The 60,948-nt window shown below is 36.8% G+C and overlaps 1 protein-coding gene across 1 annotated transcript; it reads left to right on the plus strand.

The window, feature by feature from the left end:
* Window positions 1-2,181: 2,181 nt before the first annotated feature.
* On the plus strand, window positions 2,182-60,736 carry MICU3 (mitochondrial calcium uptake family member 3). Its single transcript, XM_050896453.1, is given in 15 exon segments — window positions 2,182-2,326; window positions 2,329-2,462; window positions 15,368-15,521; window positions 19,512-19,543; window positions 20,979-21,057; window positions 25,146-25,193; window positions 27,203-27,285; window positions 30,975-31,046; window positions 32,415-32,453; window positions 35,733-35,828; window positions 40,890-40,990; window positions 43,354-43,525; window positions 48,104-48,212; window positions 49,191-49,348; window positions 58,304-60,736. Coding segments are annotated over 15 exon segments (1,533 nt in total). The 3' UTR covers window positions 58,415-60,736.
* The last annotated feature ends 212 nt before the right edge of the window (window positions 60,737-60,948 follow it).

Here is a 60,948-nt window from a genome sequence, read left to right on the forward strand (position 1 = left end):
ACAAAAAAAATGTTAGTTTTTAACAGATGGGAATAATGAAGTCAAGGGAATTACTTGAGGGATGAATTGGCTTATGGTATTCTAAAATATTGAAAGAAATGCAGTAACTCTATCATTCACCCCAGATACCTGCCATTCCAGACAGCTCTGAAGTAATTCAACCTTGGCCATGCTTACAGCTGTATGATCTGTCAGATTGTCAGTTGACAAACACGGCCACAGTTCTCCCTTGACACAGTATCATAACCACTGAAATGTTTCTTAGAAACTGAAAATGCATGAGTGTCTTAAACCTATTAAAATTAGTTATAGTTTGTGTATTTTCTGAAATCTTGTTCATAATAATATACAAAGACATCAAAGATTTAGGGGAAAAAAAGTAAAACTGGCTGAAACTTGGGAAGAACATATTTATATAAAGAACAAAAAGACTGAGGCTGCACCTGACCATTGCAAAAAATGCCACAAGGTGTGCTGTGACTTGAAATGTTTGTGTGCAGTTCATGAAGTTTCAAGGTAACGTAGGTGGCAACACAGGTTGTACCGTGGAGAGTGCCCTAACATGAAATGCCTGACAAGGCCTATCGCCCATCAGCACCAGGTAGGAACAAAAGAACATGCTCATCTTTAACAACTGGTCTTTAACTAGTGCTTGGTTATGCTAAGGAGGCTGCCTGCAGCCAAGAATATTTATCAGAGGAGAGGCTGCTGACATGGCAAGTGTCTATGGTTTCCTGATTAGAAGGCCTCATAACACCAGAGTATAAAAGGGTAGGAGATACTGTAGTCTGGGGTCACTTTGAAATGAACAGCAAATACGTTTGAAATAGGGGCCAGGAGAATCTCTCTTTTCTGAGAACCTGAGATGCAGAAAGCGGTGTTGGAGGGAGAGGTCAGATGGACCTGGGGAAGGCAGGAGTTTCCAGCCTACTGGTATTTAGGGAATTAAGTATTTAAATTGGGTCCCAATGCAACAATGCAGTAAGCAACCAAACCGAAGGAACGTTATCTAGATCAGTCTAAGAATGGTGAAGGACAGCATTACTCTCTGTTGGTAACTTGTTTAGCTCCCTGTTTCACATTTCATTTCTAAAAACTGTTCCTCGTGGGACTAAGTGCTACCTATGGACACTTTACAACATGGTTCAAAAAATTACAGAATAGTCTGCCAGACTATTTGTCAGCTTTCAATAAACTTAAAAATCAAAGATTTAATACGCCAAATGCTAGTATCACAGGCAATGCTGTTTCATTTCAGTTTATCTGAAACAATCCTTATGCTTTTAGTTTCAGCTGTATATCGGGTATGCACTAAGTTTTCAAGGCTTTGGAAACAGGTTGGGACATTACTACGTTTTACAGGACTGATGGAGTCGCAGCAATCTTCATTCTAATAAGGATAACTAGGATCACTGGATGCTTTTAATAAAGCCTTGGCAGTAAAACAGTGAACAACCTGATCCTGCAGCCACCTCCAGCCTTCAGGGTTACGAGGCAAACGAGGTACGGTTCGAAGCTCTTCCGAAGCTGGAGCTTCCAGGTTTCTGCAAAGATCTATTGCTGGGTAGTGCGAGCACACTCCCTTGGGAGGCAGGCCACGAAAACACAGGGTTAGGCTCTGGAGCACGTTACTGAGCACAGATGGCACACGGTCTGCGTGCCAAACTGCAGCGAGGCCCACGCACGAGCTGCGTCCCCAGTCACGGCAGTTTCCACGCATCGCCCTTCCCAGGCACTTCGGCTTAAACTGCCCGGATTCAGCGCCGTGCCTGTTCTCCGTATTTGGTCAAACCACCTCGTATCTCCCCTACCTTGGCTGCAGCCCGCCGCAGGCAGAAGCCGTCCTGCTGCCTGCTGCTGCCTGTCCCGAGCCGCGCGCGCCCCACGGCCGCCCCTCGGGCACCCCGGCGGGGGCGCCGCCTGCCGCAACCACGGCGGGAGCCGGTGCCTCCAGCCTCGCCGGTGGGCTGCGAGGGGAGGCGGGGGGGGGGGTGTGCCGCCAGCCAGGGTGCAGAGCCGTGGCGGCGGGCCGGCCGGCGGTAGCGGCGCGGCGGGGCAGGTGGCGCGGGGCGGGGACTGGAGGGGGCCTCTCGCTTCCCCACCCCTTCCCCGCTTCTCGCGAGGCTTCTGCCGGCACCCCCGGGGGCTCCGTCCGCCGGTCGCTAGGGCGGAGCGGCGGCCATGGCCGCCCTGCGCACCCTCCTGCGGTGGCGCCGCCGCTTGGGCCCCGCGCCCGGCGCGCAGCCGGCGCGGCGGCTGTGGGCCGGCGGCGGGGCCGGGGCGGCGGGGCTGAGGCGGTGGCGGCGGGAGCTGGGCTGGGCGGCGGGGGGGCTCTCGCCGGGTACGTGGGGTACCGGCTGTCCGAGCGGCGGCGGGAGCCCTCCCGGGAGCCGGCAGCCGCCGAGCCGGGCGGGGCCCGGGCGCTGCTCCCCATCCCCGTGGCGGCCGCTGCCAAGGAGACGGTAGGTGTGTGCGCGCCGCCCCCCTCCCGCCTAACGGCCCGGCGGCCTCTCGCCTTCTCACCGCGGCCCTCGCTCGGTGCCGTGCTCGGCGGGGCGGCTCGGCGTGCCGGGGGCCCCGCCGGGCGCTGTCAGCTGCCTGGGGAACCGGCCGGAGCCGGCGGGGATGGAGGAACGTCGCTCCCCGCCCTTTCGCTGTGGAAACGTCTCTGCGAGGCGGCGGCCGGCGGCGGCGGAGCCGGTCCCCGGGCTGTCGCGCAGAGGTGACCCTGCGTGGAGCTGGCCCCTGGGCTGGGAGGCGAGGCCGCCTGCGCGGGCAGGTCCCCCGGGAGGCGAGGGCAGAGGCAGGAGCTTGTCACCCGTCCTCCATCGGGAGAGAAGAGCTGTCACTGAAGCGTCGTGGTAGGCAGCGGGCGTTGGCACGCCTTCGCTGCGCCCCAAAATGTGAACCCTGTGCGTCGTACTCTGCTTTTCATCTCTGGAGCTGTCCTAATCAAACCTTTCTTTTTCTTTAGTAGAAAATATTATTTTGCAAATGGAACCGCTACTGATAGTGCAATACCTGTGTTCGTCTTCTTTATATTTAGGACAATTATCTTTTTAATATAAAATTTTCTGTAAAGTGAAAGATTTATGCAGAGCTTCATAAGAAGTGGTAGCGTAGCACTTGGTGCAAACAAGTAACGCTTCGGTTGGACTAATTCAGTGGAAACATTGTTTGACTAACCACGGATAACAAAAAACAGTTGACATGAACCTGGAAAATGAAGGTTCCTGTGATAGGGAGAAACTCCTGCACCGTGGCGTACATAACATATGGTAATGATAGGGTTTTTTTCATTAAAAAATTAGGTATTTTTTAAAATGTCAAGAGCCGTGATTAGGCAGTTTGTCAGTATGGTATCTGCTAAAACTGGAAATTAGTGGTGCAAACGGCCTGCTTTCTGTAGATCAAGTTTATCTTATAATATGTTTGGGAAGAGGATCTGCATTTTTGTAACGGAGACCTTGGACTTAAGTATGAATGTTGTTAGCCCTTTTGCCCTGAGTTGTTAGCCGAAAGGCAGATTCTGTTGGCAGCATCCTTTATGAAGGGAAGTTGAGCCAGGTATTTTTGATTATTCATGTACTTGTTGTCTTGAGTGTGTTACTATGGCACAGAGGACCAAAGACAAACTCTTTCAGCCTTTCATACTGTTTTGATTTGACAGAACTTTACATTTTTCTACTTCGCCGGTCTTAATTCTCAGTCTTCTTTCAAGGGAAATATGGCTGCTGCATCCTTGAAAAGTCAATATATTTAGTGTGATGTGTAATTATGAATTTTCACACACATCACTATAAAAGCATTGAGGTTGCAAAGTCAGAATTAAGGTTATATTTGAATCAATGTAAAATAAAAAAAGTATAAAATGTGTCTTCTGTGTATACATAGACTATTTTTCAAAGACAAACACCATGCTCCTGTGTGGAAAAGGGCTCTAATTAATTCGGTTTTCCATTTGCATAGCAGAAAATTTGAAAGATTAACTTGAAATATGTCCACTTGGTTTGTGTGACCAGACTAAATGCACAGACTGACATTTCAGAATACTAGCTTTATGTTGCAATTTTTTATTTTTGAACAAATGGTCTCATTGATTTCAAATTGCAGATCTGAGCGCTCAGTATTCCTGAAAAAGTATCCTTTCAATTGAAGCCCCCCCAAAAATGAGGATCAAATAGCTGTGGAATTTTTGATCTGAGGTAGTGGGTTCCTGTGCTTTTTTTATTATTGTCTGTCGTGCTGCAGAAGGGCTTGTATGGCAATGGAGAAAGACCATAGTTTGATACCAGATCTAGCTGGTGAACTACCAAGAGTAGTTTGACCATGAGCTCCATCTGCGATCTGTACTCCATTTATGATTGCCCTCTAGACCTGTGATGAGCACCAACTCCTTCATTACAGGTTTCTAAAACACCTCCAGAGGTGTCTTCGAGGGGGAAGAAGGGTGCAAATACTGTGTTCAAACTGCATTGAATGGTATTCATGGTATTCTGCAGTGGTATTGTATTGTAACGTCCTTTATTTGAAGGCTGAATTAATGTTGCCCGAGTGACAATAACTTTTTTAATTCCTAATTTTAAGTGCTGAGCTTACAACCTTAATAGTGGTTAACAGTTTAAAAAACATAATAACGTTTGAAGTAGAAAATTCTGTCATGAAAAGTCATGTAAGTGTCAGTGTTATTAGGATCAAGGTTGGAGCTTTTGGATCTACTGCAAAGTGTGCTTAGAGTAATGGCTGGAGAACGATAACCTGCAGTTTCTGTATAGATGAGTTTAATGGAAATGTGATGCACGTTTTGCTAGGAGGTTTTTGAGATTCTGTCATGTACTGACCAACAAAGAATGATGAGGCTCAAGTATCTTGGGATCCTCTCCAGCTGCTTTTGGAAGCTCAAGGAGGAGTCAAAGACGTTTCTCCTTTATTCCTGATGCACAAAGTGACACCATTTTCTGGGGCTTTCTAGGTTTGTCCTTCCCCCACTTTCCTGTTCCCCTAGCTCCCCATTTCATTTCCAGTCTCAGCCTGCTTTTCATTCCACAAGGCAAATCATCCAACATTTTTTTTTTTTTCTCCTTCCATCCAATCCAAACTTTTCTACTTGATCTTAATATTTCTGTTTGCATGCTTCTTCCTTAATCTTCCCTCCAGCAGGATGCTTTTCCCAGATGCTATTTACTTGGATCATTGGAAGCAAGAAGCAGGTGGTGTCTCTGCTCTCAATGTCTTGCTATAGAGATCTACAGCAGCTGGTAGAAGCAGTTACAGTGAATGTTTCTTGCGTCACCCCTGGGACTCTGACCTGGAATGACCATGTAGCAGGTTGAAATTTTGGGGGACTTCACTAACAAAATGAGTATTTTTGGCTGAGGGTTTGCAGAGGCTCATAACTTATTTACTTCTTAACAGAACAACCACTAAAAAACCCCAGTCCTGACACTAAAGTGACCAGCCCTTGCAAAACCTGAAATCCTTTCCTTTAAAACGTGGAATTGCTGGAGATTCTTAAAAAAAATTAAAAATGTTCTAACGTGGGCAAAACAAAATCTATCTCCTCCCATAGTTTTTGGTTCCATTCAAAATAAATCCATTCTGAAACATAAATTGACAATGGATGTCATTTTTAATGGTTAGCGCGTAGTAAGTTTATAACTGAAAACAGTATCACAATGTAAAGTATTCAGGTATTCAGAGTGTTCAAGAGTATTCAAGATAGCTATGGCTGTCTCATCCATATTGTTGGGGTTTAACCCTGGCCAGCAGCCACCACGCAGCCCCACATAGCCACTCACCCCCCCACAGTGGGACTGGGGAGAGAATTGAAAGGCTGAAAGCGAGTAAACTCATGGGTTGAGATAAAGACAGTTTAACAGGTAAAGCAAAAGCCGTGTGAGCAAGCAAAGCAAAAGAAGGAGTTCATTCACCACTTCCCATCGGCAGGCAGGTGTTCAGCCATCTCCAGGAAAGCAGAGCTCCCTCACGCGTAATGGTGACTTTGGAAGACAAACACCTTAACTCTGAATGTCCCTCCCCTTCCTCCTTTTTCCCCAAAGCCTTTATTGCTGAGCACGATATCATATGTTATGGGATATCCCGTTGGTCAGCTGGAGTCAGCTGTCCCAGCTGTGTCCTCTCCCAACTTCTTGTACACCCCCAGCCTACTTGCTGGTGGGACAACGTGAGAAGTGGAACAAGTCTTGACACTGTGCAAGCACTGCTCAGCAATAGCTGAAACATCCCTGCGTTATCAACACTGTTGTGGTCACAAATCCAAAACATAGCATCACACCAGCTACTGTGAAGAAAGTTAACTATCCCAGCCAAAACCAGTACATGTACCTAGTCTTGAATTGCCACATGTCTTTCTTATTTCTTGAGATGAATTTTTGTAAAAGCGTAATAAGTGGAATGGCCTTCTTGTTTCATCTAGGCAGCTCCAGCAGACAGCAGAATAGGTTTCTGATCCCCCTAAATACTAAAAAAGGGGGGTTAACCTAGTTTATGTCTTGACTTTTGAAGAACAACTTTCTTCTTGCAGGTCACCTGCTTCCAGATAATGTTCATGTGGCCTGTGAAAGTATCTTGAGAGTTGTGCTGGGCCCAGAAAAGTATCCCTACAGGTTACTTTTCTTCAGATTCTATCACTGACTCCAAGTAATGCTTGGCAGTAGTGATGGAATATTTAAGAATATAAGGTTATCATATATACCTTGATAATTAGTTGCTTTGTCCTACTGCTGTCATCTAGTATCTACTGATGCTCTAGTTTTTATGGAACCAATATGTTTTAAAAGGGCTTTTAGATTCCAGGACTAACACTGATGATTGCACAGATGTTGACGGGACACTTTCCCATTCTTGGCCAGTTCAGAAATGAGGTACACCATTTGAGGGTAACTGAAAAAAACTATGTTTGAGTCTCCTAGAGAAACAGAGTGTCAGAATGGTCTGCAGATCTTTCTATCCTGTTCTGTGAAACTCTTACTGCATGAAACCTGATGAGCAACAGATCTGTGAATTTATGTACAGGTGAGTAAGAAGATGCTGTTTGCTAGAAGTCAAGTAAGCTATGATGTGTGTCACCAACATGGAATCAGTGGTGTGGCAAACTTTTTGAACAGACAAATCTCATGTGGTCAGTACAAAAAAATACTTGCTTGACCAAGCATATCATTGGAGGTGTTCTGGTAGAGAGTAAGATTTGTTAACAGAAGCAGCATGAAGCTAAGCTCCCTACAGGATTCCCTTTTCCCAGATGCTTTCTAAGAATAATTCTAGTCCTGAGGACCAGGGCTTTATGTGTGATTACCTGGAGCAAAATCTTGGACACAGTGTTAATTCCAGGGTTGTTGCCACATACCATTTCCGAACCAAAGTAAAATTGTGCATTCAGAGCTGCTGGTTTTGTGTCTGAAGGTTTTGGGGAAGATTGGGAGAGCTCTACTAACAGACAGCTCCTTTAAAGTCTAGGAGATGCTTATGCAGAGCAGGAGACTCTTTGAAAGAACAGTTATTTTGATACAGGTTCTCTGTACTGGCAACTGAGAACAGTACTGACCCAAGAAGAGCCCTGATCCAACATACTGCTCATGAAGTATTTATCTTGTCAGAACAGCTGTGTATCATGTTTTTTCAGAGAAACATAACAATTTTAGAAAAACATAGTCCAGTCTCAGAATTCCTCAAAGGAATTAATATTTGTCTTCTAGTTCCTTGCTTCCACGTTCCTTACTTCCAAAATTCCAGTGTCATTTGTAAAGCTTATTAAAATGGTCTTGGAAATACCAGTGATGCCTCTTTGCACTCCAAAGAGATCTTTTCTGTAATCATGTTGTCATTGTGTAAAGGTAGTGAACTCCAGGTCTCTCTTATTTTCACAAAATATTCTCTGAGAATCACTTCCTTCAGAGGTGATTTAGGAATTAAAAGGGAGGCAGGGAGAGAGAGACACAGAATATGTACTTTATCACATTTCTTGAAGGCACATTCATTTCCAGGAGAAGGAAGCTGCATACTTCGGATGTTTCCAGAGGTTTTTTCCTAGTACCTCAGCAGTACTGTCAAACTCTCTCTTTGTGAAAATACTCAAAAGGTCAAGTTTATTTGTAGCAGCGCATTTCTAAGTGGATTACATCGTGTATTTCCATCTCTGTGAAATGAAGAACAAGACTTTAACTCCAAAAAGTAAGGCAAACTCCCCTAGGGAGGAGACTGTCCTGCGTGCTCAAAGAGGATGCTGTTCCAAGGGGTGCGTAAAGCATTGTTTTTACAAGAACCACTTGTAGCTAACCTTTTTTCATAAGCATTGTGCATTTCATGTCATAGGTCAATTGCCAAATGTAGGAAGATGGTTTGCTCTTTGGCTGATGACATCTGAAGCTCCTCGTTGTCATCATCCTGAGAAGGATACTGCTTGCCAGCCAGCTGTAGTGAGAGCCATGCTGAAGGAAAAGGAAGGTTTACCTCTCAGCATTAATTCTGTGTTCCTCAAGATGTTAAAAAAGGATGATGACATGTTTGGGACACAGATCCAGCTACTAGTATGTTTTAGTCTTGCAGGCAGTGAAGCATATGGACGTGTATAGCAGGCTATACACACTGACTAAATCTTCCTGAAGAACTGCTAGAAGTTAAGTAACTTCCATGTGAAACTAATGTCAGAAGGACTGTTGGAGAATATTGTAGCATGATACTTACTTTGGAGGATTTCTGGAATAGCTGTGCTTACAGATAAACATTGTTACCCCAAGGATTTCCTGTAACAGAATTGTATTTGAACAGGGCCCTTTTTACAGCATTTTAAACACATTCCAGCTTCCTATGCTTGTAAATATTTTAATATAATAATGTCCTTATCTCAGTGAAGCGGGATCAACTAACAGAATTGTTGGCTGTACTACATCTAAGTAGTCTGCTAGAAATATAACTTCAGTAAGCATCAAAACAATTTTGTCTGCTTTGGGATTTTCCCACACTGGGAACTTGACGTTTAACCTTTTGGCCACCCAGCATGAAAACAAAATTGTGCTACTTTTATCTACATGGGAGCATATTAAATAAGCCTGAAGTAAAATATAAACGAAGGAAGTAAGGAACAGCATTGCTTTGAAAACCTTTTTATTTTAATAATTTGCACAGATTCTCATTGATGGAAGACAGATTACTTTGCAAGCAAAAATTCAAAGAAACTCACTCACTTGAAATAAATTAGTTAAAGATTAAACTACTGTAACAGAACATATTTTTGACTGCAAGCAAAAGGTGCTTTTAGTAGTAAATGTTGGCTTCTTCAGCTAAAATAGTCACACCTTTATCTCAGTTGGAAAAAGCAAGAGAACACTGATTTGACTTGGAACACAGCAAAGTTGTGGGTTTTTTATGTGATACTGTTGGAGCTTTTTGCCTCATATGCATGCACGTGCAGGATGTATATTTTTACCTATTTGTTTTGTAAAATATTGTGCATTATTTGCAGATAGTCTCAGAATCTGGGAGTTGCAGTATTGTTCTGGATTTTGATAGTGGATTCTTGCAGATTACTTTTGCAGAGCTTTATGAGCTTGTAGGCATCAGTTTTTCTAATTTTCAAGTGAGAAATTCTGTATCTGGCATTTAAGCTTGTCTCTATGGGAAAACTAGATCTTTTGCCACAGAATAAAACTTCTGAATTACTGACAATGTATACGAGACTAACACTTGGCAAAGAACATTTCCTCTGCGTTTTTTTAATAGAAAGGGTAACGGTGTCATGTTTTATCTTCTGCATTTTACTTCCGCTGAACCTGAGCCATATCGTTACCATTTATTGATATTTTCAGATAGTTTGGGGTCATAACTACTGCAAAACTTTAGTTATTTTAATGTCACACTGTGAGCTCGTGTCCTGTGTTAGGCCATCTTATGGCAATGTAGAGTTATTGCATGGATTTCACTGGAAGGCCATACAGGTTAATTCATGTTATACCTTATTCAGACAGACCATATCTCTGAGGTAAGAGAGCCAGTAAGACAAACATGGGACCAGAAATGGAGATTAGCCCATGCTTCAAGGAAGTTCAAGTAATACGTGGAAACCTTTGGTGAGAGCACCAGACTTTCAGGGCATTTTGACTTGTCTCCATCAATAGACACGGTACCTGAAAGATGAACCCAAAATGGGAATGGGTTTTGGACGCTAATTTTGCTTGATAGAAAGCCTAGATTTTCTTCACTCAAGTTTTTGTTGTGAATAGAAGGAGAAAATACAGAGGGGTATCACTCTAAAAGAGGTTCTGCAAGGAATGCTTTCAAAGTTGATTGACTGAAAAATGTTGAGTGTCCGTAACAAAGACCTTCATCTAAAGGACTACTATTCTGTGAGACACGTGGTGGTGGTATTGTAGCTTTAGATGGCCCTCTCTAAATACAGTACTTCTAGAAAATAGGTTTTAGGAATTATATTGTCCTTGAAATATGTTAGTGAGAGAGCATTATCATCACATTTTCATTTGCATAATAGATTTGAAACTTTTGAGGCTGTTTCCAGATATTGTAGGCTGTTTGTAATACCTTTGTAGCATAGATTTACAATGGAAGCACACATAATTGAAAAGTGATACTCTCCATTCAGAGAAGTAGCCTGCCAAATTACTATTTGGTCTTCAATTTAATTTTTACTTACCTTGTTTTGATAAGCTGATGCTAAAATGGACTTTATGGGAAATGTTTCCCTCCGTTTCTTTGCCTGGTGGTAGTTTGCATATAAGTGCTGAATCCATTTAATCCATTTTAGAAAGTGCTTTGAAGTGTCTCCTCTGTGTGAGAATGAGGTATGCGTATATACATTTCTGTGTTAGGGAACAGCAAGATAATAGGCCAAGATCATTTTTTCTCTTCAGCTGATTTAAACTGAGCTTAGAAGAGCCACACAGTCTCTGTTCTTGGTTTTGCAGAAGGCAGATGGAAGCCAAGACCATGCATAGCAGCACCCCAAAAAGGTGCTGTGTTCCCTCTGCAATCGTTCTGCAAGGGTATGGCACAGGAGGACACAGGAGTGGGAGGTGAAATACGGACCAGCAAGGTACCAGAGTTTGCAGGAGGAAGGGCAGAAGGATGATAACCATGAGCTGTTTGATTACAACTATTAACGCTTAGATTTTTTGAGAATAGGGAAAAGATAATATATTGCTCGTGAGTGCTGAAGAGCTTCAGTCTTGCCTCTTTTTATTTACTTCATGAGTTGTGAAGTTGGAAGGGTGGAAATTCTGGCTACCAGCTAGATTCTTGGTTTCAGCTGTGGCGCTTTTTTTTCCTCTAAGAGTTCTAATAACAAAGTAGGTCAGTGTACATATGCAGGTAAACCAGAGGTAACCTGCTACGCTGAAAATTAAGATAATACTGCTATTGGGAGATTCGTGACATTCTGCTTGAAGGAAATGGCTGTGTCCAGTTTTTAAAAGGCAGAGAACCATAACATGATACAAGATCATAGTAATTAGTAGGCAGGATTGCCAAGAGGATTAGTAAACAGAAGCATAAAAAAATCTCCCCTCTTTTGTTTGTCAAAGAGATGTACTTTCATGAAAGTTTTTGAAGATTGTTGATAATTACAGAGAGATTTAGTCTGGATAAGCTCTTGAAACTTCAAATAGAAATTGGAATCTTATTGAATCCTGTTCACTCCTTCACCAACAGTACCTTCCCTAAGGTATTCAACATCTACTTTCTGTATCTTGTACATGTGTCCATTGGATTTGATACTAATGCTGCTACAGTAAGATTGCCTAACCTGGGCATAAATATGAAATAAATCAATTGAGAGCAATTGGTGTCACTGAGATTCTCATACTTGCCTCACTGGATTATGATCTGATAATGTTGGGGAAAACAGGAGACATTTCATCATTATGTGTTGAGACAAATTTCTTAAATGAATGCCTGAAGAGGTGTGAATTGAGGTCATACTTTAGAATGGCTTGGCTTTTGATTAGCGTATTGATTAGTTCCTAATAATTACAGCTTTTATGCAAGACACTTAAAGCTGCTGTATGTTACATAAATTGATAAGCAGTAATAGAAGAAGGAAAGCTATGAACAAGAAATTTGGACAAAGAATAGTATTATTCCCAAAGATGTTTATATTTGTCAGTTTGCTGAGGTGTGTGCCTGGAGTCTTCTGTAGCCAAACCTTGCTTTTATTTGGACATTTAGTGTATGGACCAGTGATCTAATACGTGTTAAGCCCTGGGTACATTTGTTTGAATTCATGTTGGATCAATAGCAGAAACAACTTGTTTTGATTCTTTCGGATAAAACCACAAAGTTCAAAATAAAGTGGTATTTTTATTCCTTGGAATAAAATTATGCTTAAGCTTGCAGTTTTCCCCTCATTTTAACTTGAAATAGGTGGAGCTTGCTGCTGGAACAGGTGATATTTTCTTTTCCATAAGCTGCAAGTTCCTGTGCCCTAGGTTTTGAAACAAATCACTGTTCTTGTGGGGTAGATCCAGGCATTTATCTGGCTAAAAAGTACCACCACCAAAACAGAAGTTCTCATTCAGACCAGTTCACTTACCCAGTTTGACGCTTGGAAAAATGAACATAAAGTGCCAGAGCAAGGGCACGCAGGGTATTGAGCCTTTAGGGAGGTACTGCTCTTTTTGGTGGCAGGTTGTATTCATATCAGGTTACAATGACTTTGAGCCAGAGCGCGAAATATTGGCATTGCTATATAGCCAGAGGGAAACTGTAGATTTGCTAAAATGAGGCAGAAATTAACGTTTAGCAGACCTGAGTACTGACATGAGTTAAGTTAAGCGTGTCTTGAAAATTCCATGTTTGTAGTATGTTATAGTAGCATAGAGTACTTAAGATAATGTTGAAATATGTCTGAGAATTTAGCAAATGCTTTTCTAAGTGTCTCAAGCGAAATATTAAGCAGCAGTACCTGAGATAGATAGTGTGAATTTCTTGAGAGCAAAGAATCTCAACATGCTCTCCAAATACTAACAGTGAGCAAAACTAAGATGATATTTCTTGAGTGATACATATCTACAGATTCTCCTGATTATGTATGATTGATTATGACTGATTACAATCGATTATACATACTGCATGTGTAATATGGCCTTGAAGCAGTTTCTTTTCTGAAAATTGACTTTGCAGAAATATTGCTTTATTACTCATGCTTACAACCTGCATGTATTCAAAAGCATGTTTGCAATAGTGATAAAATAACATATGTATCAAAAATATGATAGATTATTAAACTTCAAATACAGGGATAATCAATTATGTCACTACAAGCTCTACCAAAACAATTGAGTCGTGTAAATCCCACATGAGGGCATAGCTTGAATGCCACTGGACTGCTGAAGGATCAGTAAGACCATAACATTCAAACAGTGAGATAGGATAGAAATATTTTGGCTTGCGTGTGAGTATGTCAGAAGAGAATTCAGCTTTTTTCTGTCATTCTAAGGTGAGTTTGTAGGTCTGGCTGTTAGATTTTATTTTTTTCCTCCCCATATTTAATTTGGTAATCATTTGAAAATGATAAACACAAAGACCAGATTTAAAGCTACTTCTCAGGCAGAAGTGCAGAATATTTGTATGTAAAGCAGTCTACTGAAAATTAAAAGATTGTGTAAGCATTTCTGTTATTCTTACTTTCGGTGACAGTTTTTTCCATTGAAACGAAACACTTTCACACCCAATCAAAGCAATAATTTCAAAAAGACTAGAGACAGTCCAGAAAGAGAACTGCACGGTCAATAGCCTTTTTTTCCTTCTAGAAGGCTGGTTAAAATGTCCTAGATAAAGTATTGAAGTACTAAGACTCCCATATATAAAATCAAGAAATTGCAAGTCTTCTGTTACATTGTGTTTATACATGTGATTTTCTGTTTGGTTTTTTTTTCCCAGATAGAAAGTGTTTGACCTCTTCTAGACACATTCATTTTTGATGTGTCTATTTTACAAACATAATTTAATCTCCTAGTTACAACTGAGGCCATAAAATTTTGTTTCACTGCAGTAGTCTTACTAATATTTTATTTTTTAAGGATGTTGTTTGGAAAGCAGAAGGAAGGTGAGCCCAGGTTTTTGACTGCCTGATATAAATGTGCCTTTGCTTCTAATTGCTGAAATTTGAAACCTATTCTTAGAAAGGTTTTGGAAAACCCATTTCCATTTGTAGTTGAGGACTGTTATCTCTTAGCGGGCGGCAACTGCAAACATCTCCCAACTTCTCTTTGTGTTTAGATGCTTCTCTGAAAAACAAAATGTATTTGGCTGTTTTCTTAGTTGTTAAAAGAAAACCTAAACATTAGTAAAACCACGTGCTACTTGTTGCCTTTCCTTAGTTTGACAGCTGGAGAATTTTAGGGATACTGTATGAAATGACAAGAATAGTGAGGACAATGGCAGCTTGGGATATGTCATTGATAAGATGCTGCATTCCTATTTTAACATACTGGGAGAAGTTAGCTATATCATTGCTCTTCCTTTTATGAAACAGTTTGGGCTTGGTTTTTTCGTCTCTGAAAAAATGTTAGATACTCACATTTTCTTCAGGATACTGATTCCACAGAGGAGCTTGCCTCATTATGGGCTAAAAAAAGTCTTCAGATAGCTGTAGCATATTTTCTGTTAAAAGGTTTGACAGTGTAACACAGAGATGTAATAATTTAGAACGCTTACAATTTTGTACCACTAAGTTGACATGTAAATCAGCTGGATGGTAAATATACCAGAAACTCCTGACATCTATAAACTCTCATGAGGTGTGAACTTAATGCCATATAGTACTTCCATAACTCTGGAGGAATAATTATGCTCTTCTCTTCTTCTGTTCCCCCAAGTATGGTAGCTTTAATTGCATTGTATACTTGAAATAGCAGTATCCGAAGAAGATTTACACTGGAGTATATTATGGAGCTACACTCTACACTAAGAAGCAATATAAAAAAAGTATTCTTCTATTCTTTTCTGGAAATGTCAGACAACTGAAATAATTTTAGCAGAATTTAAAGTCTGACTGCTGAAGTTATACGGACTTCCTTGAGTTAAAGTTGCCCCTTTTTCTGATTCAAGAGCCTGAGTTCTCTTTTTTTTTTCTTTTTTTTTTTTTTATTCTGAGCTTGGATTGTGTCAATGATTTCAATGCATAAAGATTTATTGCTAAAATTGTGGAAGACTGAAAATGATAGCAGTGAAATCCTGATTGTAGTTTCAGCTCTTACCATACAAAAATATTTGGATGCATTTGACTTTATGAATTATCACGAATTATCATTGACAGTTTCTTTATGGTGAATGGCAGTGGCAATTGTAAACCAAAACTTTTTTCATACATTAAAATTGTTTCCTTCTGTCTTTGAAGGTTACAGATAACAGATCAGACCTTGAAGATTTACACCTTTATGCAACTCCTCGGGAGCAACGATTTCGTAGGTTTGCCAGTTTAGAATTTGAAGGACAGCTATATATGACTCCATATGACTTCATTCAGGCTGTCACAAATGATGAACCCAAACGTAAGCAGGAGTTTTATATTGATAAAATTGCTAGGGAAAATGCCAGTGGTGTATGTTATTTTTCCATTTGCTTTTGATTACTACTTCTGTTTCTGATTGTGGTAAAAAGGTACTGCATCTTCCAGAATTTTATTTTTAACAGTATCCAAGTGCATACAGTCAGTATCCTGATTGTTATTAGATTGTAAACATCTGTATACTAGTCATTAGTTAAACGTTCTTGTCTTAGAGGTCACAGACAGCTCAACAGCCATGAAGGACAAGAAGTTCATTTGTACCATTTGCATTGACACAGTTACAGTTATGGTTTCTTTCTGAGCAGGCCAGTATTGCTGTAAAACTCGTGCTTCCTCCTCTGTATAGTTTCTGTGTAAATAGACAGGCAAGATATGAGTTCTCTAAATAATTTAGGATAACATTGTTTCGCAGTTTTTGCCATCTTAAATTGTCATCTGCTATCATGTTGGGTTTTTTTTGCCCTACAGAGATTTTATAACCATATCATGGCTTTCTGAATAACATGCTTTGAGTAAGAGTTTCAGTCCCCCAGGGGATCCACTTTCTACACTTAAAAGTTGCCAGAGTTAGCACTATGTGTTAATTAAATTAATGAAAAATAAACTATCAACTTTAGTTCACTTATTGTAAAATTTTTGCTTTAAGTATCAAAGAGTGACTAAATAGTAAGGTGATCCATTTCTGATCTAGTTTGATTTCCTGGCCCTCAGGCTTGCAGTGCATTGGTAGCAGCACACTTCTGGGGAAAGTGAATATCTTTGCTCAGGTGTGACATGTATAATAACTCACCTTAGGTCTTTCTTCCTAAAGTCTACACCACAAAGCTAGTATAGAGAACAGTCAAAAGCAGCTAAAACAGTCAGAGGAGAGCTTAAAGCTCTGTGCAGATGTTAGATTTTTCCCCTTTGTTCTCTTAACAGTAATGAAACAAGAGGAAAGAGTTCAGCCATGGCACATCAGTGATCAAAACTTCTATAACTTTTGAATAAAGATATAATCTCATTGTAACAATGAAGACAGAAGATAGAGCTTACATGATGAAAACTTGCAAAACTTTGAAACTCTTACCAGAAAGCAAATTTTCATTCTCTGTTTTTGCTCTGCAGTTAAAAGAGAGGAAGCAGATTCATTATCACAGAAGTTAATACAAATACACATCAGCACTTTATGTCTACTTCCTCGTCCCAGATCTCCAAGTCTTCCTTTTTTTGTTACTGTGGAATTGGGTTTCACCATGTATTGTCATGAAGGATTTATGCCACATACTGGACATCAGTTAAACATTTTGTTTTAACTCCATTTTATGACAGTTTGACTCGTTTGACCACACTGTATGTATGGTTTGCTATTAAGATTTTTCCATGCTAATGAAATTTGTGCTTCCTACACAGCAAGTATTCAGATTTTAAAAACCAAACCAAACCAAAAAGCGTTAAGCTCACAAGGACATTCTGTTCATCTCACGCCAAAGGGGAAGAGATCTGGAGTTGAATAGTGAGGCACCCTTCTGAGTTCAGTGTAGCAAACCTTGTTTGTATCAAAATCCTTCCTGTGCATCCAGTTCATCTCTGAGACTGAAAGCAAAACTAACTTGGATGTCCTTTAGTTTTACAGACTAGTGTCAGAGATTACATGACTGAGATAATTATTTTAAGGGATAGTGTAAGAGGCTGTAACTACGTAGAAGTGGATGACTTCATTATAGTGGAAGTCATATTGTCTGGGACATTTGGACAGAAGGCTGGCAAGTAGGAAGTTACAGATGAAGTAGATGACCTGCAGATTACCACTTCCAGCTTCTGATCTCTGACTATGTTAATTTTAACCTTTGTACTGCAGCTTTGTCAAAGTACCACTTTGTCTGTTTGGGCAAGTCTTAATTTTCTGTCTTGCTCTATTGAAGGTAGTAATTTTTAGGAAGGTATTTTTCTGAATAAAATAATACATTCTAAACATCTTATTTTGTATTTTTTGATCATTTTGTAAATAAGTTGCAAGTTGTAAATAATTGGGTCCATTCAGGCTGACACACTAGAACATCTATATTTTGCAGGAAAAAAAAGAACATACACCTGGGTGTTTTTATGGATGAAGACTAGAAAGGTCTTGAGTTTTGTCAAAAAGCAAAAATGCCCTTTGAAGAGTAATAATAGTAGCTCTTTATGTCTGCTTTATAGAAAAGCTAATAATACTAGACCTGAATGAGATTTGTGATGGAGTGAATGCGTCTATTGTGATTGATTTACTCTGGAAATCTTGTAAACCCTACAAAAGTCAAGAGGGTGTTCACTTCCTTTTTTGATTAAACACTAACTAATATGGTAAGAGTGTATTTTCTTTTATAAAATGTAACTTTTGACTCCAGGCAGTTATTATAAAAAATATAAAATACATGCTATAATTAACTTGTTGCTGCTGCCTTTATGGTATAGACTTTCATTTGGGAAAAAATAATATTTTTAACAGTGATGCTTGATACATTTTTATCATCTGAATATATGTTTAGAAAGCCAATTAAGAGAAGAAGAAATATATTTTGTTCCCTTTAGCTCTTACTATAGTTAATTTTAGCCCAATACTGAGCTGTAAGAAAGAAGTATGTATATACACGTAAATCTTCACTTGCTTATCTAGAAAGAAAATCTATGTATAATGTAGGAGACTTAAATTATTGGATTGGAAAGTTAGATATATTTATTCCCCAAGTTTGTTATGGTAGGCATAAACTTGTATCGATTTGTATGGCAAATGAGGTTGGTTTTGGGGGTTTTATTTAGTATTTTGAGACAAGACTTTAATTGACATTAAAAAATTAAACTGAAAAGTATATGAAAATCTGTTAGCTCATGTTATGATGTTGTTTGATATAACTCCACCATAGTTAGAGTGGGATTTGCGGACAGTCTTGGTGCTAACCTTTACCAAGATGTAAAACTAAAATTGCAGTGAGTTTCTAACCATGAACTAATGAAAGACCATAGTGACTAGCTTCTGTATCATGATAATTATTTAATGGAGCATGGAGTTCACCATGAGGAAGGGATTTCTAATACCACAGAATGTTCTGCTCTATAAAAATGAGGCTTTATCAACCAAAAAGTTATGGATTTGACCACATACTATGATACTTTTTGTACCTTTGTGAATTCTGATATTCACAGTGCTTTATCTTAATATCGAATATGTGCAAATGTTTGTCTTGAGAGGGTGGTGATGAACCTCAAGTTTTGAATTCTTGGATGGTTGTGGACGACCGTTGTCGAATGCGAGTATCTTTCTCTGCTCCTGGAGCCTGTCATGTAAGGTGTTAGGAAGAAAGCATCTGCTCAGTCTTACTCATCAGTTTTCAGTGTTAACGAGCAGTTCCAGTTCTGAACTGGAGGCCCTCTTCAGCTCCTCTGTTAAAACTACTTAGAAAAAATTGAGCCTGACAGAGGCTGTAAAAGGAAGCATGAATCTGAGTTATTAGGACTGGCTGAAGGGAGTCTTAGCACCTGGTGTAATTTCAAGGATTTTTTTCTGTATTTGCTTTAAAAGGTATGAGTAGTCCCTGAAGCAAGGGCCAGAATCCAGGTCTCCCTACAATCTGCATTGTAATACTACTGCTACTAAATAATCATTTCAGAATATTGATACCACAGGTTAACATGAATGCCCTCTATTTCCTGTTTAGTGTTTTAATGGTGTATTTTGGAGGTAGAAAGTCTTTTCTCTCACTGAAGCAGAGCTGGATCAAAAGCTATACATCTGAATTGGTTCTTTAAAGTTAGGAGTTTAGGTATGTATTAAGCTAATTATTTTTTTAATAACATAAAGAGAATGTTTTGGAACCAGGTTGAAGATTATCCTCATGAAGTAGGGAAAATACCTCTTCTTTGGGTAGAAAACACAGTATAGATGCAGTCTGATTTTTATGACACCACATTGGCATAACTAAATTCTGTGCATTCATAACTTTGTCTTTTGTTGCAGGTGCTAAAAAGTGGCGATCCCTTTCAAAGCAGGTGGGCAATAATTCCTGTGCTGTGCTGTCTTATAGCCATAGATTTTGATACAGTTACGTTCTTTCATGATGTAACCTTAGAGTCACAGGAGAAATAAGGGAGTTTTTTAATCTTTATTTTTAAAAAAAAAAAAGACTAATTTCTTCGGTTTTGTCACTTCAGACTCGGCTGAATCCAGAATCTCAAAGATACTTGAGCAGCTGTGTCTGTTAGTTGGATTTACTGACTTTCTCAAGCCTCTGTCAGTTCCTTCCTCAGCACGTATCTGACTTTCTTTAGTGTCTAAGTGTAACAGGTGTATCCAAAACTGCCTGAAATACTTATGCCACTCTTTACCTTTTGTGATGTTTAAGTGCCCCTTTTTTTTTTTTTTAACATTTGTACAACTGCAAAAAGACTCTGTCCTTATCCCTGTATTTTAAGTAAAGTACATTCATATTCATGGGTATCGTGGTTTAACCCCAGCCAGCAACTAAGCACCACACAGCTGCTTGCTCACCACCCCCCCAGCAGGATGGGGGACAGAAACAGGAAAAAAAAAAAGTAAAACTCATAGGTTGAGATAAAGACAGTTTGATAGGCAAAGCAAAAGCCACGCAAGCAAAGCAAAAGAAGGAATTCATTCACTACTTCCCATCGGCAGGCAGGTGTTCAGCCATCTCCAGGGAAGCAGGGCTCCATCACATGTAACTGTTACTTGGCAAGACAAATGCCATCATTCTGAACGTTCCCCCCTTCCTTCTTCTTCCCCCAGCTTTATATGCTGAGCATGACATCATATGGTATGGAATATCCCTTTGGTCAGTTGGGGTCAGCTGTCCCGGCTGTGTCCCCTCCCAGCTTCTTGTGCACCCCCAGCCTCCTCGCTGGTGGGGTGGGGTGAGAGGCAGCAAAGGCCTTGACTCTGTGTAAGCACTGCTCAGCAATAACAAAAACATCCCTGCGTTATCAACACTGTTTCATCACAAATCCAAAACGTAGGCCCATACAAGCTACTATGAAGAAAATTAACTCTGCCCCAGCCAAAACCAGCACAATGGGTGAAGTTTGCTGTAGTTCAGGTTTTAAAAGAACAGTTGCTTGGCGCTTGTATGCAAACCTTACTGAAATCCAGGGGAACTTATTCTTGGCTTCAGTGAATATGAGCAGTGGTGAGTCATTTCAGCAACAAATATGTTACATGTCTCTCTCCAACTCTGCAAACACTTAGTAACCATGCAGATGAGCAATTCTTGGAATAATCGTGTGCAAAATTTATATATGTGCTTGAGTACTTCCAAAGTCATTGTGGTACACTGAAGTTACATTAACTGGTCGATTTGCATGCAGTTCCTTGTCTTTTATATTGATTTCTTAGCATTTACTCCTAATCTGTTAACTACTTCATTCAATATTTAAATATATACTTTCATCTTTTTTAAATCTTATTTTTTAGGAACTGAACCAGATCCTTATGGAGACACCACCAGTTTGGAAAGGATCATCCAAACTTTTCCGCAATCTTAATGAGAAAGGTGAGGGATAAGAATTTGTTTTGCTGAACCAAATTATCGCTTGTTGTAATTTATTGTGGCTAAAGTGATGTTGTACTTCAATCTGAGTCACATATTCAGAAAAATAAAAAGTATTTGTTGCTTTCTACATTTTACATCATTGAAGAGTTCCCTTTAGTCTCTACAGTGTTTTAATCATGCCATCTTACAGCTAGCCTCTTTAAGTGAATTGATATCTTAGAGTTTGTTAAACTGATGTTGAATGTTTCAAGTTCAGTTTGTTGTAATGAAGAATGATCTATAGACCATAGATAGAATATTCTAATGAAGACACAGTATCTCTCTACTTTTTTAATAGATTCAGTGATGTGATTATTTTTAAAGACAGTAATGGTATCTTCTATCACTGAATAACCATTTTCTTCACAACACAAAGAGACAGTGGCAGAAATGCTATATATCCCTTTAAATTCTGCAGATGAGGGCTTTGATAGCTTTTAAAACTCACACTATTGGTAAAGGAAGAGCCAAGAGCCACTCCTGGTCTCCTCTTTTTTTTTTTTTTTTTTCTTAATAAGCTCTATCACTTCAGAAACAAAAAACACAGGAAAAAAAAAAACTATGATGGCTTGTATACAGACATTTAAAAGCTATTTATGATAAATAATCCACATATTCCTTTGCTTGTATTCAGAATGGCAAAAGTCTGGTGAAGCGTTCTAAATATTTTTAAAAGCAGCCACAAGTACTTGCTATAAAATAAAGACATTTTGTGAAAGTTTAAAATAAGCATGCCAGCAACAAAATTCCGATCAAATGTGTGCATGTAATTGATGCATCTAATTCAAATGCAGCTCAAATTTATTAAAGGAGTAAGTATGCACCTACTCTCAGAGGAGGGTCCTGGGCTTAAACCTCTAGTGCGTGGAGGCACTCACTTTTTATCCTGAGTCTGCAGCCAGAATTCCAGAGAGGCAGAAAATGGCACATCTTTGCACTGTGTTTCCTTGTGTTTCCTTGCTCTAGCCTGCTCTCTATATAGTCAGAACAGCTGACTTTTGACATACTAATTACATAAAAATTCAGCTTCAGAATCTGTTAAATCAATACATTATCGGTTTAAAAAAAAATATCTGGATGTTGCTTATTAAGTCTGTAATAAAATGTCTGCAACGTGCAGTCTTGATTCAACAATATCTTACTCCAGTAATATTTTCTGCCAGTGAAATTCTACAGAAGTTGATGGAAGTAAGAGGTCTCAAAACTGGTGTAATAAGCTGGTAAAATTAGTAATAAACTTTAGCACTTACATAGCTTTTCAGCATGCTTTATGAAAAAGTGAGTTCCATTATCCCATTTTATAGATAATAGAAGAAAAGATGATGGGTCTTATGACTGATAAGGTCATTCAGTAAGCCAGTGAAAGGAATGGGAATAGAATTCAGATCTCCTTAATTCTAATTTAGTGGGGGGGGTTATTTATTAATTTACTCATTTTCTTTAAAACATGCACATTTTAATATGAAGCAAGTAGCAAAAGCCTACGTTCATTTATTTTGCCATGGGTTCATTTAAATCAGGTGATCCACATAGATTTATGCCAGTTGCCCTTAAGTTTTATTTTTATGTTTACCCTTGAGTGACCTCCCTCTCTTCTTTCTGATGTTAGTGTAAGCTTTTTTTTCTGTTCAGTCGTCATTTCAGAGCCTCTCTCCCATAACACTCTGAGCAATCAACCAGAACTGTCTGTCTACAGCTAAAATATACCAGTACAAACAAAAGGAGAGAACACTTTCAAGGCCTTTTATATTGCTCTCTTCATACCTGTGATGGACTAGTTGACAATTGCACTTTCTTCCTCTGTTTTACAACAAAGAAGATGTCATCAAACAAACAAAAATACATATTTACATTTATTGACTGGCTATTAAAGAACGTTTTACATCACTGAATGAGAACCTTTGAGGTATCTGATTTCTTGATAGCTGCTTGTCCAAACAGATTCAAGCAGGCCTTTGAAAACTAATTTCTGCAAGCTGCTGTATAAAATCAAGAAGATAAAGCATAGAGCATGCGTTACTTAAATGCCTGCATTTAATCTTTGCTAATCTTCAGTGTGGAGCTATGTGTAAATTGAGGAAAAGAGCAGGTGGTATTAAAAATACTTAGTAGCCTTCTGAACTAGATCTACTAGCAGTAGTAAAATCTTGGTTCTGAAGGCCTAAATTTGCTCTTGGATCAAAAAGTGGGAAAATATCTTTTTTTTCCATGAATGGAAGTCGGGAGGGCAACGTTTCAGCTGGTAAAGGTTGAGGGGTTTAGTGATTCTTTCTAGTATGTGATTTGGTTCCAAAGACAGTTTAGTTAACGGCCTTTCTTTTGTATGGCCTTTATACTCCAATCTCTGTGATATCTGTGGAGATCTCTGTTGTTGGTTATTTTTTCTTTTATGTTTGAGGATAGGAGACCTGATTCTCTTGAAGGTGCTCCTCTTTCAGGACAATTGGTTTTTAGGGATGAATGTTGTATGATTGAAGGTTTGGGGAGGCATTTGGACATTTGGACACATCCAAGAGAAATATAGCTGAGATTTTCATATCTCAGCTATACAAGAGGACAGAAAGTCACTCCAGAGTATTATTTCAGGACAGAATTAATTTAGAACTTTTTGTGCTGTAAATATTAGTAGAAAATGCCAAAGTTTCTTACTTTGGCAGTGTTGGAAGTGCCGATGTTAAATGTGTTCAATAATTGTAAAATCCACATGAATGATACAATGTTTTGAGCTTTAATGGTACAGGTTTTTCAGTGAAAAAAATTCAGATGACTATTTACATAGTTTGTCACATATTCAGTTAAGTCAGATTTTAAAAGATATTTAAACATCCAAAGATGTGTCTGTTTTTCTAAAAACTTTTGCACCTGACTTGGACTGAAATCAAGGAGACAGCCAGCAACTTTTGAAAATCCCAGCTGATAGACATCTTTACTCTCAGGCATCTAAATACTTTTTTTTTTACTCTTTTGAAATAGTCTAATATTGTGGACTGACTTAACACTTTTGGTTTTGGAGGACAGACAAAATCAATCGGTTAGAAATCAGGAACCAGTTTTGCTAGTTCAGCCTTGAAGATCATTAGAGCTAAGGGCTGTTGGGAGAGCTGCAAGTCATTGTTTTCAGTTCTTACTGAACTGTAAGATGCTTCTCTTCATTGGTACTATGGGCATTCTGCAAGGTTATCTCTTTACCCCAGAGCTAGAAAAGCAGAAGTACAGCTTATGGTACCAGACGTACTATTTGGATATTGACTTCAGCTCTAATTTAAATTTTGCCTTAATCAGTTCTGAAGAGACAAGGAAGTGCCATTCCACACTGTGATTGTCTTTTGACATCTACGAAAGACAAAAAGCTTAGAATGTATTCCTTACAGATCTTCTGAATGTAGAAGAAGAGATAGTACAAATGTCACTAACAGGCTTTAAAAATATTTAACAAAGTTTACACATTCATTTAGTAAGAGTTTTAATATAAATTTCAGGTGATGATTATGAAAATGTGCATGTAAAGACAAAAGCCCAAATCTATGCTTTTATAAGTAACATGAGGCCAAGTTTTCAATTAATATAGGACATGTACTTACAAAGCATATATTAAAGTCAAGAACTGTATTCAAACGGTACGTATCAGGAGGGAGCACTATTAATGTTCTCAGAGTAAATGTTCTCATACTGTTAGAGAGTGTTGTCATGAATTACTTGTGGAGTTTTCAGAAAGAAAATCAAATAAATCATTTATATTAGCCTCTAAGAATCTAGCCAGCTTCTGTTTAATGAGCCATTCTCCACTGACTGTAGTTGCTTATTTGCCATATTTAATGTATTCCTCCCCTAAAATACTCAAAAACGAACCCAAACAAAAAAACCCACCCCATAGATCAATATTTTAGACAAATAACTCATTGACCAGGTTGAATAGAGTCACATGCACATGAATATGAATATGCATATGCACAAAAATTCTCCTTCTTATACAGGCATTTAATATTTTCAATTTTAGGATGTGAAAACAAGGTGAAACTAATATGGCATAACTTTTTTTTTGTCTCCAGGTGTGATATCTTACACAGAATATTTATTCCTCTTATGTATTTTAACAAGTAAGTATTTTTGGAGAAAAAAACCCAAAAACTTCCTTACAAATTTCTAAGCTCTGAATCTATTGCTGTATGTTACAAAACTCTTCCCCCCCAGCTGTCCTGGTTTCAGCTGGGATAGAGTTAATTTTCTTCTTAGTAGCTGGTGCAGTGCTGTGTTTTGGATTTAGTGTGAGAATAATGTTGATAACATGCTGATGTTTTAGTTGTTGCTAAGTAGCGCTTATCTTAAGCCAAGGACTTTTCAGTTTCCCATGCTCTGCCAGCAAGCAGGTGTGCAAGAAGCTGGGAGGGAGCATAGCCGGGGCAGCTGACCTGAACTAGCCAAAGGGATATTCCATACCATGGAACATCATGCCCAGTATATAAACAGGGGGAGTTGGCTGGGAGGGGTGGATCACTGCTGAGCCGTCGGTCAGTGGGTGGTGAGCAATTGCATTGTGCATCACTTGTCTTTTCTTGGGTTTTATTTCTCTTTTTTTTGTTATATTCCTTTTCATTACAATTATTATTATTATATTACTATTATTCTTAGATAGTATTATATTTTATTTTACTTTAGTTATTAAAGTGTTCTGATCTCAACCCACAAGTTTTACTTTTTTTTTTCCCGATCCTCCTCCCCATCCCACTGGGAAGGAGGAGGGGTGAGGGGCTGCATGGTGCTTAGTTGCTGGCTGGGGTTAAACCATGACACCTGCATATCCCAATATGGAAAAAAATGTATCATGCACCTCTGTGTTTATTTGAACCTCTCCTGTCCTACTGGAATCTTGTGTTTTTATTTAAGTGCTTTATTATCTAGAACACCTTTTACTGGCTGTTGAGAAAGTTGAGCCATACACTTCAGCTAAACCCCAGTTAAGAGTTTAAATTTTTCTTCTTTGAAATTCCTACAAAATTTCTAGCTGAATTTACTGAAGTTCAGAAAGGATGCTGAATAGAGGGAGAAGAGAAAGATATACATTATTACTGGTTTGTTTCACCTATTAGTGCATAATGGGTGACATCAATGAGACAAGGATAAAATATAAAATCTGTCAAACTAAAGTAAATGTTTATTTATGTTAGAAAACACTAACAAAATTGAATACTTATTCTTCTACCACCCATAAAACCAAAGTAGAATAACTTAGAGTAAACTATGCCTGATACAGGCTTTGTTTTGATATTTTAAGAGGTGGTTTTTGGGAAGGAGCAAAGTGTTTTACTTGCCTTTCATTTGTATGTAGTTAAAACATTTCTATTGGATTCATGAGGGTTTTTTTCAGATATGATCTGGATTCTTACTATGAATCAGAGCAGGAACTTGACCCTGAACCCTTACAATCCCTAACTGCTGGATCGATGGATATTCTTACATCATTTTTTTGTTACCTGGACCAACTTTTGGCGATAATTCATCCATATTGCAAATCATTGAGTATCACCAAAATGTTGCCTAAAGGCTACACTTTCAGTTACCTTCAAAGTCTCCATGTTTCGGAAATAATTTAAAATTCTAACCTGATTTCAAATTTCAATGACTCTAAGCATGTAAACAAGAAAATTCTGGGTCCCTTTCAACACATCATTTGTTTTGACCAGAAGTTGCATCCTGTACCTTCTTTGCAAAACTTTTTAAAGTGTCTTTTAGAACACTGTGTTTTCATAGAAAATTTATTTTCTACCGATTTGTGTTTTGTAACATAAAATGGACTCTAGTTATGAACTAACACTCTTAACTACCCAGCCAGCCATTACTGTGAGATATTTTTCTTGGATATTTCATGTTCTATTTCTACTGTCTATTTCCCCTAATCTATGAATTTGTGAGCATGCCTTCTATTTTCATAATATGGATAATATTGTTTTACAGATGTTATGATTTGCATTTACTATGTACACAAATGTACTAATTTATATTAGTTGAGGATATGGCTTTTATAAACAGACACCAAATAATTTCTTAGAGTTTTATATTTGCTTTATTTCCAAGCAAATAAATAATTGAATGGGTTTTTTTTTGGCAGAGCCACATGCAGGTTTTAGAATCGCTTTCAACATGTTTGATACTGATGGCAATGAGATGGTGGACAAAAAGGAATTCTTAGTGGTATGTGTATTTTCAGTCTTTGAATATTTTTTGTAATCTTGAAATTCATTTTTTTTATCTGGATTGAGACTCATGATGATGTCAATAATCATGAGAACATGAGCTATTCTTCACTGAATGTAGTTGTTTATTTGCCTTATTTAATGTAAATAGTAAATGTAATGTAAATTGTAAATAGTAGCTCCTTATTACAGTGCACAGTGCATTGTATATAATGATTTTTGAAGCTTAATTCCAGTTTTTATTCTGGATCTTTTTAATTCCTACTACATTCACAGATAATTAGGCTATTAAAGTAATATTGCTGTATCAGTGGTAAGCAGAATTATTTAATTGCCGTAATGATGGAGGGACTTGTGAAAGATTCTTTTCCTGGGGGACCTCTTCACTTTGTCCTAAAGAAAACGGAAATGTGAAAGAAACTGTCCTCAACACACTGAACTTCCCTCAATTCTCCTTTTCAAGGAAGTGAGACCTGAGATCTGGGGGGCTTGTTTTCTGGTGGCATAGCTTAAGCAGAACTGGTCTCATTTATTTTGGAAGCTGTCACCACTTGCAAATTGTGGCATGCTGATCATTTCTTTGTATTCTAATATTAAATGTACACATCCTTATATTTGCTAATTCCTAATAACCGTCTCCTCCAGTCGGGGGAAAAAGCCAGCAAACATTGGATTAATTGGCCAAAGGAAAAATAGACGAAGAACAACAACAAAAAAAAAGGTCTTTCATGATTCAATAAAACAGAATGTGGTGGAATAGACTGACAACTTTTTAAAAAAAAAAAAAAAAGGCTTGCATTACAACAGCTAAGTGGGAGGAAATTGAAGCAGGAGGCTTTGTCTTTCAGAAACTGATGCTGAAAATGAAATCAAATAAGTATATAAGGCGGGGAGCAAGGACAACATTTAATTATGGATATTGCATCTTTCTTTCTAACTGTGCTTTTATAGTCCTCTTCACACACTGCTTTTTATTTGTTCTCTGTCATGGTCCCTGATAAAAATTTCTCCTTCTTCTTCTTTTTCTGTTACCAGACTTGGTGGACAGAAGAAAGAAAGGAGAATTTTCAAACATTAGATATACTGTTTTCCACCTGTTATTGTATTTAACAGATTTGTATAGATTAAACCTGACCCTAACTCTGCTTGATTACCGTGTCAGTGACCCTTCAAAAATTAGATCAAAACTCATAAGTCAGAATGTTAGATCTGAAGTGAGAAAGACTAAGATAGGTAGGTAGGTAGATAGATAATATCTGTGTAAAAAAAAGTAAATATGAAAATAAAAGTTGATTCAGTGATGCTGCAGCTGTGATAGACCTGGCCCCAGAACATACATTTGGCATCTGTACTCACCTTGCTTGGGTATGCATCATCTCCTGTGTGCCTGGAAGCAGGAGACTGTGTTGCCAGATGAACTATATCCAGCATTTGCAAAATACTTCCCCATTGATTACAGCCAACTATCATAAAATTGGAAGTATAGTTCAGTTTTGCATATAAAGAGACTTTGAAGAGATTGGTGTAGGGATCACGTTACGTGATTCTTGAAGAGAAAGGTACTTGTAGTGAAGAGTTGAAAAATACTTAATTTTTCTGATAACAGCTTTAGTGTTTTTGTAAACTAATTCCATGGTGTTTGTGCTTTCCTCTTTGCTTATGTCTTAGGGGTGAGGTCAGGCAACAGAAGGATTGTGTTGCCTTGTTACAGGAGATCTTGTTTTTGCTGCTTTCAGCAGTCAATCTCATTATCCTGTTTCAAACAATGTTCCTATGAAAGTACTCCTAGATCCTTTTTTGCATTTGCTTTTCTACTCACTGGTATCCTATAGCACTCCTTCTGAACAAAAGATCCATTTCCAGCAGTTTAGCAAGTGCTTTAATGATGAATGCAATAGAATCCTACTCCCTTTGCCTGTGTGGCAGGGGAGATACATCCAAGGATGCATTGCTTTTTACCAGTCTTTTTTGGTTTTTCAATTACTGCCACTTTTCTCTCCTATGTGATAGCTTGTCACTTCACTTTTCACAAGGTATTTTCTTTCTACTTCTCTCTCTTCATTTACCTTTCTTCTTTCCACAGTTTTGGGTTGCAAACTGTGTAATATTCTAGGCCATCCAGCTAAATGTCCTATCATGTCTTTCCTTGTCAGCATAGGTTACAGTAATTTGTGTCTGTAGGTTTGCAAAAAATTAGAAAAAACATACCAAGGTCTGTAAATTGATCCCATACTCAAAAATAGTTACAGTGACACACACAATATTCTGGTCTGTGTTTGCCTTATAGGCAATTCCAGAACACAGTAGTCAATTTTGGAAATTCATAAAACGTTATTTATAAATGCGTTTGCTATTTAATCGCTAAACACTGTATTAATTTATTTCAGTGTTGTCATACCCCTGCAGTAGAGCTTGCTGATCCTTTTGTCTTAGTCATTTGCCTTCTCTGAAGTATGGTGTTCTGAAATTAAATTTGGAAAATTTGCTTGCAGAATGTATCGCACACACTTTATCTTTCACATTCTGATCCCTGGGGAGCTCTGTGTGTGTGTCATTACAGTATCAGGTTTTTAACAGACTTCTGGTAGGTAAAATCGGGTCTTTGAAACGACTGCCACAATTGTGTCTGTATGCCATGATGTTTGATTCTGAAAATACCATATTCTAGATAGGACAAATTTGTCAGCCACAGCGTTTATTCTTTTCCCAGCTCACTTTGAGATTAGCAAATGCTACAAGTGGCAGTACAATATTTTCACATGCAATTTTTGAAAAGCTGAAGTTCACTGGTAGAGATATAGATGGCATCATAGTTAATACTGCTCTTTCTTGCTGTGAAGAGTAAACACTGTGACACTTTTTTCTAATGGTTTGGGAATATTAATAAGTATTACTATAAATAAAAATATCTAAATAAAACAGGTACTTACAAAGAAAGATAAGTACAGACCAGTTCTTACTCTAAAGACTTCATAATTTCAAAAAATAAATATGCTTAAGAATCTGTATGTTTTAAATCTTGTATTTGAGGTTTTCTCAGAAGTCACGTTTAAAGCTCTTAATGTAGAGAAAGTTGTGAAAGGGGTATTTTACAAGACCTGAAGGTATTCTTTGAACAGACTTGAAAAAAAAGGGTACTTGATAAATTACTCTGGAGTAGTAGTTTGTTGCTGCTGAAGGGGAATGTTTCACCCCCACCAGGTGTTTCCACCCCTCCCTTGTGCCAGCAGGAATAAGAACTGATCTGGTTGGAAACTAGCAATAAGATTGTTAGTTTAAAAAAAAGATTGATCCAGCTGACTACATAGCCACACAGATACTAATTAGTACCCAACAAGAAAGGATGTGCCTAGAGGTGATGAAAAAGGCTAGAACTCCCCCTTTTTGTATAGGCTGGATTGGCTAAAATGTAAAGCGAAACAGGATGTTCTTAGTATTGTGCTCCCAAATAGAATTACTAGCCTTACTTTGTGGAAAAAATATTTCCTTTGTCCTTTCTGTGTGATGGTTGAGGTCACAGAATGAACATGAAGGCATGAATATGAGCAATAAAGCATCATTGAAATACTGATATTTTAGTAAAGAACTACATTTTAATACTGTTTGCAGCATTCCTCATGATGAATGATTGTTATGCATGTGAAATAGCCTGAAAACTAAGTAAGAACAAAATGGTTTGGTTTTTAGCTACAAGAGATTTTCAGGAAAAAAAATGAGAAGAGAGAAAGAAAAGGAGATGAAGAAAAACGTGCAATGCTGGTAAGTAAAATTAGAACAGTTGCAGCTGTTAGTGGGTTTTTCTTCTTCGATGTAGGACAAATTGTGTGTTTATATATTTCACTAATCACTTTCAATTTTTTTTTAAACAATAAATTCATATCATTAAAAGAATATGCATAACTTTATATATAGAAAAAAACAATATTTAGCCTAAACTGCAGTTATTGAAAAAAAATATTTAAGTGGTCTATAGAAAGGTAAAATTAATATTTAAATACTGTATTACGTATTATGACAGTAGCATTTGTTCCATTTGGAGTCCATAAATCTAGGAAAAAAAGAATAGTAATGACCTAGTGTTATTGTCTGTAAGAGTGAGAGATCTCAGTGGCAAGACCAAACTATACTTCTGCTTTCATAACTAACTGAAGCCATTCATGTATACATACTGATCCTGATGCTTGTTATTAACATAGTAGTTTTAAAATAGCTGATGAAATGTTACAAGTGAACTTAGATTTTATATTCAAATTTAATTTTTTTCTTAAATACTGCTTACGACCAATGCAAAATGTTTTTAGTTGTTTATATTATCTGAATAGATTTTTGTGGAGTATTGAATATTCATTCTTATATAATGTCAAATTTGCATTTCTTATGTGCATAAGAAAGGTAAGTCAGAAATAGGCAAGTCTGTGGTGGTTCGTCTGGAGGATGGCAGCAGTAGCAGGAACTTATTTTACTGTTGGACAAGTAAAAATCAGGGACAAGTCTCTGTCAAGCCCACAGCAGAAGAAACATGTTAATTTGCAATTTGGATATTTATGGCAAAAAGTCCTTATTATAAGAAACATTTTGACATATATGCAAAGCTTCTCATAGTGCCCATTATCCTTTTGGGACCATAGATGCTTGATCTCAGCAGATCTTTGTCCCTGAAACCATAGGAAGTTTGAATTTCAAGAATTAATACTTTTTAAACCTTCCCTGAGCATAAAAAGGGGCCTTTTCTTCCCACCCAGAGAGACCTATCCTTCTCAACTTTTCAAAACTGTAGGTCAATTGTTGAATCTCTTACACACTGTTTATTCTGAACAAAGGAAACTTACACCCAAAGGAAGAGCTTTTGGAAAAAGTAAAGATTGCAAAATGGAACATTTCTCCTGAGAGTAATCTCTGCAACTCTGTACTTCTCTTTTGAAAATTTGAAGAATGAGATTGAAGATAAGCCATTTTTTCTTCACTGTCATTTTAAAAACAATCAAAAAAATCTAATAATATGTAAAGTAAAGATTTGCTTGTCTTAACCTATTCTGTTGTCTTTTTTTTTTTTTTTCCCCCCCTCCCTTCTTTTGGCTTCATTCTGACATGTGATACTTGGCTTGGCCCGTTTTTGCTGTATGTCAGCGTCTTCAACTTTATGGATATCATACTTCTACTAACAGTGTATGTACTCTAATTATTTTCAATTTATGCAGTCTTCACCAGTGAGGTGAAATAATATGCTATAAGAAAATTTACTACATTTATCTTTTTCATCAAGTAAATTACTTCTGCTAATCAGTAAAAATGTGATGGATCTTTACTTGCATAAAAGATTGTGCATGCTTGTTGCACGCATTCTGAAACAGGCAAGCCTACCAGGAGGAAAGGTTGCTCTCTCTATTTATATGAAATGAAAGAAACAATATTTTTAAGGGAAAGGACAAAATATATCTTAAGAAAGTATAGACTTGGTTTTAATTAGTATGTGTAAATTAAGTCATCCTGCGTGAGTCATTTGATCCAGGTCTGTCTTGTCTCCTTGTGTATAATGTGAAGTAATAATTAGTCAAATGAGTCCTTCACCTCTTTGTTTTCCCCTCCCCCCAAAGAAACGAGAAGAGAGCTTTTATATTTTTGTGCTTCACTTACAGAACAAATAAATAAGAACTTTCAGTGCTGAACTAGAATAGGATTTTACAGAAAATAGTCCCTGTATTATGTAGGTGACAGTAAACTTATTTTCAGTCATTTCTGAGGAGTGGGAGAGAGAATCAGCAAGAGAGATCTTCTGGGTTTTTTAATGTCTTCATCATAACCTGATTAATTTTTGGATCACAGCAGAAGTAAAACTGTTGTAAAAAAAGATTGATTTGATGTTAAAATAGAAGAATTAAACTTGTTTTGGTATGATTATTGTGATATTCAAAGTGAGGGAGCCTACAAGAATTAGATGACTAGTGAAATTCCAGTTTTAAAGTCTGTTTCTTTATATAATCATTCACAGGAATGCACAGATTTATTTCCTGTGAAGTTAGCACATAAAATTTGGGCAATATGCAGGAAGGAAGTCTCTTGAATGAAAAGGTGCAGTGACATGATGTAGATGCTGCAATGTTGTGAGAACAATGTAGTAGGAGATGTGAGGCCTTATGATTCAATGGATTTTAGATCAGACTTTACTGCAGTGAAAGATGCTGTACAGTGGTTGCCATATTCCTGTGCTGCCTCCTATTTTAAACTGAAACCAAACTAGTTAGGCTTTCCTACTCATATAATAATTTTCAGCTTTAGTAAAAAAATCTCCTTCTAGACTCCAGCCACATCCAAACTCTTTTATCAAGATGATGCCCAGGTGTGCACCATCCTTTTCTGCCCTTCTACTACCTGAATGGAGATTTCCATGCAAAGGAGACTCAGATGTATAGGAATTCACAGTATACAACAAATCCCCCACCCCAGAAAACTGTTATTTTGGGTTTCTGTTTCTCCTACTGAAACAAGAAGTGTAGCAGCCTTTTCAGTTTCCCTTGATGTCCTGGGGAGTTGAAGATACTCAAGACCAAGGAGATGCAGCCCTAACATGTCTGGAATAGTCCAAAGTGCTGTGTTGGGCCCTTCTCCTCACTTCATCCATCAAAACAGTTCTAATTTTTTGAGAAGTGTCAAGGTCTATAAGCCATAGAGTGCATACAGTGATGTTTTAAATGGGTTAAATATTTTTGTATTTTCATTTGCATAGGTTAATTCTTTCAAGTCCTGTTCTGGTACATACTGCAGTTGTGTGTTAAGGCTACTTCAGCATGTGTTGCATGAGTGCTTTCACTAGCCAAATGCCAACCGGAACATGATAATTATGATGAGATGCATGTAAGGAAAATAAAATGTGCACGCCCAGAAGTACTAATTCCATTGGCATCCAAGTACATCTCCAGTAAGAGAACAAATTCAGTGAATACTTAAAATAGATAATTACAGAATTGTATGCATAAAAGAATGAGGTGGTGTTCATTCACGTGACCCAGTAAACATCAAAGGGATAAATAAGTGTAAGAGAGAAACTGCTAAGGACCTAATCCTGTACGCACTGAAGTAAACACATTTATTTCAGTTTAACAATTTAGGACTGAATGGAGTTATATATGAGAATACTGTGGCCACGACATAGGAACTGTTACTCCATAATAAGAGAAAGATAAAACCAGAATTTTTCGAAAAGGAAACAAAAGTATAATATACATTAAGCATGGGTATAATTCCTGGTAGTTTGTCATGTTTCTTTGATGACAATTTACAGAAAGGGCTGAGTTGAATTGGTTAGTGGAGGAAGTACGTAATAGAACTTGTAGAAGCAGTACATATAATGTGTTGACATCATGTAGAATACATAGAGACAATAAACCTTCAACTCTGTACAGTATTCTTTATGATAACAATGTGGTTTTACACATTGCACAGCAGCGTAAATCTTCTAAGAGAACAGTATGTGCTGAGTCAAAAAAAAATGGTTTTCATTTGTAGTTAGAAGATTAAACTCATTCTGTCTTTGTCTTGCCTGCCCAGATGGACGTGAGCGGGGAGCCGTGAAAGTAGGAGACCTAGTTTATATTAACTTATGGAGAGAAAGGGGAAAATTCATTCAGTTGCAATAACCCCAACCAAGTTCAAATAGCATTCTGCTGTTTTTAGGACCTCCCCTAGATTCTTGGGGGGGTGGGGGAAGAAATGTATTGCATAGATCTTCCAAGACTAATTGCAAGATAAAGGAAGGCCTGTTTTAATAAGGGAGGATTTGTCAGGCTTCCAAAAATAAAACATTTCAGAGCAAAAAGGTAAGCATATTTTCCTTGGAGAGATTAAGCACTTATTTTCTGTTTAAATAAGGTAAGTTTGATCATCAGATGTGCATAGTGTTTTCTTGATAAGTATGTTACAGTTGAAGTTGGACTTGTTAGGCTTTTTTTTTGCATTTCTTTATTGGTGCAAGGATGTCATCCTGATTATTGGATTAAATTAATTTTATATAACTAGTTGTATGGTGATATTTATATTTTGACCAATGAGAAAACAAATTTCATAACTACAAAAATTAATATTTTTTTGGCAAAACAGAGTTGTTAGAAAAAACAACAGCAAAATATTGAGGTTAGATGGACGTTTTCACATGTGCTTTTAATAAATATTTTCACTTTACGCTTTCTCTAATTTATTTTGTTTGGGAAAGTCAAGTCTGGTGATACTTTTGGCACAGCCAAGTTATGAGTAATAAGCAAATAGCTGTAATAGACCGGTGTTCCTTTCATTTACAAAGTGTCCTGTGACTGGGTAGAAATTTCTCTGTGTAGAAGCAGAAGAATCAAGCCATGCTTTTGAAAATCAGTTGGAAAAGATTTTGAAGTGTGTAAGCGGTTGTTTTATTGTTCTTTGGTTTTCAAACAATTGTGCTTCTTGAAACTTCTGCAGGTTCTTAAAACAGAAGGAGAGGACCTTGTCCCCAGAAGCTACTGGGATACTTTGAGACGTAGCACAAGCCAAGCACTCTTTTCGGACCTTGCGGAGGTATAGGACAACCTCTGTCTCTGGTCCATAAACAGACTGCTATTTTATTTATTTCTGTTCTGATTATTATCCTATTTTATGCACTTTGTTTCTTCTCTTCCTTTTAATTACCTTTTGTTTTAAAACTTGAAAGTTCTCAGATGAAGTGGATTTGGTTCCGTGCAGTGCAATGATTGAAAGTTGTCATTTCCAAGTGAAAGCGAAGTTACCTTTTGAAAGAGTTGGAAGATCTAGTCCTCTTCAGTCCTTACTATAAGAAGCATTTTCCAACACTAATAGTGACAATATTTCGGTTAGAGAAGTAATTCAGGAAACCGTTGTCATTTAGGCTTGGTCCAGTGATACAACAACTTTAATGAGAGTTGCAGCTCTTTAAGCTTTTAATCTTTGTGTCCTTAATGTGCTTTTTATGTATGTTATCAGAGCTTATCTTCAAAAAAACGGTATCATGCAAAGATTGTTTTAATTGTTGGATCAAACCAGTAATGTTTTAAGGTAACCAAAACATTAATCAATCTTTTTTAATGTTGCACAATCATTATGGAGGACTAGCAATATCACTGAGCTGTCAAATTAATTTCCATAGTGCTTTAAATTCTAATAAGATTCTTGTTTCATGATCTGCTTTCAGATAATTAAGACATTTATTTGTATTGATCATTTAACAGGGTCAGGAAACTAGATCATTTAGGCTTTTCTGTGCCCCATACAGTGAGGGTGATTGCTCTGGTGGTTGTGGCATTAAAGGACATACAGCAACTCCCCACTGACTCTGGTCTCAAGTCCCATGCTTCATAAGCAGGATCATAATGAGAAAAGAACAAGGAACTGAAACGGACCTCCAGGGTAAAACAATCTTTTTCGTTGCTTCATAAGCAATGTGTGCGCCATATTAAAAGTAATTAGTGTTTTGTCCCTGCTGTTCCTCTGCAGAAGCTATTGAATAACCTGAGGACTTGGATGGACTTTCTCTAATTTCCAGGCTAAATTTACTCATAGTCCCTTTATACCAGTCTGTTGTCCCTTAATTTTCATAGGGCTTTTTCTTCTTTAGTGTTAATCTTCTTACTCATGGTTGTGTTTATAAATGCAGTCATAGCCCTCAGTTTTAATTATCGTAGGCTAAACACCACAAGGTCTTTGATTTTTCTCTTAAGGTAGAACCTACATTTCCCAAGTATCAAATAGGCCACCTCTGTACCTCTCTCATCTTGAGTTCATTTGCCTTTGAACAAAACAAAATGTAGTGTTACAGAATTGAATTTTATACCAATATTTATAGCAATAGTCATAGTAATAAAACATTCATAATAATCTTGCAATAAAGCAGTATACCCAGCCTTTCTTTCCTTGCTTTTAAATTGATGAGCTCCTGAACTATTAGTCCGGTTATTAGTCCTTATTTATTCCACCAAAAGAATATCAGTGTTCTTGTCTAGTCAGCTGAGGGAGACATGAAGGGGAGAAAGGGATGCTCTTTTCATTGACTATTTAAGGAGCTTGGGGCACTGAGTTTTCTGAATTGTCTGTCTTCTTAATCTACAGTTAGCTGGAAGGAATTCAGTCCCAAGTATAGATGGACTTAAGTTTGGTAATCTCCACACACCTTTGAAGAGAGAGAGGTTTTTTTACATCTGGTGCCTCCAGACTAATATCTGTAACTACAATGTAATTGAAGCTTAACAGCAGCTATACTAAACATTGATTTAAATTGTCTGTAAAATGTATAAAAAGTCTCTCTGCTCATTTGTAAATCATATTATGAAGAAAAATCATGTCCTGCATTTGCTCCACTGACAATTTCCCACTTCTCACCATAATCATCTTTATCTTGCCTGCGTTAAGTTTGAGCTGGCTGGCTTTCATCCATATTCTTCTCTCTCCCAGGTACTCTCACATCTGCATAATATTATAGCCGTCTGTACTAAGAAAGTGGCATAAAGCTAGGTGACACTGGGGTCTGTGTTGTTTCATAGCCTTTTGAGAAGTCCTTGTGTAAGTTGAAAAGGAGAGTAAATAAGGTTCGTTGTTGTGGGAGTCAACTTGCAACGTCTCTTTGGAGGGAAGAGAACTTATTCATCACATCCAGTTTCTTTCTAGGACAGTTTACAGTATTGTTAATTTAGCAACTACACCATCCTGTTGGAATGTGTTATCACTGAATTCAGTTTGTGGGTTTATTCTTAAATTACTAAATGAAACTGGAAATCAGTAGATTCATTATCACTATTGAAAAATCAAGGACTTGCAATAAGAAAGCTCTTATTAATTTAAAGCACAATATGCATAGTTCATTCTCAGAATATGTTGCTACAAGTGGACCATCGCTCGTGAGTGTAACTTACTTTTAGTCAACCCTCTTCCATCAAAAGCTTGAAATTGATTTTGCAGAATATTAAAAAAAAATAATTTACTGCTCTTCAGGTTAGGAGATTGAAAAGAAAAGATGTTGCCATTATGCAGCAAGCCAATAAGGTGACTGAAACACTTGTCTCTCCTGTTTGCCTCTTTACCTGTATTTGTGTTACAGTTAGTGTAAAGGTAAAGAGAAACGAGGCAGGGTTTTATTCTCATTTAAATGAGTGCAGAATGTATTAGATCAAAATAGAGGCTTATACTTGTATATATGGAAACAGGTGTGGTCATTTCATTTTCACTGATCTAAAATACAAAATTCATTTGATTGTGAACAATAAATAATAGTTTTAAATGATTATGGCTTTTGTTTTTATCCTTACCCCTTAAGAGAGAGAATTTATTTAATGCTATCAATGCAGAAGGAGCACAGGAATAGTTTTCAGTTGCCTGCAATTCTGCAGAGAAGCATACTGGGTTGAGTTTCTGGGGTGAGGTTTTTGTTTGGGGTTTTTTCATTTAGTGAGGCTGACCAAATGGGAATTGTGAAAAGACTTACAGATTGTATTTTTTTTAAATGGTTCTTTAGATATGGGTGAATGCAACCTAAGTCTAAGGTTTTGAAATGTTTTTGCAAGATGAAAGGCTGTAATTTAACATTTGATATCTTTTCAGTGTACTTGAGGGAAATTGTTTGAATGTGCTTAGGGATTTAATTGCTTAAAAGACATAAGAAATCAGGGTATCCGCATTTCAGTATATTGTGTCCTGTAGTGGAGGATAACAATATTAAAAGACAAATAGTGATTACTTTTCTGAATTAGTTTGCTCACTTGAAGAGCAGAGCTGTCTTAATTGAGGGACGTGAAATATCTCTCTACCTATATATACACTATGTCATCTTATTTCTCCCTGGAGAAGAATATGAGAATAAAGAGGAAGCTAGAGTACATGAAATACGATCTTGAGAATCCTAAACTGATTATACTAAAGTACAGAAGTGTCTCTCTCATTTCTTTAGTTCTTGAATGTTGAAAGGAAAGGGTTTGTGTTGTTACTGCCTCATGTTTTTCCTTGTTGTTGATACATAAATACTCTTAATAGATATTGCATTTTACATTTTTTACAAATCAGTATGTAAATTTGAAATTAATATAGTATATTTCAGAGAATGCAGATATGACATGGTTTTTCATGGTACATGATGTTCAACTACTGCATACTGTTCAAAATTTCTTCCTAGTTTCCTCATTTAGAGTTTCTCTGTGTTATAAATCTATAGCCTCTTCAGTTATGAAATAAAGTCAGACTTAAAGGACTCTGAGTGCAGCTTGCAGGTTTGTATATGCAGATCTTTATAGATCTGTATAAACAGTTTTCTATACTTATAGTAAATCCCATAGGTTTATAATCTATCATTATGGTCATAAATTAGTACTGTTACATCTCCCAAATACTTACTAGGTTTCTGTACTGTGTATTCAGTTTTGTACTTTAACAGTAGAGTCAGCAGGCACACTTCCACAAAAATATGGTGTTGCTGATGGGTGGTAGCTTGCCTAGGAAGAGCAGAGACTACTGGCTCCCACTTTTTGCTTTTCATAAGATCTTGTCTTTATAAGAAAAATGAGAGCTCAGACAGAAGGTTCTCCCTAGGCAGGTACAGCAAGGAGGCTAAATACATTAGTTTTTGAATTTCAGATGTTGGCAGATGCACGTTAATGCCAGAAGGACATTGCCATGATGTAATACTATGGCTTATTTAAAAGTCTTATATTACTGAATTATTTTTCTAACTCTTCAGTATATCAAGAGTTTCTTTGTACAAGAGATAAAATCAACACACGTACACAACAGTTAAGGGTAATGAATATGTAGCAAAAAAGTGGAATGTTGCACAGTCACTATACACAGATGATAGTTACTTCTGTTTATATGTATGTCTTCCTATTTACAACTCTTGCTATTACAAATGGTCAAAATTAGTTGGTTTTACTGTTCTAATTCTGTGCCTTCAAAGTTGATAGTTATTTATTAAGGAAAAAGTATTAGTACATGTTCAAAGATTCCTGTCTGATGCAGGGACCACATACTCAGTAGATGAGGAACATTCTTAAGAGAATGAGTCAAATTTCAAAATTTCTTAGAATTCTGTTGTTTTAAATGTATTTGGGCAATAAAATTTAAACTGTAGTCATCTGCTACGAAAAGAATCATATGAAGTACACCTGACTAATGTGAGTGGTTTTGGAATACAATCACGTGCTTAATAATTTTGAAATATAAGAGTATATGAAGTAATGTCCTTTAATTTCTTTGTAGTTGCATAGTAGAAGGGAAAGGAGATTGTGTACAAAGGGAGTTACTTTTATGGTTTACCTCAACTGACTAGAACATTTTTTTTCCTCAAGAGTTTCTGGTTTTATTTTTCATGCTTTTTCCCCCTTCATTGCAGCTTCCATTATATTATATTGTTGTTTTAAGTGTTTTCTACTAAATGCAATTAACAGCCTAATGCTATTTTGTGTGAAAATTGCATGACTAAATTAATTTAATGTATTTTAACACTAAAGTCTTTTTTAAGACTGTGAACGTAAAACACAAACTCTTTTAATAGAAGGTCTGTTATGATAACAGGCATTCTCAGATTATACTTCTGTAACTGATCCAATCATGGCTTTTTTTTTTTTTATTCTAATATTTAAGCGTGCTGATGATATTTCAAGTTCACTGTCAGATACTACACTGCTTGTACACTTTTTTGGCAAGAAAGGAAAAGCTGAACTGAACTTTGAAGACTTTTATAGGTGAGTCTCAACTTTATTAATTCATTGTGGAAAAACCACTTGCATGCTTGTTCTAATTAATGTTTATTATATTACTATACACATAGTTTGTGCAGACATGTATATAAAGTTTATGTTCCCTTTGTGTGTGTTATATATACAAAGAGCAAAATAAAACAAGTGGACCAACAATAAAAAGTCCTGTACTAATGCTGCCGCATTTGCAAATTTTGTTAGCACTTCTGTGCGTAGTTGGTTTGAGGTGGAGAGGTTGTACCCCAACCCTGTCCTTATTGGTATGTAGGAACTTTTTTCTTGGTTTTGAATTATTTTTATTTTTCTCCTCTGTTTGTCAGTGCTTTAAAAAAAACTTTGTGTGCATCTCTGCTCTTAGGGACATATTTAAATGTAAAGATTTTTCTGAAGATACTGTGTAGGCACCTTAGAACAAGCTTCTTCGGGAAAAAGTGAAAACACAGTTGAAGCTATTGGCTCAATTTATTACACCAATTAAAATAGAATTTAAAAATATAGGGAGAGTGCCATAAAAACAGAGCCATAAAACTGTATGTTTCTGTGTGATTGAGAGAGATACAGTGTTTGGTTATTGTTTCCTCAGTAAATACTCCCAATACCTATTGTCTTTATACTTATCACTTAACTGTGCGTTCTAATCAATCAGATGTTTGCAAAATATTTTGCCTTAAAATTATGTATGCCATAAATTATTCAGTATTTCACATAATATAAAAGCTGTGTCATCAAGTGAAGTCATGATGTGAGTTCAAAATAAGAACCAGAAGGTACTTTTTCAAAAGGCATCTAGTTAAAACATCCATCTATTGCTGTAAGATGTTGTGAATTCTAAAGAGGTCAAAACCTAGTAGACATATTCATGAAAGAGGGATCCATCAAGTTTTATTCAACACTACTTTACCAGCTCAAAAAATCATTAAACTATGGACTGATGAGGGAAATACTATTGTATGTTTACCTTGCACTTATACTTTTGCCTAGACATCCTTTTGATTTGAGCTCCTCACAGTTCTTAGAAGTCAAGTTATATATTAGGAAGCAGTGTTGCAGACAATGTCTACAGGATGGGAACTCTTGGGAACCTGTAACAGGGAAGTGTTACAGGTCGTGGTTGATAATCAGATGAACATGAGCTCCCAGTGCAGTACTGTGACCAGAGAGCTGATTTCATCCTTGGTTGTATAACTAGGACATCAAGCAGAATCAGGGAACTTGTATTTCCTTTTTATGTGTAGCTGGTTTTATACTTTATCCAGTTTTGGTGTTGTCCTGGTTTCGGCTGGGACAGAGTTAACTCTCTTCCTAGTAGCTGGTACAGTGCTGTGTTTTGGATTTAGTGTGAGAATAATGTTGATAACACTCTGATGTTTTAGTTGTTGCTAAGTAGCGCTTATCTTAAGCCAAGGATTTTTTAGTTTCCCATGCTCTGCCAGCAAGCAGGTGTGCAAGAAGCTGGGAGGGAGCAGAGCCGGGGCAGCTGACCTGAACTAGCCAAAGGGGTATTCCATAAACAGGGGGGAGTTGGCCGGGAGGCGCGGCTCTGGCATCAGTCAGTGGGTGGTGAGCAATTGCATTGTGCATCACTTGTCTTTTCTTGGGTGTTATTTCTTCTTTTTGTTGTATTCTTTTTCATTACAATTATTATTATTAGTTAGTAGTGTATTTTTATTTTTACTTTAGTTATTAAATTGTTCTTATCTCAACCCACAAGTTTTACTTTTTTCCTTTCCTCCTCCCCATCCCACTGGGAGAGGGAAGGGGGAAGTGGCTGCGTGGTGCTTAGTTGCTGGCTAGGGTTAAACCATGACAGGTTTCCAGAATATACTAAATATATTGTTAAGTTGGGAAGAGTTTATAAAAATATCATAATAGTGAAGTATTAAAAAAAAAAAAGTTTAGATTGAAAGGCTGCAAGAGTTCATCATACTTACCTTGTTAAAGAGAGAAAGGTAAGGTTTAATCGCAATCTGTAAGTAACTATATGGGGAATAAATTTTGGGACTTCATTTAGTACCATGATGGAATTTTCAGTCTAGCATCTAAAAATAAAGATCAGTGACCCACTGAAGAAGAAAATTAAGCAACACAAACTAGAAGTAAATTAGAAATGTAAGTATTAAGTCATTTTAATCCTTACTGAAACACTTCATCTTTGAATTAAGATTGTTGTATTGATTAGAAAATATGTCAACATAGATAAGGGATTTACCAAATTTATCACCAGTGCTACGAAAAGGGAACTAATTTGTATAATGCTATTTGGCTTTATATTCTACGAGTCTTTTAAGGACATGAATAGTAGAAATATAAAGTATTACTGTTTCTTCATGTTTATGTTTGTGCTTTAGATTTATGGATAACCTACAAACTGAGGTTCTAGAGATAGAATTCCTTTCCTACTCTAACGGGATGAACACCATCAGCGAGGAAGACTTTGCCCATATTCTTTTGAGGTATACAAATGTGGAAAATACATCAAGTTACCTGGAAAACATGCGCTGCAGGATTCCTGAAGAAAAGGTAATTCTTTAGCTAGGACAGCAGTGGGCCACAGCATCCAGTCCCAGTGTCATCAAGATGAAAACAGCCTTGTTGGACTGAATGAGATTCTGTCACTGAATAAATTAGCACTAGGATTTTATTCTGATCATAAGCTATGTGTCTCATGTTTACTTGATTCAGCAGATTACTTGCTGAATTAAAAGTAGAAGAGTAAATAGCATAGAATTATGTTCCATGGGATTTAGCTAGTAATACTTTTGAAGTTTAGATAACAAAGCTTTATATTACATGAAAATTCAGTTTAAACAGCAAAATTCGTAAGACTTGAACAATTTTCTAGCAATGAGGCATTAAAAAAACTTTTTTTTCCTTCTCTTTTGCACTGCCACTAGAATATCACCTCTTCAGAAGTAACATTGACACCCTTTATCTAGTTGTTTTATAGTCTTAATAATGGATCACTTGTATATAATTATTGATGGGTATGTGGTTCTTACTAATGGCTGAAGAGATAGAAAAGATAATAAAAACAGTAAAGGTCATGAGGTAGATAGTCCTTCATTTCTTTAACAACAAATGTGTTGTCAGAAGCATATGTGAGAGAAATGTAGTGGCAACTATGCATCAAGGGTCATCGATAGGACAACGTTAAAAGTAGCCCTTCAAATAAGGGATGTTTCAGATGTGCTCCTTCTGTTTGTGTTTACAGAAGGAGATCAGATTAATCTATCCTAGAAATCTAACTCTTTCAATAGCTATATATTTTAATAGTATTGACAGCAGAGCTTGTGAAGAAAAGTAATAAATCAGTTTGGACAGTTTTGCTGTTTTTCTTTATTTGAGAAATTACATTGTAATTACATTGTACTCAGTCTACAGAGTAAGATCAATCAGCTGACTGATAGAAACACACTCCAAAAATCAACAGTTTTCTGTTCAAATATCTGGATTATCTGATTCTTCCTGTGGTTGTACAGCAGTTAGGTCCACTGAGAGATAAATATAGCTGGGGAGTGGAAAGGGAAAGCAGGGCTGTCTGTTTTGCACCAGATTAGGTGTAAGATGAAGCGGTAAGATTGGGATCAGAGTTCGTGCTCACCGACCCTTTCTGAGTTCCTGGTCTAGCCGCTGAGGCGCTCAGTTCTAACTGCTTTAAAAGGTCTGTGCAGCTTTCAATATTCCAAGCCAAGACAGTGCAACAGAAATGGTATAAAGCTCTTTTTGCTTGGTTCCTGGATGTTTGGGTTTTTTTAGGGTGAAATCAAGATTTCCATAGGTATGGAAATCTGAAAGAAAAAAATCACTTTGGGGCTTGTATAATAACAATGATATAAGTATCACTTGGGTAACTGAAAAATAATGACAGTCGTAGGTATAGAGAAATACCTCTTTGAATGGCAAAGGTGAAGTTGATTAAGTAAATACAAATACAGCCACTTTCTTTTAAACACAAGGAAGTATTCTTTGGCGTTCATCTCTAAGTCTTCCAATGCCACTGTTCTGATAGGAAGTCTTCCACAGTAGTTTCCTCTTCTTGATCTCTGGTGGGACCATCAGCTAAGGAAAACTTCCACATAGAAAGCTGTGTCACTCAGCTACAGGTTTGCTTATGCTGCGTTCTGGGAGTATCCTGACACTTGACCAGTGCCATATATCTGTATGTCATATGCTATACCTCTATTAAGTAAGACAAGACATTGCCATTTTCCATAGCTCCGTATCACTGGCTTGGTAAATGTGCTGTCAGTACAGCAGAAAAAGTAAATCCCTGTGACATCTCTTGTGCTGGCCACAGGCTTTTGAGAATGGGACTTTGCCTCTTACTGCCATGGAGGCGTTGTTCATATTTTTGCACTTTTTTTCACTTGTAATAACATTATAATTCAAAAATTATAAAATGTACTCTATTTTATTACAGTGATACGCTGCAATACTAATACAAACCAGAGGATTCCATTTAGAAGAAAAATTAGTCTAGCCTGTAAAGTAATAGGCAGCTACTCTCACAGTTGGCAATGTTAATCTTTCATGGCGCTGTATGTAGAAGCCTCTAAAGCAACATGATGATCATTTGTAGTCACGTTAAAATGTTCAGCTGGCATGCTGCCTGCTCACAGGATGTTTTCCTCCGTTTACTAACTAGATGCCAAGCAGTGATTCATTTAAGCTGGCATCTTGAATTACTACAAATACCAGCTCCTAAAGAAAGTCTGTGCATTTTTAACAGCATTGGTGCATTAATATAACAGTTTTCTTTGCTGTAGTAAAATATAATCTGTCCAAATAAATAAAAAAGTTAGCTTCCTTTTACATAGAAAATAAATAGTTTCCAGTAGGAAAATTCTGGGATATCTACACGTAGAGAGCTTCCTATGTCAAAATGCAAAACGTGGCAAATATGAAATGTTATTACAGTTACTAGTTGAACAAAATATGGTCCTAGGAAAGGAGAGAGATAGTCGAATGCTGTATGCCCAACTCTCTTTGAGTGTCATTTTGCATGCCCTTCTGCCTCTTTTGTGCCCTTTGCTGTTTTTCCTTGAGAGGAAATAAACATGTATGATTGCAGATGATTTCAGCAGAAATTATAGAACTCTTAAATGAAGCTAGGTATTTTTCTCATTGCTAAAATGTTGTGGAGTATGTACAGTTTAGCCATGGACTGCAGGTGTGGCTCCTTTATCTCCCTGCTTCATCTCCAGTGTCAACTCATGGCAGCAGTTTTCATCACTACTGGAAACACAGAAGCTGCAAAAAGGCTTGTTCGTAGACCAGTGGCTTTCAGCCTTTCCTACACAAGGGCTGCTTTCCATCTAGACTCATCACCTCCTGTCTAGTTACATGGAACGAGCCAAGATTTTTGTAGTAGCCTGACCTCTTACAGTATGTCCCACATTCAGAATCTTTCCAGACAAATTGGTGCAAATTAAGGATTTTTAAAAATCATTGTGAACCTAAAAATGTCAGCTCAACACTTTGATGGCTATTTTCTATTATTGCTATTTTGCCATAGTACCTGAGGGTCCTAGTTGGGGACTCAAGTTTCACCAATCTAGGTATTTCACAAATATGTGACAAAATTAGTCCAGTCCCAGAGAGTTTTCAGTCTAAACAGAGTGCAAGAAACAGAACTTGGACATAAACTATTAGATGTCAAATGCAATGAAACAAGAAGACAGTATTGGTTAGTATTAGTAAATTAAGCTTTTAAGATAAAAATTTAAAGGAGAGGAAGGAAGTGGTTCTGCTTGTGTCTATGAGAATTTCCTCCCAATTGCAAAGGATGAAACAGAGAACAAATGTGCTTGTTGAGACAGGCAATTCATGATGGAGATGGGTCAAGCTGTCCAATCAAACAGTTTATAAATCTTAGCTAGAGCTTAGGTAGGATCACTTAAGCAGTGTTTTACATCTCAAGTGGGTGGAGGCCTATTGAAGTCTTTTATTTTAACAATATTATGTTGCTCTCCACATTTACCACAGTACTTGCTGTTTCTCATGGGTTTACGCCCAACCTCTTTCATTTTCTCCTCTGCCACAAACCTACTTCAGTATGTTTTCTGTGTTCCACCATACCATAATGACTATGTATATCTTTGAGGAGAGACATAGGTCAAGATTTTAGTTTGAACAGAAAGGTTCACAGGTCTTTCTATTGTCTTCAGGTTTATTTTCAGAGAGAAGTAGTTAAACAGGATAAAAGGATAAAAGCAGACAGAAGAATAGCGAGCAATGATAGTTAAAGGAGGCCGGGGAGATCAAGGTTTGACAAAGAATGCCATCCCATGTTCAGAATGGCTGACAGACCATGAAGAATGAGATACAGGCAATGGTCCTGGCTTAATTCAAAGTCTCTGCTTAAGGTCTCTTTCAGAGTTGATGTAGAGATAGTTTACCAGGTCTTTGGATTTGTAGCTAAGATGAGAGAGAAGCAGAACAAATATCATAAGGAAAGAAGAAAAAATAAGCTCTTTTAACAACAGCACTTTCAGAGAAACTTTCACAAACGATATTCAGAAGTCTGGTCAAAATGCAAAAGATTTCTTAAAAAGCTGGACAAGCCCTGCAATACTTGATGCTTGGAGTATCAGCTGAAGAGACTTAGGTGTCTAAATCTGGATATGTAAAAACTTCACCTTGAAGTACAGAGCTTAAGTTAGATCATAACGTGTATTTATGAATTCATTCAATGTATTTATGTGAGCACACACACATATATATAATAGTGGTTTGCAGGTTTTCAGTAGTAAACTTATTCCAATATTCATACAAACCTAGGCTCTTATTCTCTATTAACTGTCGTATCATAATAATCCTGGAATTCTTAAAGATTGCCTTAAACAGTGGAACAATATTTTTGACTGCTTTTTGGGTGAGAATTGCTGTCCGTTGCAGTGGCAAAGAGGAAAGACATCTTGCATTCCTCAGGAGACTCCAATTCTTTACTTCATTGACTTTCAGTACAAATCTATTTTTTTCAATGGGTATAGTATCTATTCTTAAATGAAGTAGACATATGTAACTGCAAGGTTTATTTATTTGGTTGTCATCACTACTGGTAATTCTTATGGTGCATATTGTTCTTCTGTTTTTTAGGGTATCACATTTGATGAGTTTAGATCATTTTTCCAATTCTTGAACAACCTAGAAGACTTTACAATTGCAATGCAAATGTATAATTTTGCAAGTCGTTCCATAGGTCAAGGTAGGTATTTGTATTTTTATAAAAATCTATTGATAAAGATACAGAACTGTTGACAAAAATACAAAAATGTTTTGTAATCCCTAGTTTGTGGTTTTAATGTCTCAGGTAAAAGGCTAAAAAGGCTGGGACTCCAGCTTTGAGAGGAGAAGACGCTGTCATATCATAAGAGATATGATAAAGCTTTACAAAGTCATATAAGTGGTGGATAAGCTGAATGCAGAATAGTTGGTCACTAAATCCTACAACAGAAGAGTTAAGAGGCACTTGATGACACCAATAAGAGATCAGTTTAAAGCAAATGGAAGCATTTCTTTACACAGTGGGCATCTGGAATCTGGCCTTCTATGAAGGCTGTAGAAGGAAACAGTGTCAGAAGGTCTGAAGAAGGATTAGACAGATTTTTGAACAAATCAGTAAGTGGGTGCTAAAAGAACTAGGCAGGTATGTACTGACTAAGATCCTTAATACAGCAGTTGAGATGCTTGGGGAGTGCAAGGTGAACAATATGTGAAGTGGTCAGACTTGTGTGCTTTCCTCAAGTAGCATCTTCATGGGTTTGACACAGTAACACCAGCATAGTCCTACCTCATGTGGCTTTACCAAGGGAATATACTGTTTTCTCTGTGCTCTATTTCTTAGGTTCTGTTATGTGTCAATTAAGTAGATGCCATCAGTATATATGTAACATAGGTTTAATTATAATATGATTTTCTAATTTTGTTATTACACGTAGTATAGTATATGGACTGTTATCTTTTGTGTAAAATAATTGATACCAATTAAGCAGTATCACTTTATATCAGTTGAGAACTACTTGGTTTAAACTGTAAAATTCAATCCTAATTTTCACATTTTCTTAATTTTTGAGTGCTTAAATGTGAAAACTCAAGTTAAAAGTTTACTTGTATTTCATAGTATGTTATCCATAAAGTAGGCTTAATGTATTTTATTTTTTCTTCTGATGTTCTCTTTATGCAGATGAATTCAAACGTGCTGTTTATGTAGCCACAGGTGTGAAGCTTTCACCACATTTGGTGAACACAGTGTTCAAGATTTTTGATGTCGACAGAGATGACCAGTTGAGTTATAAAGAATTTATCGGCATTATGAAAGACAGACTCAATCGAGGGTTTAGGGTAAGGATTCTAATTTTTATAGTTATCTTAGTTGACTTTACTACTTACCACTACTTAATTTAGCACCTGTAGCACCAGTAGGTTGCAAACCAACAGTGCACATGTGTGAAGACATATGTTTTATAGAAATCCTGAAGCAGTCTGTAAGATAAATTCTTAAATTCTTGATTTTTTTATTAGAAAGCAATACATAGAGGACATAATGTACCTTTATAGTACACAAACCAAACTGGAGATGAGAAATCCCCTGCATACTGTCATTTCTTCTGTATTGTGTGATTGATAGATTGGCATTAAGAATTTTAACAAGTGTAGCAATTATGTCTGAGTTGTTTGCAGGGAAAAGAGAGTTTGTCTCTCTCAAACTCGGGCAGTTTAGTTAAAGGTCAACCATTGGCTCTTCTAAAACATTATTTAAAATACCAAGTGTTGATAATGACTGTTGGAAAGAGTTGCAGCAGAAGATAGTTTTAATTTTCAAATAAAGAATTAGTGAAGTGGTGCTGAACAATGCTATATTCTAGTTCAAAGTTGCTTTTGATAATTTAACTGTATCTAATATATTAAATTACAGGAAGCTAGAGGGCAGGAAATTACCTGTAGAAAATTTTCATAGGGAACAAGCTTGTAAATCATGCTTTGCCTTTTAGGTGAATGTATAGGCCTTGCTGCCCTCTTCAGGTTCTGTGTAGTACAGGGGAATTCTACAGTAGCAGAAAAATTTTTATTTAGAGTATGATCAATAAAAGTCACATTTTTTTCTTCATATGACAGGTGTTAACATTTTTAACTAAATGTAAAATGGTGTTCTTACTGAAAACCTAATCCCTTAGACATAAATCTTAAACTGTATTATGGTTCCTAAATTCACATTTCAGTATGTTATTTCTGTAATATAATTTTAGTCAATTTTAGTTAGCTTCCTAAATGTAATTTTAGAACTTTCTGTGAAGTGGTGTTGAGTCTAATAGTTTACTTGTTATTTTTGTAACATTATGATGGAATGTAAAATGTGGATAACAACCACTGCATTTGTAACAAACTTACTTCCTTGTTGGTCCTCAATTCCTTTTATTATGGTGTGGGAATGATGATTGTTTCATAACCATTTCCAGATGTTCAGCTATATGTTTTAATTGTTAGTAATTGTAAGTGTGCAGTGTATGTTAATTTAACCAGAAAACAGTCTGCTTACTAAGTAATTCTAATAAATGTATTACATGTTTCTATTTCACAAAATGCATGACAGACATCACGTATAATCCTTAAGAATCTCTATCGTCCAGCACTATTCAGTCTCATGCATGTATCTTTCTTTTGCCTAGGCCACTATAAAATATTCCAGTGGACTGTAAAAGAACCACATAGAATAGCCAAGGATGTTCAGAAGAATAGCACCGTCTTTCATAAATGATATGTCTAATTTTAATTAGATATGAGATATCTCCTGGATTTCATAGGAGATGATCATGATTTGGTCCTATAATTCAGTTATATTCAGACATGCCTACATGCAGACTTGGTAGATCATTCAGCAAAATGCATTCTCTTCACTCATCAGTAGTATTCCAAGACAGTTACAGTACCAAACTTAGGAATTACAATTTCCAGTAAGTTTTTGTAAGTGTCACACAAACCTGATTTTTCCAAGAGTGGGTAGTAGTAAAAACTCTGCAAAAATGTGCCTTTTCAGTTTAATAAACACCCCCACCGACCCCAATCTTGGTTTAGAATTAAAAGAAGAAAACACATAAGAACCTTTTGCCCAGAACAAATTGGCAGAAGGTGTCGTTAATTGCTTCCTATTGTTTGTACATTAAAAGTTACACAGTATTTAGTGTGGCCAGAACAAGTAAAAGTTTACCCTCTTGCTCCTACAATGTGGAGGGCCCAAATGTTGTCTTGTACTAAATCAAAACTAACAAATCACTAACCTTTTCTTTGTTAATAACTGTGTTTCGAATCTATATTAAGATTTGGTCAGTTCCATTATACAGATAAAAGAACATTATAGCTTCTGCTTATGCAGTGTTTTGTAGCAACATGGAAATTTTTGCCATGAGAGATTTGAACTTGTTTATAAAGTGTAAATGCCTGATTTTAATGTTAAGTATCCTACAATTAATGTCTGCCCAAATCAATGTAGTCTCTGATTATCACTCTAAAAACTTCTAAAAATAACAGTTTAAAATAGGCCTGTGATTTGAAGTGTGATTTTACAATTAACATCTTAGTAATTCAACTTTTTTAAAAGTTGTTCTGCTGAAATGTTTGCCCAGAAGAATCTTGAGGGCATCACAGAGCTTGGTACGAGGACCATGTATTTTAGAAAAGGGCATTTTGTAGTTATATAGTCTGACTAAAGCAAACATATTTAAGAGCAAAGAGTTACACAAGTCCAATGAAACTGGAGTTCTGAAAGGTCAGTCAGTACCTACCAGCTTTGTCCTATTTAAAAGCTTAGCCATAAACTTGAGGAAGGTCAGGTATTACCCCTTATAGGAACATAATAAATATTCATTTTAACATATATTTTAGATATGGTTTTGGAAAAGTAAATGTCTTAAAGAGTTTATCAAATGAAATTTCTCTCTTTCTGGAATATAGTATTATAATCTGAAACCTTTTTTGGTTTTAGTAGTTTGAAACAAACTAGTATATTAAGCTGCCATCAAGTGGTCAGTCAGAGTATTGCCATAAACTTATTAAAATGTGCAGAGATGAAAAGCTTTATTTTTGCTTGCTGTTTGATTTAAAAGTTATTTCCTTTTTTTTTTTAATTTAAAAATATAGAAGAAGATTCCCTTCCCTTTATAAATTCCATTTTTAAACTGAAAGATTTGGAACTTAATGACTAAACGATAAACATTTTACCTAGCACATACTGTATCTTCTAGCTATTTGTCACTTAAAGCCATTTTTTTGTATTTTCATGATACCGTTGTCTTATGCTTACTTCTGGCTGCCTTCACATGTTGTCTGCATCTGCGCACTTCTCCATCTTCTGCTCCACAGGGCTACAAACCTATACAGAGGTATACTACTTTCAAATCCTGCGTGAGGAAGGAACTCTATAGCAGATAAATGACGGTATGTGTTAGCCGCCCAGTCTGAGTGTGCTGGCATGCTTGCAGGAATGGCTGAATGTTAAACTGTCACTGCTGTGTTTCCTGTTCCAAAATTCAGGAATAGGTTATCTGACTGTAAGCAATGTAGTAGCTCAAAGCATCACGTTGTGTTTTTGACTGAAGCAATAGAATTTTATTCTGGAGTTGGCAATGACTGACTCATGCTGTCACTGTTTTGTAAGCCAGCTGCTATTTTGTGCTATGTTTGGAATAGGGAAAAGTATTCTTTTGTAGTTTCTGTTGCTGTTTTCTGTCTGTCCTGTGACCACTTTTCAGTAATTTCTCAGATACCTACAGCTAATAAGTATTTACCAATGAAGATTGTAAAGGCAATTTTTCTTTCTGAGAGACTGTTAGTAACTTGATTCTACTTTGATTTGTAGTTATGTTTTCAAAAACAATAATGTGGTTTTGGCACTATTAATGCTATATGAGCAATTTTCAAAAATAAGCACTGTGCCCACACATGACCACTATGCCTGTTTCTGCGTTATCGACCACATGAATATTCATTCTTACAATTAGATTGTACTGTGGGTTTCAGTGTAAAAACTGTGGTGTGGATATTCTGGAGCCATATTGTGAAACTGTGTGTCACACGGTGGACACAGCAGAAATGTGTTAGCAGACATTTTTCGTCTTACATAAAGCAAGAGTTTGCTCCTTTGCAATTTAAGGTTTTGGTGCCAACACTTTTTTCCTGTTTATATTTATAGACTTTGCAGTAGTTGCTATGAAGACTGTTAATGGCTACTGTAGGTGCCAGCTGTATTATTTTGCAGTGGAGAGGAACAAAGAGACGTACGCCATGACAAACAAGGCCTCATAGCCAGTGGTCTGGTGTGAGGGGACCCCGTGGAGCAGCCAGCACATCTCATGTGCTCCTGAGCCAGGAGGGTTTGACTGTTGTTCCCCCGCTGTTTTTAATTCTGAGGCACAATATTAAGCTGAGATTTCTTGTTGAATAACCATCTTCAGATGCCTCCATACATTAGCATATTGGCATCTGACCTTCTGAATCATCCCCTTTCCTATCATATGCCTGTCTGAGCCCTTGTATGCCACTGATCATGCTGGGCCTCTGGTTTAAATCTTTCTTCCCTATCTCTGAAACAGCATGGCAGGAAAGCGAGGAATGTAGGTACACTAAGCAGAAGTTTCTTGGATCCTGTTTATCTGGGGTGACGGCTGGCTTCCAGCACAGTGGAAAAGCTAAGTCTGTAAGGATGAGAGGTGGGGTCCATTTACCCAGACTGGTAGCCCGCCAGCTCACCAGTCCCACTGATGTTTTCCTTTTGTAGAGCTCTGTGCCAGATAGGTAAGGGAGAGGGAATATATCTAAACTATTGACCTGTTCCCATGGCACAGCATGTCATTTACCCCAAACTGTGTTCTTTGGGACTCTTCATGCAATTGGTTTTTTTTTTTTCAGTGAAGTGTCACATCTTTTGAACAGGCTGGTTCTCTGAAATTCAGCAGTAAAGATGGCTTGGGGCACATCCAGGCTTATGTAGCTGATTTGTCCTCCTAGAAGGAAGACAAGTTCCGTCTGATCTGCATACACTCTTCTCATACATACACCATTTAGCATTCGTAGGATTATTTCTTTATTATTTTGATTCACTATTAACATTTTTAAAATTATACTTCCTCTTTATGAGTACAACCCAAATACTGAAGCTTTGTACTAATATGTGAGGAACAGAAAAGGAAATTTGATCTTAACAAACAAAGCGTCTGGTTTCTGGGAAGTGGGAGTGTGTACTGGGAAGTGTAAATGACTAATGAAATAGTCAAACCAACATTTTGGTAATCCAACTCACCAGTCACATAAGAGGAGATTCATGGCTTTAGATTAATTTTATGTAACTTCATCTCTTTGAAACTTTTGACTCTCAAAACTTCCTTTCTTCTTTTCCCATGTCTTTTTAAAAATCATTTTTAGGAGTACTTTGTCTTTTTGTCCCCACTAATTCTGCCACAACCTGCATTGTAGTTGCATATCAAGTATTGCTTAAACTGTAAACTTTTCAAGATAGGGAACAGCTCTTACAGGAAACTGGCAAAATGCTATACAGTCATGATGCTTTCCTAATAATTTCAGTGAAGGGTATGTGACTAAGTGGAACAGAATGCTGTGACAAAAAGAATCCAATATCTAATCATCAAACCTAACAAAATTAGCTTGGTGACAAAAAGAGAGACTGTGGTAAAAGCATCAAGTTTACATACATCGACACCTTGACAGAGATCTGAATTCAGGCAATAAATTAATTCATTCATCTTTTGAGATGGAGTAAACTGGGAGAAAAATATACAGTTGAGATTTATAAAGGGAGATTTTGTTCACTCTGTATAAAGTCATTCTCAAGAAAAAAGATTTAGAGTTGAATAATAGTGTGTCTACACTACGCACTGGGAGACAGACAGAGAAACGAGGTTAGTTCTCAGTGCGCTGACCTGGCCGCAGGCAGCCTCACTGACATAGTGCAGGTGTTGCTGGTTATTTACCCTGCTCTTCTTCCCACCTGGAGCTCCTGGATGCTATAACAAGACTGCTTCTGGTACCTAAGCTTGCCTGTGTAGGTCTGTATCAGATATCTGTTACCTGTGCACTCAAGAATGCAGTGTAAACCTCAAATATATAAAATTCCCTCTTCCCTGCAGACACATTAGTCAGCTACTGCTCTTCACTTGAGCAACTGCTCCTTGTCTCTTGTGATGAATTACAGTAACGTATCCAGTTGTTAGCTATTTTGAGTTCCTTTTTGTGCAAAGTGTTACTTACCTTACAGTATTTCTTCAAATTTGTTGTAATTATTTATTAAAGTTTGTTGCAAGTGTCAGTTAAGTGGAAATGGAAACTTTAGCCGAAACATATGTAAAGTGATTTGGAGTTAGTTACTGTGGAGGAGAATGGAACTAATTCTGTCTTTGCTGTACGGTGTGGAGTGAAAGTGAATCTAAAAACAATTATTTTCTATTTAGTTTGTAAATGTAAAAGATAATAAAGACGGAATCATTGGAGATTTGAAATTGAACAGTTTCAATTGGGTAATTAAATTTCAGTCTGATGTACAAAAACCCCACATAAATGTATGGGAAGTACAAAAATCTGCTGCAATTACATCCCAAAGTTAGGTGCAATACAATAACTCTTGATTTTACTTTGTTCCAAATATAAATGTAGAGATCATTGTCTGTGCTTTGATATACTTTCTGTGGTAAACATAGAACTCTGATGAAAGAGATTAAGATACTTGGCATACGTACCATAGATTATCCCATACTTTGAATCTGCACCCTGAAAAGGGATAAACAGCACATTGTGCTGTACATACGTATCTCTGAATTGCACTAATGCAATTTACTTAACAGCGGAAAGAATGTTATATCCTTATAACAAATAATGAAAACCTCTCCTTGGGGAACAACTGTACAAGCTCTGTGTGGTGCAAACAGCTGGCAGTGTTCTTGGAGAGCTGCTCTTTCTGCATTGCTCTCCCTGCAGGGCGCACAGCCTGATTCGGCATCGGCAGGTACTCCTTTGCGTATACTGTAGGGAGAACAGAAAAAGCATGTTAGTAGGGAATTGCCAAACAGAGCTGAGAGGAGAGCTCTACTTCGAATGCCTTATGGAAGGGTTATCTAGGAAATTTGTAATAAAACCCTTTCAGAGTTCATTTCCGAAGAAGGATGCTAGAGGCCAACTTCAGGGGGGATTCAAGTCCATCTGAAAGTACTGTTTGCTAAACTATTTGTGTGCTCAGTAACTGTAATAGATATTTAAGCTATAATTCCAATTTTGTTCACTTCTAAAGTATTGAAAGTAAATACGATACGTCACAATTGTAAATCTAGAAATTAAGCTGTATGTCCCAGTAATTTCTTGAAAATCTTCAGATATTTCATTAAAAGAACTATTTTCTACATGTTCTGAATTTTGTGGGGTTTCTAAATTGCTGATTGAAGGTTTTTAGGAAGTAATAGTTAATAGGTAAAACTAGTGTCTTGGGACTGATTGAGAAAGGAAATTTCATTTTGAGAAAGACATGAAAGACTGAAGCATGGATTCAGAACCTCATTTCCAGTCATGTTTCAACAATAAATTGCTGTCTTCTGTAAATACTTTATTCAGTCAAGTGAGATTAAGATTTGTCGTGTAGTTAATATTCTTAAAACTTTTAATTTCCATACTTTCCTAATATACAGCAGTTTAAAACATGTATCATAAAAGATAGCTTTCAAAAAAAACCCCTGAAGACGCTGTTGCTTACTAGTTGAGACTGTTACTTACCGCTTCTCTAAAGCAGATAGTCAGAAGTGTGTGATAGGCACACCTTACTTACTCATCTTACAAAAGTAACTGGCAGTTACAGAACCCAAACTTTTGATCCTAAACCTGACTAGAACCTTAAAAACATACCTGGATACAGCGGGAGGAGAATGTTCCAGTGAAATGTGAAAACATTGCAGAGTATGTGGACAAAATGTTTTTTCTATGGATTTGGTACACTGAGAGTAGATACAACAACAATGCACGTATTAGAAGTAAGTAGATGAACAGTTAATGTACTTCAGTGTTTCTTTTACTGATTTTCTTGAAAATTTCTCTGAACCTGTTTCATAAAATAAAAAATGCATATCTTAAAGCACTGGTTAATGAACTGAATGTGCTTTTGTTAAATAATGCAATGCATTTTGCAAGTAATTCATTTTTGTCATAAGATTGACTATAAATCTCAACGAAATTATGCATTCATGTAAGTATTGTTTCTAATATTTCATATAAAGTCTGGATTATATACTGCTGTGGATTAGATTGTTTTCTAAATATTTACAACTTCTGCATAATGTTCTATGCTTTTTAATTATACAAGATGAGTAATAAGAATAAATGGAAAGTAGGCTTTACTCTCTAATGGTTGGTTTTAATATACTGCAGTGTCATAACATTTTTAACTTCTTTACTCAGTTCAACCAAAACAAGCTATCAGACAATCTCTCACCTTCACACTGTAACCATTTACCTCCAGATACAGGACTTAATTTCTAAGATGGATTACAATTTAAAATTACTTGTAAATGCTTCTGACTTATCTACAATTATAATTCCTGTTCCTTACTTGGCCTCTTTCCCCCGTTGATGTAACATTTAGCCCCTCTCCATCTTTCTGTACTTACTATCAAAATAGGCTTGTGAAGTTAGGAATAGCGGAAGAAATAATGAGATCCAGTGATAGCTACAGACAGCATAGAGTGTAGCGAATCTCCCAGGCCAGCCTTTGAATGATATTCCTCTCCATTCAGTGGGCACTTATTAATGTCAATGAACTACAATGCAGTTTAGGATCAAGGTAACCTAGTATAAAGAAACTTTCATATCATCTGCCTATTTTGTATTTGGCTTTTGCTAATGCCTCAGTTTCATGAACATCAGTAATTTTCTATGCTTTTTATTTGGTGTTAGAGGTGAATTTTTTAGCACAGCGTCAACATGAAGCAAGAAACAAAACTAGAGAGAGAGTAGGGCATACTTGAATAAAGAGGAAATCCTTTCTTACAGCTTTTAATATACATAGGCTATTTGTTGAATGGTAACTGTGTGCTGTGAGGTGGGGATGCATTCTGAATACTTAACCTGTGTATGGATTTATAACCCTCATTTTACAGAAGTACTTCTAAGCCATAGAATTATTTGATCTTTCATGATTTTAATATTAAAACATATATCTAGTTTGTATGAGTCTGAGTCAAATTTAATGTAATATTAAGGAATTTAGTGAACAATATCTTTGTCCAATTGTATGTTTTTCACTTTTCACAGGAGACTCCAAAGTATGGTTGGAAGGAATATTACTCTTGTGTGATGACTGTAACCGGTGAACATCTCAGAGATCTATGGAAGCAATTTCGGAGACGAGATATGCTGAGATAAAGGAAGAAAGAAGGAATATCTGCACTGGTTAGAATTATTATTCCTATGAATTCTTAATGAAGAACAAACTAACCCAGGTGAATCATGAATCTTGCAGCTGCAGTAGAAAACACAGGACTTCTTTTCCACTTAATGTAGTGATCATCAACTCTTCCAACTGCTTTTCAGTATGTATTTTATTTAAACAACAAACTATCACCTGATTGGCAGAAGTTTTCTTTTTTTAAGAACACATTTTGAATATTATTTTTTATTATTTTGAGATATGATTGTCATTGAAAAGAAAACAAAAATAAGTTTTACACCTGGATAGGCAAACATTTTGGCAATGAAGAGAAACTGCCCACATCAGTTTAGACTGTGAATTTTCTTTCAGAAGAGCACTGTTAAAAGTTTGTGCTAAATTGATAATGAGAATACATTAAGTAGCGTAACAATTATATACGAGTTGAATGTACAAATTAAACTCTTAGAAGCTAACAAAGCTGTTATTTGAAAAAGAGTAAAGCTGTTATGGTTATAATATGGATGATAGGTATTTACCTAGGAACGGTACTGTATGGACTATAATGTTCAGATTTTCCAAGTCTTACTATTATGTTTATTAATTTATCCTTTAAAAAAATAGTACAGATTTTAAGATGTCTTATGAGCAGTATGTTGAAGAAAAGTCACAATGTTCAAATTCACATTAAGTAACACATACTTTGTAATACTTATTACAAATTTTATTGCCATACGTATAAATTCAGTGGTATATTTCTGGTAGAGGAAAACCTCATGTGTTTCTTGTGAATAGTGGACTTTTATATGAAGTAAGATGTGGCACTAAATAGAAATTATAGTTGTCTAACTTGCTACTCTGGAATGCAGTAGCTGAAAAATAGATAACTAACTTGTGTTTGTGTCAAAAAAGCAAAACAAAACATGAATGCATGCAGCAGTACAGAGCAACATTCACTAAGTAATATTATTTGAATGTTACACATCAAATATTAGACATAAATTAGGCCTTACAAAGGTTATGGAGACTACAGGCAATCCGTAGCCACCATGACCTTTCATGCCCTGTAGGTTTAGATGTTACTGAAACAGTGGTAAGGACACTGTTACATTTGGTTTTCATATTCTCTAAATTTTTTTCTTTGCTATTCAGCAGCAGCGGTTTTCCTTACTCCCTTTCAAGACGATTGTTAGGTGGTGTGAATTAAACCCAAACAAACATGAACACATATTTCTTATATCCTTCTTGAAAAGGTTCACTGGACATTAAATAAGTCTGTATCTATTTAGGAACAATCTGTGCTTTGAAATATTTCTAGCTGAATACACACACACTAAAACTAGTGTCAATAAATTGTTATCAGAAAGGCAAATATTTGGTGGAGTCTGACAATTAAAATAGAACCAAAATAATGGTTTTAAATCTTTTATTACTCCAAATACCTGTAAGCAAACTTTTCAAAATTGTATTTAGTGCACGTGTTGCTCAAATACCATCTTACGTCACACGTGAATAGAAAAGATGTATAGCATCTGTGTAAGTACACCTAAGTTTAGAAATGTTTAATTTATAATAAGATTTCTCTCTGCTAAAAAATCAAAACAAAATGAAAAGGAAGATGTTTTTTAAGAAATTCCACTCTGGGAATCTTAGAAAAAAAATGTGCTAGGTGTGGCTTTTATCTGAGAAAAAGCCATTTCAGAAAGCTTTTGAAGGATGCTAGTTTAGTTAATATTTCATGATAAATACTTACCAAATTTCCACCTTGGCGTCCTTAAACTACTGACAACAAGAAAAATCAAATTAATTGGGATAAAGATACAACACAACATGGATAAGCTGCAATCCCTGTGTGATCATTTAGGGAATTAATTGTATTCAATGTATCGTCTTGGTACGCAGAACTGTCTCACTGCTTCTTGTCAGCATATGCGAAACCCAACTTGCTACTTCAGTGATGAAGGACGAAAAATGGGAAGAAAGGACAGGGAGTTATTGAAGGGGTTCCCGTCCTTCCTCTTCATTCACTACTGCCCACTCACAGTGATCCTCCCCTTGGAGAAGCAGCAGCACCATCATCTTTTTGCTCCACCACTGCCCTAGGCAATAGTGCACTTCGCTTTTATGGCTGGCTTGAGACAATTTTATTGTTTTGCTATATATTTCCTAACTATAGTCACTTAATATAAAATAGAATGTGAAAGTGTCAGATTAGTTTTTAAGAGTATTTTTTTCTCATGTTTAATAATAAGTTATTTAATATCAATATGGATATATGCATATAATATTCTTGTTTATTTCAAAATAAATGCACTTGAAACTAATTTTCTTTGCAGTGTATATCATTCAAATTCTTTTGTCATAAAAAAGTCTTTTTTTACATAACATGAATGTACAAGTGCATCTCACCATCACAAAAAAATAGACTTTTTTGCTTCTTTCGGTTGTTTCTTTAGATAGCTTTGCTTTTCTGCCACAGAATTCTCTATAAAAGAGCTGGAAGTACAAGGACAGACAGGTGAAAACAAAG

Source organism: Gymnogyps californianus, chromosome 4, assembly GCF_018139145.2.
Source record: "Gymnogyps californianus isolate 813 chromosome 4, ASM1813914v2, whole genome shotgun sequence".
Taxonomy (NCBI): domain Eukaryota; kingdom Metazoa; phylum Chordata; class Aves; order Accipitriformes; family Cathartidae; genus Gymnogyps; species Gymnogyps californianus.